This window comes from Leptodactylus fuscus, chromosome 10, assembly GCF_031893055.1.
Source record: "Leptodactylus fuscus isolate aLepFus1 chromosome 10, aLepFus1.hap2, whole genome shotgun sequence".
NCBI classification, from domain to species: Eukaryota; Metazoa; Chordata; class Amphibia; order Anura; family Leptodactylidae; genus Leptodactylus; species Leptodactylus fuscus.
Window position 1 is genome coordinate 65,219,192 of NC_134274.1, and position 61,052 is coordinate 65,280,243.

General features: G+C 43.8%; 1 protein-coding gene across 1 annotated transcript; it reads right to left on the minus strand.

Annotated features, from left to right (window-relative positions):
* Window positions 1-21,560: 21,560 nt before the first annotated feature.
* On the minus strand, window positions 21,561-34,244 carry LOC142182947 (nucleolar RNA helicase 2-B-like). The gene is made up of 17 exons (XM_075257769.1): window positions 34,114-34,244; window positions 30,008-30,139; window positions 29,726-29,923; window positions 29,438-29,584; window positions 28,794-28,869; window positions 26,981-27,159; window positions 26,685-26,802; window positions 26,192-26,377; window positions 25,869-26,014; window positions 24,962-25,114; window positions 24,691-24,852; window positions 24,471-24,590; window positions 23,485-23,558; window positions 23,059-23,218; window positions 22,726-22,860; window positions 22,310-22,354; window positions 21,561-21,949 (listed from the first exon to the last, which is right to left on the minus strand). Exons 1-17 carry the CDS (start codon window positions 34,165-34,167, stop codon window positions 21,728-21,730), a joined length of 2,307 nt encoding a protein of 768 aa, XP_075113870.1. The 5' UTR covers window positions 34,168-34,244; the 3' UTR covers window positions 21,561-21,727.
* Window positions 34,245-61,052: the final 26,808 nt, after the last annotated feature.

The following is a 61,052-nucleotide window of genomic DNA, read 5'->3' on the forward strand; positions in this document are numbered from 1 at the left end:
GTGCCCCTTGGAATGATTGGTATTAGTGGGTTTTTGATGGGAAGGGACTGGTGTGCACATAGTGCAATGGATGTCAGCGAATAATACATCCTCAAATCAGTGTGTCAAAATAAAACACAACCTCACAGTGACTACACACACCTGAATAGTGGTTTAATTACTATTTTTGAATGATATAATTTTTGTTGGTTCATCAATATTTTCGTGAATACTATTAAAAGTTAGATTTCAAGTGTACTCAAAACCCTGGTCTTTTCTATATTCACTATTTGCAATATTGTACACATACCAGTTATTTTGAAGATACTTTACTTTATTGTCACCTTCCCTGGGTCTCAGCTTATTGTATTCTGAGATCTGAATAGCTCAGAGTATAATAGTGGTTTGTGCGTGGCGATTCCCAGAAACTTCAGATTCAACTAAACCTGGAATTTTTGCCAAATTCTTAATGATCAGACCTTGTAACAAACCCGTTTGCTCATCCCTAAAAGTGACCAATGCAAGAATTGTAATTTCATTTCTAGAACAGGTCACAGCGGGGTTATTCTCATCTTAGATATACTGTATATAGTATAATCACAGTATATGCCGTAGATGTCTGATAGAAGCCGGTCCCAACAATTTTCTCTCTGATAGGGTCCTGTAACCACAACCCATCCTGCCTGGTGCTATGACCAATGTAAATGTAGAGGTAGCTGCAAATAAATAAATCTATCCTCATCCTCCAACAGAATAAGAAAGTTAATATGTTCTATGCACATTTTCAGAAAATAGAGAAATTGCTAAATCCCCCGCTATTCACCCCAAAAATAAAAGTTAATTAATGATATACTTTACATCTACCTCTAAATAGTTATATTAAATAATATTACTTGTCTGACCATAACAAGCCTTAATAAAGTTACATCAATGTCAAAGCAAAACCATATGGCTATTAGAATTTATTGAACTTAATAAGTCCATAGACAGCGATGCCTATAGATAATCAGGCCTTAATGCTAAAACAGTATTGGTACTGAAGGGGTTAAATCAGCTGCATATGTCGCCATGGTAACTGCATCCTCTTACAGCCAATAGGATTGCAGGATAGGAATTTGAAAAATCAGTTGGTGCAGTCAGTTAGTGGAGGAGAGATGGCAGACGTCTGTGATCTTCTCTCTGCAGCCGGGATGGACCTTGTGGCCATGTCTTTGGTAAGTGACCGGGATCTAATCCTAATCCTGAGAATCTGAAGACATGACCGATCATTACACAGACTGTATTACAGGTAACAGCTAGGGGGCGACTGTTATTACATGACCAGTATTAGTCTCTGTTCACATGAGCTTCTCTCTATTCTGCCCCATCATTTATAGAACAAATAGGAAACATTTATATTCATGTTTTTAATCATTTATAATCAGATTTCTTCCTGTGTCCAATGGCTTCAGTTGCCATCAGTTATCTCCGCTCAGTCAGGTTTGGGTTGTTATGGGGCAGGAAGAAGAGCGCAGTCAGCTCTGCTATTCCATATACAGTAGTTATAAAACTGAGAACCTGAAATCCTGATTTTATATTTCTACCATTAAAACCCATTGACATCTGTCCTGCCGTCTACTTTCATCTATTTGCCCCATTTAATACATGGAGTAGGAATCGCTCTCAGTACATAAGTAAGATATATCTGCAGGCTGACAGATGCCGAGAACATGGCTGCCGTATACTTGTAGTCAGTTTAAATCAAAAATAAATTGATGGTACCTGTTACCTGATACACCTGACCCTAATATAAATGCTCATTTTATGATACCTTATTATATTACTTTTTATTTCTTCAATATGTGATAAAGTACAGTGATAGGGTGGGGGTCCTGCATCCACCAGAGGAAATTATTGTGAATGTTCAACCGCTGTTGATACATAACATTTGTATGTTACATATTACTTCTACCATAAACTTTGTTTGTAGCCGACATGGTTTTATCCTTATTTCTATGCAGGACAACTAACAACAAATTCATTGGAGGTATTTAAGGTACCATATATGTATTGTCTGTGCGAATGATGTCTGTGATCATAGCAGGTAAGTCTATCTACATTATTAGCAAAGTGTGTACATTATATTGTGCATTAGGGATAATCAAGCCATTTGATATGGCCATTACAGAATTCATTACAGATTTTCCAAAAATTAGAAATGTGGGGAGTTCTCCACCCACATACTATTATTATATTCTGTTATAGATGCAGTTTTTAAAATTCTGTCACGATATTTCACCAGCAACATGCCAGAAGCCTTAGCATGAGCTGCCTAGAAATACAAATGAATTGCCTGGCTCCACCTGCCTCTCTCCTGCACTACAACCCATTTTCTTCTGCCTATAAGCAAAAAGAAAAAAAAAACTTGGGGGCACAATGGAGCAATAATAATATCACTGTATATTTGGCCCTATTCATGGCGTAAATGATCCTGTGATTTTGCCCATTTGATTTTGGCAAAAGAGGGAGCAGCAGTAGGGCAGGAGAGAACAGAGTAGTGAGGTATAGCATTGCAGATGGATTGTGCTAATCCACTTGTGATTGCATACTGTACATTTATACTTATATTGCAGAATTGACAAAGTGCAGACTATGATTCTCTATATAAACAGCAGCAGTGTATGTATGTGTATATAATTTTATTGGAGAGGTATAAATAGAGGGGGTGTATCCGCAGTGCCGCACCTCCTATGAGGCGACCTGAAGCGACCGCTTCAGGCAGCGCTATGCCAGGCCACAGGGAAGGCGGCATTTTTGCTGACCTAAGCCAGTCCGGGACAAGCTGTCCTGGACTGGCTTAGGGTCACCGTCACTGAGCGGTGGATTGGGGAGGCAGCAGGGAGAGGACCTGCTCTCTGCCTGCTAAAGACAAGCTCTGCTCGGCCCCGCCCCCTCCGCACGGCCCCGCCCCCTCCTTGGTGGGGGTGGTTTTCTGATGTCCGCTTCAGGCGGCAGAAAGCCATGGTTCACCCCTGGGTGTATGACGAGAGGAGAGAAGAGAAGAGTACTGTAGAATATCAGACTTAGGAGGTAGCAAACTAATTTAGGTAGCTAGGAGATTTTGCAATACTGTTGTTATATCTCAGAAACTGTTAATTTTATTTGTGTGAATTTAATAAAAGTTATTTTTTAGCAATTTATATTTGTATCTACACAGATTGTATCTATTGGTATAATGTTTGATTAGGTAGATGGTTAGTAATTCTAGAGAAGAGGAGAGGTGCGAGAAGAGGAGGGACAGGAGGAAAAGAGAGTAGAGGAGTAGGAGTAGAGGAGTGATAGGACAAGAGAAGAGTAGAGGTAGGTGTAGAGGAGGGATAGGAGGAGATGATGGGTAGGAGAAGAGGTGCGGTATGAGGAGAGGAAGTGGTAGGAAAAGATGAGTGGAAAGAGGAGAGGAGGGGTAGGAGATGAAGAATGGAAAGATGGGATAAGAAAAGAGGAGAATTGAAGTGAGGTTGGATGAGGATAGAGAAAAGGAGAGGGGAAGAGGGCTTTGAGGAACACAATGGTGAGGAACTATACCAGAGAGAGAAAAAAAACGAAGAGGTAGGAGGCTTGAAGGAGTAGGAGGGAAAAGAGAAGTGTTATGGAGGGGTAAAAGGAGAGGATAGGTAAGATGACAGGAGTGATAGGAGAAGAAAAGAGGTAAGAAAACAGGAGGGCTAGTTGATGAGGTGTGGTATGAGGAGTGGAAGTGGTAGTAAAAGAAGAGTGGAGAAAGGAATGGAGAGGAGAGTGAAAAGAGGAGAGGAGGGGTATGAGGTGATAAATGGAAAGAAAAAGCATGAGAAGAGAGAAAAGGAGAGGGGAATAGGGCTATGAGTAGCAGTGTGATGAGGAGTGGAGATAAGCTATACTAGAAAAGAAAGAAGGTGTTGGAGTAGTGAAGAGGAGAGGTAAGAGGCTTGGAGGAGTAGGAGGAGAAGATGGGTGGGTACAGAGGAGAGGTAAGAGGAGAGGAAGCAAAAGAGAAGTGTCCTGAAGGGGTAAAAGGAGAGGAAGGGAAGCAGGAGAGTAGCTGTAGTAGTTGAGGAGATGAAGAGTTAAAGAAAAGGAGAGGAAAAAAGGGGTAGTAAAAGAAGAGAGTAGTTATAGGAGGTGAGAAGGGTTAGAAGGATAGAAAGGGAAGAGTGGGAGGAAAGTAGAGGTTTTTTTAAAAGAAAGTGTAGAGATGAGAGGAGAAGAGGGGTAGAAGGAGAGACATGGAGCAAGAAAGAAGCAGGAAGTGTGGAGAGGAGAGATAGGAGGAGATGAGGGTAAAAGTAAAGAGACGGAAGAGGACAGGTAAGAGGAGAACAGAGTAGTAGTAAAAGGAAAGGAGATACAAGAGGAGAGATGGGGTAGTAGGAGAGACAAAATGAAAGAATGGAGTGGATAGGTGAAGAGAGGAGTGGAGGGAAAGGATTGGTAGGTAAAGAGACACAGGTTGAATGAAGAAGAGGAGCAAATGAATAGGAGGAAAAGAACTGTAAGAGGAGAGGAGTGGTAGGAGGAGAGGTAAGAGGTAAGAAGTAGAGAAAAATGGTAGGAAAAGATAAGAGAGCATGGATAACAGGAAAGGAAAAGAGAGCATGGGTAAAAGCAGAAGAGAGTAGTTATAGAGAGGAGCAGAGTCATAGAAGGAGTGGAAAGTATGAGTAGGAGGGCAGAAGAGGTAAGAGAAGGGGTATGAGGTGAAGAGTGGAGCAGTAGGAGATGTGAATGGGTAGGAGGGGAGGAAAAGAGTTGCAGAAGGAAAGGAGAAGAAAGAAAGGAGGAAAGGATGAGTGCAATGAGAGGAAACACAGGCGAGAAGGAGAGGAGGGGTAGGAAGACTAGAGAGAAGGGATAGGAGGAAATATGAGAAGGGGTAGTTGGAAGGCAGAGGAGTGTTAGGAGAAGAGGAGAGGATGGTATTTGAAAAGGTGCAGTAGGAAGAGGGGAGATGAGTGATAGGAAGAAAGGATAGGTGTAAGGAAAAGATAGAAAAGAAGAAGAAAGAGGAGAGGAAGAATAGTAGGAAGGGATGGGTAAGATAAGGAGGAAAAGAGGAGTAAGATAAAAGGAGAGGAGAAAGAAGTAGGAAAGTAGAGGGGGAATAAATGAAAAGGAGAGAAGAGTAGGGGTACGAGCAAAGGGGTGTTGTTATAGCAGGAGAGGAGAAGTTGGCTCATAGAAGGGGTAGGAGGAGATGAAATGAGAAAGAGGTGAGATGAGAGAAAAAGTGGAAGGACAGGAGGAGGGGGACAAGGAGAGGAGGCATAGAATAGAAGAGATTTGGGGTATTTTCGAATTTGTATTTGAATTCAGCTTCTGGGACAATTAATATAGTTACACTGTATGGGATTCAGACTTAGGGAGGTAGCAAACCAATTTAGATAGCTATGAGATGTTGCAACACTGTCATTATGTCTCATACGGTGGTAGTTTTAGTTGTGTGGCTCTAATCAAAGTTATGTTTTAGAAATTTCTCTTTGTATCTACAAAGATATTATTTCTAGGTATAATAATTGCTTAGGTAGATGGATAGTAATTGTGGAGGATGAGAGGTGAAAGGATAGGAAGGATAGGGGGAGAGGCTGGGTAGTAGAAGAGGAGAAAAGTAGGAGTAGAATGAGAGGAGGGATAGGAGAAGGGGTATGAGAAGAAGAGTGGAATGGTAGGAGGTGTGAATGGGTATGATGAGAGGCAAGGAGGTATAGAAGGACAGGAGATAAAAGGAAGGTGGGGATGAGGGGTAGGAGGAGTGGAAGGTTAGGAGGATAGGAATGGTGGGAAGAGAGAGGAGGCGTTCAATGAGAGGAAGCACAGGTGAAAAGGAGATGTACAAGGAGAGTAGGGGTAGAAAGAAAGAATAGAAGGGTTTGGAGGAAAGTTGAGGAGAGATAGGAGGAGAGCAGAGGAGTGTTAGGAGAAGAGGAGAGGATGGTGGTTGGGAAAGTGCAGTAGGAGGAGATGATAGAGGTAAGATAGATATAATATAGAATAGATAGAAGATAGGATAGATAGAAGGAAAGGAAATGTAATTGGAGGCGGAGATGAGGGGTAAAACAAAAGGTTAGGTGAAACAAGTAGAAGAGGAAAGGGGGAGACGGTCAAGGCCTCTTCTCGCACTGTAAAACCTGCACTCTACCAATTTTTCTGCAATCTGTAACTGTTTACTGTTATAAATAAAGAATTGAAAAATGAAAAGGAAAGGGGGGATAAGCGAGAAGAGTAGAAGTAGATGCAGAGCAGAGTCATTATAGCAGAGAAGGAAAGGTGGGGTAAGAGAAGAGTTGTGATAGGAGGAGATGAGAGGAGAAGAAGGGTAGAAGGAGAGGAATTATAGAGTAGGAGAGGAAGAAAGGATGGGTAAGAGGACGGGAGTGATAGAAGAGAAGAAAAGAGATAGGTGTAAAGCTGGGGTTGTAGGAGAGGAGGACTGGTTAGATAGGGGTAGGTGGTGGGGAATGGAAAGAAAAAGAGGGATAAGAGAAAAGGAGAAGTGAGATGGGGAAGGATGAGAAGAGAAAAAAGGAGAGAGAGGAAGAGGACTAAAAGAAGCAGAGTGGTGAGGATCACAGGTAATTTATACCAGAAAAGATAGAAAGGTTAGGAGAAGTGAAGAGCAAAGGTGGGAGCCTTGGAGGAGCAGGAGGAGAGGAAGGGTATCCCCCTAATGAAGGAGTGGTGCGTAACGTATGTCAGGGCTCAGAGTGGAGGTCATAGTTGGTGAGCAAACATTTGTGCATAATTTCATGTCTATTTATGGTATATTCAATACTGGTGTTCTTGCATAGTCATCTTGCTAAAATTTTCCTGTATGCCAAGTAACATGTGATGGGAATAATGCTCTATTGCCGTGGTCAATATTGTTATTAGTACATCCGGGGTATGTTTAACCCTTTATATAAAGTGTATATCTACTATGACTTTCCCTAAGATTTAGATAGATAGATAGATAGATAGATAGATAGATAGATAGATAGATAGATAGATAGATAGATAGAATGGCTGCATTTGAGCTTGCATCCCTTATCACAGTTTGTATTTTTCTATTCATGTGATCTATGTCTATGCTATATTGGCTCAACCTTTCCACTGCGACCTCCACTCCTCTGTGATGTATGCGGTTTTTAATGTTTTTAGATGTCTTAACTTCCCTCTTAAATAATCATGTCATTATGTTAATAAATTATATTTGATACATTCTATGTTTTTGTATGATTTATGACTTTAACATTGATACTAGGTTGGAGTATATAAATTGTTTGTTTGGTATCTTTGTTACCAGCATCTAGTATTGGGATTGTTTTGGTTTAATATTGGTGAGGATCATAGGTAAGCTATACCAGAAAAGACAGAAAGGTTAGGAGAAGTGAAGAGCAGAGGTGGGAGGCTTGGAGGAGTAGGAGGAAAGGAAGGGTTGATTTATAGGAGAGGTAAGAGGAGATGAGAGGAAAGAGAAGTGCCATGCAGGGGTAAGATGAGAGGAGGGGTAAAAGGAATGGAGAGGAGACAAAAGGGTAGTAAAAGAGGAGAGTAGTTATAGGAGGAGAGAAGTGTTAGGAGGATAGAAAAAGGAGGAGAGGGTGGAAAGTAGAGGTAGGAGAAGAGGAGGTTAAGAAGTGGAGAAGTAGTAGGAGAAAAGGGGTAGGAGGATAGACAAGGGGGGTAGAAGGAAAAGGGTGGATGGGTAGGATGAAGGAAAGTAGAGGTTTGATTAGAGGAGGCATCGGTGAGGAGGAGAGGTGTGAGGATCGGAGGGGTGAAAAGAGAGAAGGAGTATAAGAAGATGATGGGTAGGAGGAGAGGAGTAGTAAGAGAAGAGGTGGAGAAGGTGTAGAGGAGTCATGGAAAAAGATGAGGGGGAGGTGCGGAGGAGGACTAGCGGAAGAGGTATGGTATGATGAAAGGAAGAAGTAGGAGAAGTAGAGTGGAGAAGGGTGTGTATAGGTAAAAGGAAGGTGGAGAGGAAGCGTAAGGGGAGAGGAGGGTTAAAAAAAGAAGAGAGGTAGGATGAAAAAACAAGAAGGGGTTGGAGGAAAGGAGAGGAGAGGAGGAAATGGTACAAGTAAGCATACGAAAAGAGGAGAGTCTTGGGGGAATGGGGCTTTTTAATTTGTATTTTAGTTCAGTTTCTGGGAGAATTGACATAGTTACCCTGTATGGTACTGTAGACTATCCTCGGGTTCAGACATTTGCATTAGCAGATTTTTCAATACTGTCACTATATGTCAGATGCTGGTAGTTTTAGTTATTTGGACCTAAGAAAAGTTATCTTTGTATCTACACAGATAGTATCTATCTATAATGTTTGCTTATGTAGATGGTTAATAATTCCAGAGAAGAGGAGAGGTGAAAGGGGAGGAGAGAAGGAGTAGGAGGAGAGGATGGGTAGGAGAAAATGATGGGTAGGACAAGAGGAGGGCGAGTTTATGAGGTGTGGTATCAGGAGAGAAAGTGGTAGGACAAGAAGAGTGGAGAAAGGCAGGGGTAGGAGATGAGGAATGGAAAGAAAAGGATGGAAGGGAGTAGAGAAGTGAGAAAAAAGGAGAGGGGAAGAAGCTGTGAGGAGGTAAGGGATGAGATGAGAAGAGCAGTAGGAGGAGAGATAAATAGGAATTGAAAAAAAGAGGGGAAAGAGGAAAACAGAAGTTTAAGGAGTGGAGACATAGGGGGGAAGGAGAGATGTGAGGATATGGGGGGGCGAAAGGAGAGAAAGAGTAGTCGGAGAAGATAGATAGGAGGAGTGGAGAGGAATGGTAGGAAAAGAGGAAGGTGTGGTGTGGAGGAGGGCTAGTTGAAGAGGTGTGCTATGAGGAGAAGAAGCAGTAGGAGAAGTAGAGAAAGGTCTGGAGAGGTAAACGGAAGGAGAAGAGATGAGTAGGACGAGAGGAGCTAAGGAAGGAGAGCAAAGATAGGAAAAGAGGACAGCTATGGATAGAGGAGAGGTACGAGGTGTAGGAGGAGAAGAGATTTTGGAATAGGTGAGAAGTAGGAGGAGTCGAGAGGAGAGATAGTAGGAAATGAGAGTATAAGAAAAGGAGCAGGAGAGGAGGGGTAAGTAGAGAGAAGAGTTGTTGTAAAATGACAGAAAAGGAGGTGTAAAAGGAGAGATGGGGTAATAGGAGAGGAAATAATGTATGTCAAAAGGAGTGGAGGATGGGAGAGGATAATATGGGAGAGGAATTAAGGGAAAAGAATAGTGGGTGGAGAGACCTGAGGTGGTAAGAGGAGAAGAGCAAATTAATAGAAAGAGAAGGGCTGAGACTAGAAGATGAGGAGGAGATGAGTCTAGAGGTAAAGGGATAGGAGAGCAGGTGCAGAAGAAGAGGAGGTAGAAGGAGAGAAGAGATAGAAGGAGAGGATTGGTACTGGTTGAGGAGGGGTAATGTGAGGAAAAGAGGGTTAATAAAAGGAGAAGAGAGAAGGAATAGCAGAGAGGAAAGATGGGAAGAGGAATTGAGAAGAGAGGAGGAATTGGAGGAGAGGAGCGGGTTGTGAGGATTGGGAGGAGAGACAGGAGGAGAGGTCAAGTAAACGGAAAAGAGGATTAAAAGAGAAATGAGGGGAAAAGTTTTTGGAGGGGAAGGAGAAGAGGAGAGATAGGAGGAGGAGACAGAAGAACAGAAGAGGTCGGTAAAGACAAGAGAGATGCAAGAAAATGAATGAGGAGGGTGTAGAGGTAGAAAGTGAGGAGGAGGAAATGGAGAGGAGGGGTTAGAGGAGAGGAGAGGTAGAAAGAGAGGAGATAATATGGGGGTAGAGGAGATTAGGGGAGAGGTAGGAGGAGGAGAGACACAGTGCTAAAGATATAAGAGTAGGAGGATAGGAGTGGTGGAGTAGGAGGAGAGGTGATGTGGGAGGAAAGGACATAAGGAGAGAGAAAAAGAAGAAGAAGGAGAGGGGTAGGAAAAAAGGAGTGAAGACAGTCTGACCCCTGAGACCCCCATCAATCCAAAGTCCTAATGCCTTCATCTTGGCTGTATTCACAGCAGTGTTAAAACTCCCTTTGTTCTCAGGATCAGAGGGAGTCTCAGTAATCAGACGGCCAACAATCAGCAATGTATCCTTGTGGATAAATACTGATCGTAGAATAATGACTTTAATACTATAATACCTATCAATATCTATGTACACAGTATATGTTGGTGTTTGTGTTAAATATATATATATAACATGTCTATATTTAGTTAAACTTCTTTAATTTATCTTAATATAGAATATGTGTCAGGTTTTTGTTGTGTATATATTTATTGTCCACTTATGTAATAGGCACCTATATTTACAGTAAACAAGTATAGAATATATAGACAATAAAATCTTTACAACGATGGATGGATAGATAGATAGATAGATAGATAGATAGATAGATAGATAGATAGATAGATAGATAGATAGAGATATGAATATCTATAGGCGAATTACAAAAGTGGCACTAGATAATGGGAGAATGAACCTACTATAGAGTTATTAACAATACGTTGCAGTGCTGCTTCTCATTCCATATTGTTGTTTGTCCATATTCAGATTCTGTAAGGTGTGTACTGTATGTATATATTTTCTATCATAAAATGCTGTATATTTAGATATTTTGTCTTTAAGGTGTGCTAATTATGTACCAATTGTGCCATATATTTAAACACATTTAATTCAATAGATAAAAATATATATCCGTCATAGTACGTTATGTTATTAGTATATATAATATATTGTTATGTATTAGCCATTGTGATGTAATAGCACATATTTTGTATGACATGCTTCACCCCATCAACCACCTTAGTGGTCTTATTAGGATGGGTCCCTACACTAACACTTTACATATAGGACAAGAGCTAAACTTCTTAATGATTCGCTGTTACAATGCAGTTTTTAAGAATTTGATCTCTGGGGTCTTGACTTTATGTTAGAAGGGGGAAAATAAAGTCTTAGTGTAGGGACCCATCTGAATGAGGTCGCCGTGACGTGGCAGATGGGCTCGCACAATTCACCAAATTGTGCGCTAAGAACCTCACATTTATAACTGTAGTCAGTAATACATGAAAGTGTAGTCCAAGAATTTTATCATTTAAAGCTCCGCACCAGAGTGTCAACTCACTTGTCAAAACTGGGTCTAGGCTTTAGTCTTTGGTTCCTCTATAAACTATTCTGGGTGCATCAGTTCTGGGGGGATATGAAGCTGTGGAAGCAACCTGGGGGAAGGGACATGAAACTGTGGGGGCAATGGGGGTGGGCTATGACACTATGGGGGTAACCTGGAAGGTGGGGGGACATGATTCTGTGGGGGCAACCTGAGAGGCGCATGTCAGTGTGGGGGGACATGATACTGTGGGGATAACCTTGGGTGAGGACATGAGGCTGTGGGGGCAAGCTGAGGGGTTATGTCAGTGTGGGGCGACATGATACTGTGGGGGCAACCTGGGGTGAGGACATGAGGCTGTGGGGGCAACTTGAGGGGGGCATGTCAGTGTGGGGTGACATGATACTGTGGGGACAACCTGGGGTGAGGACATGAGGCTGTGGGGGCAAGCTGAGAGGGACATGTCAGTGTGGGGGGAAATTATACTGTGGGGACAACCTGGGGTGAGGACATGAGGTTGTGGGGGCAACCTGAGAGGGGCATGTCAGTGTGTGGGGAAATTATACTGTGGGGACAACCTGGGGTGAGGACATGATACTGTGGGGGCAAGCTGAGGGGGTCATGTCAGTGTTGGGGGACATGATACTGTGGGGACAACCTGGGGTGAGGACATGAGGCTGTGGGGGCATGCTGAGGGGGGCATGTCAGTGTGGGGGGACATGATACTGTGGGGACAACCTGGGGTGAGGACTTGAGGCTGTGGGGGTAAGCTGAGGGGGGCATGTCAGTGTGGGGGGACATGATACTGTGGGGGGTAACCTGGGGTGAGGACATGACACTCCTGTAAGCACTAAGTGCTCTTCCTATGTTTACAGGATACTGTTGTGAAGAAACTGTCAGTTTCAAAAGAGTAAACTATTGCTAAATATGACTCTATAGGATTAGACGGAAGTGTACAGTGAGTTTTGACCACAGAGGCAGGGCTGCTTTTATGCAAAATGGGGTCATGGGTGAGTTTTCAAGTGGGGCCCTAAATTCTAAGATACTGTAAAAATGTCATAATTCAGTCACCGAATACACATATAATCACATTAAACTATATTTTAATTATATTAAAGAAATTCAATGTAATATAAACCAAACATTATTAATAGAACTTTAAATTCTGCATCCTAATAGCTTGATTCACATAGATGCATAAATAAAACAAAAAACACAGTGTCTACGCCACTTGGGGCCCCAGCCTTAGGCCCAGTTCACATCTGTGTTCAGGTTTCCATTTGCAGAGTCCTCTTGGGCACCCCATGAACAGAAATCTATATGCATTAAAAAGTAGTTACCGAAGGAAACCATATTGAACCCCATGGCTATAATGGGGTCTGTGTGGTTTCTGCACAAATTATATGGAGAGCAAAGTGGAGCTTGCAGGAAACCAAGTGGAAACCACTCGGATCCCATTATAGTCTATGGGGTCCGCGGGTTTCCCTGGTAACTGCTTTTTAATACGGATTAGGTTTCTGTTTCAGGTGTCCCCAAGTGGACTTCCCGATCAGAAATCTGAACGCAGACCTTTTTTGTTTGGCGTGTCGATTTAAGTTAAAAAAAAAATCACAGATGAGGTCCTTGGAGTGCCGCGCAATAATTTTAATATTGGTGACACCTACACTAAAGTCATAGCACAAACTGTAACATAGGGGTGCTGCCATACTGTGCTCCCAACCACACGTTTACCACTATTTGCCTGGATACGCGTGTACTTATCCATTAGAAACCATGTAAGTACACGTGTAACCTACAATTAGAGATGAATGTATGTGACTGGAAGCAGAGTGAGTAGGACGGGGACACACTATGTACCTGGATGCTGCATCCAGTCCCCGGCCACTGGTACTTTCACTTTTCTACAAGTAAACGTACAGATTAATTTCAGCCGCTTTTAATTCCTGACTGTGCGGCAACAGCAAAACCACCACCAGAAATTAATGAGTGTCACACTTACCCCAAAGTGACAGCACTGGTACCTGGGAACTGGATTTGGCTATAGCCGCACTTGGGTACACAGTTACATGGGCAAAATGTCTCTTGACAGTCAAAAGACGCACAAATTTATTTATATCCATGAGTGTGTCAAATAAATTGAAATGATCCACAGGTACAACATTTAAACCACGTGATAATAATTTTAAACTAGACTTAGACAGTTCAAAGGAGGACAAATTCAATACGCTATCAAATAATATTACAGAGTCCGAAACTACCCCCTCTGAAACATTCTTGTTACCCAAACTCTGTACAACTAATTCAATGTCCGAATCCCGATCAGTTGAACTGAATGAAACGCGTCTTTTATCCCGTTGAATCATTTTAGGAGTATGATATTGGATTGGATAAAAGCTGTGGGGCAGTTTTATACCAAGGTGGGTAAAATGTATTGCGGTTCTATTTATCATCTGCAGTGCCTATATTATGGACTAAATACCTATAATTTCTATATTGGATATATGATTGTATATATGTATTTGACAATGTGTTTTTGGAGCATAGGAGTCTTGCGTGTATGTTTTTAATATTTCATGTTTTTATTTTGTTTTTAATATTGTATTGTTTCTTTACTTCTGTTTTTTCCGGTGGAATCACCGAAGGGTTGTATATTAGAGGGCGTAGTTACCATACAGGCTTTCTTACTAATGAGTTCAACCAGTGTTTCTATAAGAGGAGATCAAAGGGAGGTCAAAGTCAGGCTATGACTAAGGTTTTTCAACCGAAACGCGTAAGCCGGACTGAGGCTTGACCTTATGTGTTCGTTTTGTAAGATTTTTACATGGAATGGCGGAATAAAGGTTAAATTTTATCCATATCCATTCGTCTGGATTCTGAACTTTTTTGGATATCCTCCGATTATTATAGGCTGGGGTCTGAGGAAACCCCAGAATATAATAATAGCCCGAGACCGGAGGGGGGCTGTTGGGAGCATATAATACTGTGGGGAGGGGGAAGGGCGAGAGAAACTGCTGGGCATACAGTACTGTGTGGGGGAGACAATGCTGGGCATGTAACACTGTGTGCGGGGGCCACTGCTGGGGGGAGGAGGACAAAAGTTTGCCCGTGAGCGTTTTGTGGTCTTCGCGGCGAAACTTTTTTTTTTTTAGCTGGACACAAAATCCTGCATGTCCGACTAAAAAAAAACGGTTTTGCCGCAGAGACCACAAAACACTCACGGACAGACACTTTGCAAACCCGTTCAAATGAATGAGCTTAAAAAGTGACTGCCGGGTTCCGTTTCCTGTTCATTTTCTCAGGCAGAAGACGGAAACCTGAAAGCGGAGACCGGGCGCAGGTGTGAACCCGCCCTCATGCCACTGGGTCCTTACTTTTATCTTCAGTTGTGAATACAAAGTCTGGTTATGTACATTACAGCTTAGTAACCAGCTCCATGCACCTCATAATAATAGCAGTTAAACCCATCATGTCCCTCACATTAACCCATGTGCTTTACATAAGAGTTATGTGAGACATATGCAGATAATAATTAATTATCTTCATCACTGAGGTCCTTTATTAGTCCCTCCATATGTCTCACATATTAGTAACCCTTATGTGAAGCACACAGGGGTTAATGTGAGGGACATGATGGGGTTAATTGCCGCTGCACAGTGAGTGACCCTGCTCTCAGACAGTGAGAATAGACGGTCCATCGGTTGCATAAAAACGGCAGTTAAATATTAGGCAGCACAGGGGGCTCCTTAAAGGAGCTCTATCAGCAAAATTATGCTGATAGAGCCCCACATATGCGTGAATAGCCTTTAAAAAGTTATATTAAACCACACACACACACACACGTTTTAAAATAAAACTCTAAAAAGGAATATGTTAAACTTATCTATCGTGCACGGTGGGCGGGCATTCAGGGTCCAATGTCATCTTCAGCCACGCCTTCTCTTCCGGCGATGTCTTCGGGTCCCGTCTTCCTCCGGCGCTCGCGAACTGCCATTGATAAAAAAAAATGGCTATGTTAGTACAATCACAAAGAACATACAGTATAGTGTAGAGTGTGTGCAGGTATATGTAGTCACCAGTCACTCCTATAAGAAATCATAGCAAAGGGGAAAAACATTCCCATCTCAAGTTAGTCTTGAGCACTTTATTTAAATAGAATTTCAAAACAACTTCCTTTTTCTCTTAAGGCCCATACACACAGGACAATCCAGACCAAAAAAATCTGGTGTGTACATCAGTAGACTTTCTGGCCGGAACCCAGTTTGAGACCAGGACTCTTTGCATCATAGTGATTTGTAATGTTGGGAGTCCCTTCCTGCCCACGTCTTCACATGACACAGAGAAGCCAGGGGCAAGCAGGGACTCCTAGCATCATATTTCACTATAATACAAGGAGTCCTGGTCTGACTGAGTTTGTGCTGGGACATCTGATCTATGTACAGACCAGATTTTCCAGTCAAGGTTGCTCCTTATGCAAATTTGTGCAAGAAGGGCCCAGACTATCAAAGATGATACTCTCTTCTCCAATAGGACTTTGAGGTCTGGAATAAAATCCCTTGGACAATTCGTAGGGGCTTATACCCATAATTTGGTCACATGTTCACCTTTATAATATCCATATACATAGTCTATATGATCAGAGTTAGTAATATGTTCCATGGCATAGTGACATCGAACATGGAAGCGCAGGGTCGGACTGGCCCACCCTGGTACCGGTGAATCCCCCAGCAGGCCCCGTGCCTTTCAGGAGCCCTACCGGACCCCACTGCTTTTGTTATTAGGCAGTGGAGGTGTAGTAACGGCCCCCGTTCACTTTCCTCTACCCACTGCTGGCCAGCACATTATGTCATTGCGGTGTGATGTTCGGCACACAGAGCCCAGACTGCTATGGGAAGAGGAGAGGTCACGAGCAAGAGTGGGGTGAGGTAAGTGATGCAGCCAGATTTTCCCCAGTTTTGGGGTCCAATTTTAACAACCAGATTGCAAAATCAGGGAGAAGTGGTGACGCCGATCTGGTTCTGCTACTAGTAGAGCCGAAAGCCACAGTGCTTACCTGTATTGATAGGGAAGTAAAATGAATAAAGTACTTAATACAATATGAGAAGTTAGAAATATAAGTTGGAGATGTTAAGATTAGAGATGAGCGAACACCGTTCGATCGAATAGGTATTCGATCGAATATCAGGCCGTTCGAGGTATTTGTTCCCAATCGAATACCACATGGCATACGCAGTAAAAATTCGTATCCCCTCCCACCTTTCCTGGCGCATTTTTTGCACCAATAACTTTGCAGGGGAGGTGGGACAGGAACTACGACAACAGAGGCAGTGAAAAAAATTGAAAAAACCCATTCGCTGCCGAAAACATGTGACATCCCATTTATAAGAACGGCCGCCGGCATATTCGCCATTTTTGCGGTCAGAGATAGGGAGAGAGACATAGCTGTAGAGGGCTAGATAGGGTTTAGCTTCAGTTAGGCAGGGATAAAACTGAAGAAAAACAACAGCTCTTCTCAGAGCTATACACTGCAGGGACAGGAGTCCAGCTTTCCACAGACAGTTGAAAACAGGGATACAGAGCAGTTTTTGCTATATATGTTACAAACAGCTTTTAATAGGGGTGTCCCCCAAAAAAAATAGCAGGAATCCACAGCAGGAAGTTCTTGCTATATACATGAAAAACAGCTTTTCAGACAGAGTGTAACCCCAAAACAGAGATACAAAGCAATTAGGTCCGGCTATGTACGCTCAATCCAGATATCCAGGGTGTGTACCCCCAAAACCTAGGTGAGAGACACCGAAATTCAGTCTGGCTATGTACGCTCAATCCAGATATCCAGGGTGTGTACCCCCAAAACCTAGGTGGGAGATACCGAAATTCAGTCCAGCTATGTACGCTCAATCCAGTTTTTCACGGTGTGTATCCCCAAACCCAGGTGGGGGAGACAGAAATTCAGTCAGGCTATGTACGCTAAATCCAGTTTTTCACGGTGTGTAACCCCAAAACCTAGGTGGGAGACACAGCAATTCCATCAGGCTATATCAGCTCAATCCAATTTTTAAGGGTCTACCCCCCAAAGCTAAGTGGGAGACACAGCAATTCAATCAGACAATATAAGCCCTCCTCCTAATACACAGATATCAGGACACTGACCTCCCCCTCCTCTTAATACACAGATATCAGGACAGTGTCCTCTCCCCTCCTCCACACCACACATACATACATACACACTCACACACACACTCTCCATCCTGCATCTCACATTACCCCTCCCCCTCGTTACCTAGCAGCACGTCTCTCCTTCTCTTCATCTCTTTTAGGACTGCACGGGCTATAAAGACACGCCCACCTAGTCATGTGACGGCTGACGTCACACAAGGTCCTTCATCTACAGGTCCTACAAGCTTTCCCCCGCTCTTATCGCAGTTCCAACAGTTTGTCTGTGATAAGAGCGGGGATAGCAGGGGCAGCTGTCGCCAGGCCCCTAATGTCCCGGGCCCTGTGGCAGCTGCCTCTGCTGCTATGGTGGTAGTTACGCCACTGTATATGAGTCTTTGTATGTGCATTCATCTGTGCGTGTTTATATATGTGTCTGTCTATAGTTTAATACACAATTTCATCTGTTCTGTTTAAATATTCCCCTTTTTCATGTATTTTTGCTACTTGCACAATACTTACTATATACAAGACATATGTAATAAGATAAAGATACACAAGACCGCGTCCAAGTATTATTAAACGGGTTTTCAGGGTTTAAAACACATATTCCCCCTATGCCCAACAGCAGCACAACTGGGGTATTCCTGCCCCTATGAGCTGAAAGGACAGGTGGAATTTTTAATTAACCTAACAGCTTTTGACCCCTATAGGAGGCCGGAAGACCAACTCCCCCTTGTGTTTTTTTCTGTCCTGTGGGACAGGACAGGTAGTAGGGGAGAGGTGCTCCGGCCTCCTATAGGGGCCCCTCTCCCCCCTGAGTACCTTTACCTAGCGTGGCTAGGGCGTGATGGCTCCCCGGACTGGTGCTGCATGTGAATGCTGAAGCTTCAGGATGCTCTGTTGCGGGCTGACGGCTTCCTGGCCGGATTCCGGCGGCGTTGGAGGGGAACTTCTTTCCGCCGGCGAGCCTGGGAACCGGAGTGCGGCTCCCAGGTTCCACCCGAGCCGGGGACCACTTCCGGGTAAGCCACGCATGCGCGCTCCGCCCCCAGGTACAGCCTCCGGTTCCTAAGTGGGACCTGGCTGCGGTTCTGCAGGGGCTTTGCTCTCCCCCTTTTGAACCCTTGTCTGAAATGGATTGGAGATACCTGTCTTATAAGGTTACCTTCCTGTTGGCAATAACCTCCGCCAAGAGGATTGGAGAATTACAGGCCCTGGCGGCCTCCGAACCTTTCATTACCTTCTTCCCTGATAGGGTACAACTTAGGTTCGTCCAGGGATTTTTGCCAAAGGTAACTTTCGTAATATCAACCAGGTAATTTCCCTACCAGCCTTTTTTCCTCTCTACCACGTCTGAGTGGGAGGAAAGGATGCACAAGCTGGACTTGGTCAGAGCATTACGCATTTACCTGGATCGTACAGCTTCTTTCCAAAGGTCGGAGAATCTGCTAATCAATGTCGATGGCCACAACAGAAGCGTCAAAGCATCGAAAGTAACCTTGTCAAGATGGATCAGGGAGGCCATCATCTGCTCCCTTCATGCCCAGGACCTTCCTGTGCCGGAGTTCGTACGTGCCCACACTACCAGAGTGGTGTCAACTTCCTGGGCAGAAAGACGCTCTCTCTCCCTAGAGCAGATGTGTGCCGCTGCCTCCTGGAGTTCGCAGCTGACCTTTATCAGGCACTATAGATTGGACTGGCGCTCCTCGGACTCTGTAGCTTTCGGGCATTCTGTCTTGGCATAGGTTTGCGAAGACCACCCACCCTAGTTGGGGTTATACTTGCTAGATCCCCATCTTGTGCTGCTGTTTGGCATAGGGGGAATGGAAGATTATAAAGATAATCTGTTTTCCCTTAGCTCAAACAGCAGCACAAGGTTCCCTCCCATTTGGTATTGTAATATGTTATTGTATATTGTTATACTTTGGACTAACACGGGAGGGAGGAGGTCTCAGCCTCTTATAGGGGAAAGTTCTGTTAGCTAATTAAAAATTCCACCTGTCCTAACAGCACACGGGCAGGAATACCCCATCTTGTGCTGCTGTTTGGGCTAAGGGAAAACAGATTATCTTTATAATCTTCCATTTATCTCAAGCCCATGCAAACTGAAGATCAAGCACGATGGTTATTTTTTCCAATAGCGTCTCCTTGCCTTTCAATGGAAATTGATTTCAGGTGGCATTTGTAGTCGATTGTGAAGCATGATCTAACCTGTTAAATGTCGAGTTTACATTTGCTATATCTGAATAGGTATGTCTTGATAGACATACAGTACATTGGGAAATCTTTCCATCATATACCTCTGACAAGATGGTAGAATGCAGTGACTGGCATAGATTTCTGGTACATACGACATCCTGTGGTGCACCAAAATTCTTAAGAGTCCAAAACTTCTTAAAGGGGTTGTTAGGATCTGAAGATAATTGACACTGATGACTGATAGGTCATCAGTATCAGGTTTGTCGGGTTCGATGTCAGGTGATGTGGCCTGCTCCTATTCATGTGAATGGGAGCAGGGTTGCAGTCCAGGCACCGCCGCTACACTGTACAGAAGCTGTACACAGTATACAAATCTCCAAATTCTATAGTAGTGGTGCCGGGGATTTGCAAAAAGGCAGTGTTTTCAAAAGCACATGCATTATTAAAAAGAACTGAACAGGTCAACTTTAGGCCCCCTTGAAGATGACCGTGGGTGAGGTCCATGTGCCATCCTTGCTTTTCGTGGATAGCATAAAGACCCATTCATTTCTAGGGGTACATGCAAACAATTTTTATCCCCTTAGCCACTGGAACCCCCAGCAATTACAGGAACAGGGGTCCCAGGATTCTTGTGAATATACAGAATGCCTGTACGACTATCACTATTCACTTATGTTGTTTTGTTTGCTTTTACAGTGCCAACAGATATTGTCATTACTGTCCCAAGTAGTGTCCAATCTAAGTTTCCCTATGGGACTAACAGGAGGCAGCCTAGTACAGCAGTTTGTCAGTCCCATAAAAGCCTACATGTATTTTACTGTGGATTTGTGGTGCAGATTCTGCTCCACATTTCCACCATGTCTGAACATACCCAATACTTAAACAAGCATTGTAGGAAGGGGAACCAAAGTGTTAACACATCATACATTCCCCATACTAGGGGAGAAGGCTGTGAGCACCGAAACACGCGTTGGGGACGTGTGGGCACATTCCTTTAGGGTAACTACATGTTGTGATACTATGGGTAAGCTTGCCTGCTATGACTTCAGCTATCGCACCATGATTATTACTTACATGCCACTTTATAGCTGAGGTTTATACCATTCACTTCCGGTTTCGTGGTTGTTATTTACCACTCTAATTTAGGAGGTACTAGGGACCATTGTGTCCAACTATTTGGGGTGAACTGTTATTATATTTATAATTGAAGTACCTGGTGCTATTGCGTCTATTACCCCAACTAGGGGGAGTCATTGCATTACTTCTGTAATATTTGCAGTCCTATTTAGATTATTGCCATTATTGTCTGTTAGCACGTACATCTTTAGCCATTTGAGCTCCTTCATGTAAACCTACATCGGGTAATTTGGTTATTTACATCAGCATATACCACTATTCATTTATTGGTTCCAACTATTTTGAGAGAACTGGTATTATACCCATCTTTGAGGTGCTCTGTGCCATTGTGCCTATTACCCCACTAGGGGAAGTCATTGTACTACTTCTGTGGTATTTGCAGTTCTGTTTAAATTATTGCCATCATTGTCTGTTAGTACTTACATCTTTAGCTATTTGAGCTCCTCTATGTTAACTTACATCAGGTATTTTGGTTCTTTACATTAGTGTATACCATTACTTTTATTGGGTCACTCTCCTTTAACAACCACGTAATTGTTACATATGTGTATCACACCGTGATGCACATTTTTTTCTGATTTTTTTGTACCTCTACTAAGGTGATCTTGCCCATTAAGTTACCTATGTGCTCACTGTCATCTGATGGTATTTGGTGACTAGTCACCTTTTAACTATTTATTTGTGTAATTGTTGTTCAATAAAATTTTCATTTTTGTATATATCCTGTGGTTCACAGACCCAATATTGTATTATCTTCAGGGTTATTATCTATAAATGTAAACATCCCTGATGGCATTTCTGGCACTGCTGGCTCACCCATACTCTAGGGAAGATCTTCCACAGCGATAACATGTTAGTACTGCTGATTCATAGTAACCAGATGGAGATATAAATATACTGGTATCTGCTAGCAAACCGTGTACACAGTTTACATTCCCGCTAACTATTACAAGATGAAAAAGATCTACTGTTGCACAAACATGAAGTGCAAGAACACAGATTTACTCTTATAAAGAATTTTTAATAACAGCAAGGGGACACAGCTTTACATGGCATAAAATAAAGTGGCAGGTTTATTATTTTAACTCCTGTAAAACTCAGTGAGATATCTGGTCTTTGAAAAAAATGAAAATAAAATAGAAATTTGTAGCAAAGTCCTGTAAAACACTAGCGACTTCTCATGCCTCTGCCTCTGCCTGGTCCTTTGTGGAATGAATTCCTGTTGTTGCCACCGCCACGTCTTCTATCAAAAGATCTTCCTCCTCCTCTTCCTCCTCCTCTTCCTCCAGAACCTCTGCCTCTGCCTTCATTTTCTCTCCTTTGCTCCTGAAGTGGAGGTAATTCTTTTGCTACTGAGAGCTTCCAGCGTCTTGAATCTTTCCAGCTTTCCTAAATAAAACAAATTGTACAAAATTGTACTACTAGATTTACAGAACAATACAGTGCAATATGATATTAATGTAAGTGCTGTATTACATGTATATGCTATAGCACTGATGAACAAAGCCATGTTATTATGTGCTGGATCTTCATCAGTCCGGGAGACTATAACTAGAGCAGCATTGCACAGTCTCCTTACTGGGTCAGGTGTAGTGAGGAAACATGGGGAACCTCTGTTCTCATGACTGGTGTGGTAAGGGGGCTCTCCAACAATTACTACATATCCTACAGGTCACACTTTAGATGTTCCTTCTTTTCCTACTTTGCTTGGTGGAAACATTTAAAACCAGTCAGACAAAAATTACTTACTTGTAAGGTCTTAAGAGTTTCTGCTGTAACATCAAAACACACACCCTGTTGGGAAAAAAAAAAAGACAATAGTTTATTACCAGTTAAGACTTCAAATTAATATGTATTACACATGAAAAGGTTGGACGTCGAGGTTTTTCAAGTATCTGTTCAATGTTTAGGGCATATGGATGAGATCTGGACAGACAGAGGTCTGTGCTCTGTACACCATAATATGAGCAGAAACATGAACTACCAAAAACCTTCCTCATTCTCCTGACTGGCGAGACCCCCACTGATCTGCAAGTTATGTCCTATCCATATCTTAAGATGGGAATATTAATGAAAAATTCCTTATTTTTGCCAATACCGCTGATTTATTCAATGTGAAAAAGTCTAAAACTACTAAACATCGGCTTTGATACCACAGAACGTACCATGAAGTCCTTTCGCAAGCACATTCTGTGTATTTTTGAATCAATCTCTTCTCCCATTTGTTCTTTTATTGCACGCCAGACATAGGAAAGAGTGTGAATGGCCACTGATGTCTCCAATAGAACTGTAATGAAGCCCTGTAGAAAGTAGAAACATGTAGGAGGATTAAAGCACCTTTCAAAGAAATTAAGAAATACTGTTATCGAACACTATGGCTACCAATTCAAAGCAGTTATTGCTTTGTTCCTTACTATACCATTTACCCAACCAGACAAAGTGATTTTATATACTATAGTAAAGTCCACCGGGCTACATATCACATTATAGTTTCTTACCGGCTCCATGTTAAGAAGTGATCGCTGCTTCAGGGATGCAGCCCCAGAAATATGTGCCAATGCTGCTGCCAACGCATCTACAGCTCCCTTTTTCTCAATGAGCTCTTCTGCATGTATTCTAAAATGTTCAAGGACATCTTCTGGAACCAAGTCCAATGACCTGGGAGAAGAGGGAAGGACACAAGTTATCCAATTGTAAAACCCAAGAAATAGACATCTGTCCCCTTGTTAATAAAGCAAACAATATTATTTTGGTTCAAGGTGTATCACTAGAGTGTCACTACTTCTACATCATGAGATTTACTAGCCCATACACCTCAAGCATGCCCCATTTGTACCCAGATAACACCCTAATATCTTGTACAAAATAGTGATTAGTGCCATGACAGCTTCATTCCCCTTAAGAGATACATATAATAATATTACTTGATGGCATCTGCACTAGATGACTTGGCAACACTCAATACGGATGGAATTCCAACTCTCTTGAACTTGATTCCCTACAAGACAAAAAAAAAAAAAAAGTTAGTTACATTGCATAATGAATACAAGGGGGTAGTTATAGGTGGTGCAGTGGCTGCAGTTGTTACAGGGCCCCTCACCCTGAGGGGGCTCCTTAATAGATCAAATATCTCTACGTTAGAAATGGCACAGCGTAATTATTAGATTTTCTGCATGGGGACCAGGAGATTCAAGCCATGTCAGATGAATACATGTAGCGCATTATGATTTCTATGTTAATTTCAAAATTCATTGCAGTTAAAAAGCTGTCAAAGCTAAAAAGCAATGGCCCATTCTTAAAATAGGCCATCGGTTTCACATTAGCAGGGTCCTCCACAAATCAGCATGTAGATCCCGCCATTGTTTCCATTGCAATGCTGTGCTGCTCACTAACTATACTTATAAGAGCGGTTATGGCTACTGCAGCATTGTCCCCCTACAGGGCAGAAAAAAAAGCCACAATCACCTTTCATACTGCTTTTACAAAAGTGACATCATGGTGCAAATGGATAATAATGTACCCCACAGCAGATAAGTTGACTTTAGCGTAAAATGGTGAAAAAGCATTGGTAAATGTGACCTCCCAATGTAGACATAGCCCAACATTAAGTTCACAGCAATTTTTTTTTTTTTTTTTTTTTTACATTTTTTGTTGACTAAAGTGAACTGGATTCACACACATTACATTCACAAGTCAAAGCATATTTGGTTACAGCCTCATACAATTGCCAATGAATGTCTCTGACATGGCTGTGAGCAGTGGTGAAATGCAAGCTGATGCAATTTTCCAAAACTGAGTTACAGCTTGATTATTTTATATAATGTCAATTATAGTCAGGCAATGTCAATGAAGTACCTTCTGTGCATGTTCAATTTGGAAGGATAGCAATTTTCTTTTTAGTTATACGTACCGTACTTCTCTCAACATTGCTCAGGTAGTAAGCGTCTCTACGTTCATAAAGGGAAATGCAGATTCCTGTGCGCCCTGCTCTGCCTGTGCGTCCTGAACGGTGTACGTAAGAATCGGCTTCCTGCATACATAACATATACATTAACAGTGGTACAAGCGTCAATTTTAAAGAGGCCTTCTCAGACTGCCCCCTCATTCAAATAAAATACAAAAGCTTTTACCTTTGGTGCAGAATACAGCACAACAAGATCAACTTCTGGAATGTCAAGACCACGGGCAGCAACATTGGTTGCAATTAAAGTACTAAAAGATCCATTTCTGAAGCCTTTCAAGATGACTTCACGCTCCTTTTGTTGAAGATCTCCATGTAATGCTTTTGCAGCCTAAAAAAAAATAAAAAAAAAAAAAAAAAATTAGCAAATAATAGGGAGCCGTAAGTTTAGTAAGTTGCTATTCTCATCTTACACTCCAGTGTACATAAGGCTTACTAACCTGTTTTAATGAGGGACAATTCGTTGACAACTCATGAGCTTCCAACTTGGAGTCGCAGAAGACAATTGCTTTTCCATAGGTTCCACTATACACCTGAATAACGTCGCCGAGGATGACCGGTTTCTGGTATCTGTTACATTCAATGGCCAAATGCTGCAAATACCACACATATTATTAAAAGTATAAAACACACTACACAGAATAACTACAACACACAATGCCCAGCCCACTGATGGGCAGGGTGCAGAGAAACGTCTGCCTGCCACCACATCCTAAATCCCATGCAGAGGTCTATATTATAGTTTTTAGTGATGAAACTTCAACTTTGAGACGTTTATACTGATGACCCAGGACATGTCATCCAGATCAGATGGCCTAAAATAGTGGTAGGCAACCTTCGGCACTCCAGCTGTTGTAAAACTACAATTCCCCCATCCATACTTGCTCTGCTGTTATTGGAATTCCTATGGAAGTGAGTGAAGCATGTTGGGAGCTGTAGTGCTGAAGGTTGCTGATGCCTGGCCTAAGGAGCTGTGCTAGTTCTGGAGACAGGAGAGCTCCAGGCACAAATGGTTGGGATTTTATTTATGCCATGCAGTAAGTGGTGTAATTGACTAACTTTATTCTGCAGAACAGTATACTTACAAACATAATACACCTATATATACTAAATTTGTGTTTGCGTTTCCATATATTGATAGCCAACAGACCTGCCTCAAGCCAGTGATTGGTCAAATGGGGACTTTCTGTTGTTGGAGACGGGACGTGGAAATGGACACTAATAGGGATCTAGTACGCATTGGAACTCCAGGGACAGTGGATTGGTAGTGTAAATGATGCCTAGGTTTACTTTTTTGTTAATCCATTCTGACCCTTTTCAACAAAGTTTAAAAAATATGAAACTCACCTCAACAGTAATGGCAGCCTTCTGACTACGGTGTCCTACAAGGTCAATTTTTGTATAGTCTTTTCTCATGTACCGCTTAGCAACATTATACATCCAATCAGGACAGGTAGCGGAGAACAGAAGAGTCTGAGGATTCTCATTTTCATCTGCAATATAGAAATATGAAATACATTTTACCTTCCTAATAGAGTCCAAGAAGATACTTCACCTTATTCTGTATCATCTATAGTTCTGTTGTAGTATTCTGCTAAACTCCATTTTATTCACAGGTATGACAGGTGCTAAAACATTCACTAAAACCACATTAATGTCTATTCACGTACCAGAATTATAGCGCACAGATAATATTTCTTCAACTTGTTCCGCAAACCCCATGTCCAACATCATGTCGACTTCATCCAACACCACATGTTTGAGAGTAGTGAGATTCAGTTTATAGTTCTGGATGAGATCTCTTATACGACCAGGGGTCCCAACAAGGATATCAATTCCATTCTTTATGTCAAATACTGAGAAGAAAAGAAACATAATTTAGTGATTTCCACTTCAGTGACCAAAACACAAGCAGAATGTGCTTAGGACATGGCTGAAGAGGTGCCAGTAATGCTTGGGATCGGAAAGAGTATAAAGTAGACAATACACATGGAATAGAAAGTTGGAGTCAAAGTTGTCCAACTCAGTCCTGTAGTAAAAAGGACTGGACTTCATTACACTACAAGTGCACATTTTAGGACAGCTCCTGCATTACCAAGCATTATTCATACAAACAGGAGCCAAGACAGACACCCCAACACTCTTTGAAGAACACAACCTCACCTTGAGCCTGGTAAGAGGATCCTCCATAGAAACAACAAGTCTTCAACTTTTTGGAGATGCTGCGAATTTCATTCATTATCTGAATTGCCAGTTCTCTAGTGGGTGTAAGGACAAGCACCTGAAGAGAAGTAGTAATATTACATTACACCAATCATTTCCTGACCTTACCCTCATACGGTGGATAAGTGTTAGCAGCATTGATGCTAGCTTTTAAAAATCTGTTTTAATGCACAAAGAAGCCAAAATGTATATTGTTCTATTGTCACATTCAGCAAGGAACAGGACTCGACTCTTACCCTTGGGGCTCTTCCATGCATCGCTGGAGCCTCATCTTGGAGGAGTCTCTCAATCACCGGGATGGCAAATGAGAAGGTTTTTCCTGTACCAGTACGAGCCTGGACAACGACATCTTTTCCACTGTAAGCGGTATTGAAGGTTTTGACTTGAATAGGAAACAGGTACATGACTCCTTTAGCTGTAAAATGAGACAAACTGAATGAGATCACTTCAGAAAATTAGGGGTGGAGGAGATTTATACTGTATTATGTATGCCAGTTTTCTCTGGTGTCCAACATCAGTACTATTAGGGTAAGTTCACACAGGGTTTTTTGGATAGGATTTTGAGGCCGTATCCGCCTCAAAATCCTGACCAAAAAGACAGCTCCCATTGAACTCAATGAACTCAATGGGAGCCGGACAGGTCTTATTTCCGGGAGCCGGTTTGTTCCCAGAAAATGAAGAGACATGCTCATTTTTCAGTCCGTTTCGCCTCACGATTCGGCCTGAAGACACTCCCTCCTGCCGACTAGGCTCATTCATTGGGCCTAATCCGGAGCAGAGTGCACCAGCATTCAGTCGCGGCTACCCGTTTTTTGGACCGAAACCTGCGGCGGCCTCCGCCTCAGGTTTCCGGTCCAAAAAAATCCCATGTGAACTTACCCTTACTTACACCAGAAAACTGGCTTAAAGGGGCTCCATCATTGAGAAAAGTCATTTTCAACTAATCACATCCTTGCATATGCTTTAGAAAGGCTATTCCACACCTACCTTTAGTATGTAATTGCCTCAGTGGTTTCCGAATAAGTCCTTTTTTTATTCATATGCTAATGAGCTTCCAACCAGCACAGGAAGTTCCCAGCAGCCTCCTCTCTTCTATTATCTCCTATGTGTGTGTGCAAACAGGAAGCTGAGCCATCAGCAGCAGCAGCCTGTGCTGTATACACACATAGGAAACAAAAGCAAAGAGGGTGCACAATGCATCGTGCACCAGTCTAATTAGCATACGGATAAAAACGGACTTATTCAAGAAACGCTGAGGCAATTTACATACGAAAGGTAGGTGTGGAATAAACTTTCTATAGGCTATGCAAAGATGTGATTAGTTAAAAATGACTTTTCCCAGTGATAGAGCCCCTTTAAAGCAACACTTTGGTGTATTTTTAGCTCTTATTGCTGATGTACTTTTTAGGACCAACACTGCAATTATGAGGTCACTAAAGGTCCTGGAAGCTGCACCAAATGCTACCAAGAACACTAGGAAAGGTAATAGATTCTTTATTGAAGTTTCAACTAGACTGGCATAAATGTGGTGCATCTTAGGAGCATCTAGTTTGAGCTAGTTATTTTTTTTATTACTTGCTAGAAATGTGGGTGTGGTTTCAATTCTGTCTCAAAGCCAATGAAAACATGGCATATAATTAGACATTTTAAAGATGTGAGATTTATTATCCAATATCAGCTACTTTGATAAATCTAACGCATTTTTAGGTCTGAAATTATATAGCAGTACTGAATGGGTGACTTAATCTACCTGCTATATGACAATAACTTCAGATCTATAGCGAAACAGTATATTAAATGCAACACAACCAATCTGTATATCCCACCAGTGTGCATCTCTCCCCTTCTCTGTATACCTAGTGAAAATTAATATAGTTATGTCCGTAAACTTCTAGTAGAGACCAAACAGAACAGAGAAGCCAGAAACCTGCCTTACAGTTAAAAATCTCAGGGAGTGTCACCACTTTCTTCCACTGAAATGCTCATATATAGGAAATATATAGGATATGATTGCAGTCCCTAATAGAAATCTATCCACAAGAGTTTTACCTTTCAGATTTTTGATGGTTTCTTCACAAATAGGAAAGTTAGAGAAGTCACCTTCCATTTTCTCCAAGGCGACCGCCTACAAAATAATTCAAGCAATTATAATACTTACACAGATAACAAACGTCATGATGATCAATCTTAAAGTCAAGGTCTCTTTAGAGGGGATCTCTCGTGTATTTCCTACACTGGATAGACTTTATCATTAACAAATAAGCAGATCCCTCCAAAGTCCTGAAGTTATCCTTTGCAGGGGGCAGAAGAGGAGGTTGGAACTCTTATTCTTCGGCCTCTCCTGCTGATGTTCCAACTCTCTGTTACATGACCAAATAAGCTCTGCTCTATGAACCTGCAGCCGGAATCAGTGACATCAGAGAGTCCCAACGCGGCTGCAGCAGAGGCGTCACATTGCTGGCACCCCGCTGCACTCTGCAAAGGTAAAACTCAGGGCTCTGGGACACACAATTATATATTAGTAATAAATCTTATCTAGTACAAGGAATGAAATGATATACTGTAATATACCGCAGATAACTGCTTTAACTGGGACGTATAATAGAAGTGCGATTATATGATGCAGTGAGTATATGGTAGAAAAATTCCCCAAATATACAAGTGATCCTGCTGAAGTTTCTGGACAGACATACCTCGTCCTCTGATTTGGTTTCCTCCTCTTCTTTTTCTACCTCTGCATCCAGTTTCATTTTCTTTGCTTGTGGGGTATTGCCATTTGCAATTTCCAAGTTTGTATTCTCGATATCAGGAGTTTTCTTTGCTTTGGATTGTTTGCCACTCTGTAAAAACAGAAAAAAAAAATTCTATCAATGACATCTCCTGCATATAATAATAAGTGAATTACATCAGCATGTCATAGATAGCAAACATAAACCTGATCTGACACAACATAAGATTAAGTACATGGGGTCAAAGGTTACCTTTTTGCCATTAATCTGTGGTTCAGCTTCTGCTGTGACTTGCTCTTCTGATTCTTCCTCCATATTTTTTTGTTTTCTCTTTTTTGATTTCTTTACTTTAGGAGCATCGGTGTCTTCTTGCTCATCATCTATCTGCACAGCTGCTTCAGGAGAACCCTCATTTTTGGCAAGCTTCTTCTTTTTCTTCAGTTTCGGTGTCTAGGATAAAGGAAATATCATTAGATTGAGGTTTATAGAAGTGACAGATCAAGCAGATATATATTACCGTCGCATTATCTTTACCTGTTTATTGTTGTCACAATCTTCGGTCACCTCCATGTTGACGTCGGATACTTGCTCAAAATCAGGTTCTTCTGTTTCCCCATTTTGGATTTTTCTTTTCATCTTCTTGGGTGTGGGAGTTTCAGTTATTTTCTAGAAAACAAATACGTACTATCATGTTAGATGGCGTTAGGTGAATTTTACATAGGGCAAATGTAGATTCTGCTATGGAATCACATTTCTGCAATGGAACAGTCTAGCAAGCATTAAAAATCCACAGAATGCTTTTTTCCCAAAAAAACACTCAACATCCCATTCACATATACAGTACCATAATTGGCTGTGTAGAATCCAGACCATGCATCGCACAAGTATGTGATTCATATCCTACTGCCCCTGATGAAGCATGTATATCAGGTCAAAAGTATATGTGTGTGTCTGTATGTATGTATGTGTGTGTGTGTGTGTGACTTTACCCTTTAATATTTTAATTTAGCAATGAGCAAGTTCATGCTGCTTTTTATAGACATCTATGCTACATGAATTACTCCTTGACCACCATGATATACATACAGTACTTATAAGTAGAGATGAGCGAACACTAAAATGTTCGAGGTTCGAAATTCAATTCGAACAGCCGCTCACTGTTCAAGTGTTCGAATGGGTTTCGAACCCCATTATAGTCTATGGGGAACATAAACTCGTTAAGGGGGAAACCCAAATTCGTGTCTGGAGGGTCACCAAGTCCACTATGACACCCCAGGAAATGATACCAACACCCTGGAATGACACTGGGACAGCAGGGGAAGCATGTCTGGGGGCATAAAAGTCACTTTATTTCATGGAAATCCCTGTCAGTTTGCGGTTTTCGCAAGCTAACTTTTCCCCATAGAAATGCATTGGCCAGTGCTGATTGGCCAGAGTACGGAACTCGACCAATCAGCGCTGGCTCTGCTGGAGGAGGCGGAGTCTAAGATCGCTCCACACCAGTCTCCATTCAGGTCCGACCTTAGACTCCGCCTCCTCCAGCAGAGCCAGCGCTGATTGGCCGAATTCCGTACTCTGGCCAATCAGCGCTGGCCAATGCATTCTATTAGCCCGATGAAGTAGAGCTGAATGTGTGTGCTAAGCACACACATTCAGCACTGCTTCATCACGCCAATACAATGCATTAGCCAGTGCTGATTGGCCAGAGTACGGAATTCGGCCAATCAGCGCTGGCTCTGCTGGAGGAGGCGGAGTCTAGGGTCGGACCTGAATGGAGACTGGTGTGGAGCGATCTTAGACTCCACCTCCTCCAGCAGAGCCAGCGCTGATTGGCCGAATTCCGTACTCTGGCCAATCAGCGCTGGCCAATGCATTCTATTAGCCCGATGAAGTAGAGCTGAATGTGTGTGCTAAGCACACACATTCAGCACTGCTTCATCACGCCAATACAATGCATTAGCCAGTGCTGATTGGCCAGAGTACGGAATTCGGCCAATCAGCGCTGGCTCTGCTGGAGGAGGCGGAGTCTAAGGTCGGACCTGAATGGAGACTGGTGTGGAGCGATCTTAGACTCCGCGTCCTCCAGCAGAGCCAGCGCTGATTGGCCAGAGTACGGAATTCGGCCAATCAGCACTGGCTAATGCATTGTATTGGCGTGATGAAGCAGTGCTGAATGTGTGTGCTTAGCACACACATTCAGCTCTACTTCATCGGGCTAATAGAATGCATTGGCCAATCAGCGCTGGCCAATGCATTCTATTAGCGTGAACTGAGTTTGCACAGGGGTTCTAGTGCACCCTCGGCTCTGCTACATCAGATTGCTACATCTGATGTAGCAGTGCCGAGTGTGCATCAGATGTGTAGTTGAGCAAAACTGACTCAGCACTGCTAAGTCTCTGCATTCGCATAGGAATGCATTGGCCAGCCTTCGGCCAATCAGCGCTGGCTCTGCCGGAGGAGGCGGAGTCTAAGGTCGGACCTGAATGGAGACTGGTGTGGAGCGATCTTAGACTCCGCCTCCTCCAGCAGAGCCAGCGCTGATTGGTCGAGTTCCGTACTCTGGCCAATCAGCGCTGGCCAATGCATTCTATTAGCCCGATGAAGTAGAGCTGAATGTGTGTGCTTAGCACACACATTCAGCTCTACTTCATCAGGCTAATAGAATACATTGGCCAATCAGCGCTGGCCAATGCATTCTATTAGCTTGATGAAGCAGAATGTGCACAAGGGTTCAAGCGCACCCTCGGCTCTGATGTAGCAGAGCTGAGGGTGCACAAGGGTTCAAGTGCACCCTCGGCTCTCCTACATCAGAGCCGAGGGTGCGCTTGAACCCTTGTGCAGCCTCGGCTCTGCTACATCAGAGCCGAGGGTGCGCTTGAACCCTTGTGCACACTCTGCTTCATCAAGCTAATAGAATGCATTGGCCAGCACTGATTGGCCAGAGTACGGAATTCGGCCAATCAGCGCTGGCCAATGCATCCCTATGGGAAAAAGTTTATCTCACAAAAATCACAATTACACACCCGATAGAGCCCCAAAAAGTTATTTTTAATAACATTCCCCCCTAAATAAAGGTTATCCCTAGCTATCCCTGCCTGTACAGCTATCCCTGTCTCATAGTCACAAAGTTCACATTCTCATATGACCCGGATTTGAAATCCACTATTCGTCTAAAATGGAGGTCACCTGATTTCGGCAGCCAATGACTTTTTCCAATTTTTTTCAATGCCCCCGGTGTCGTAGTTCCTGTCCCACCTCCCCTGCGCTGTTATTGGTGCAAAAAAGGCGCCAGGGAAGGTGGGAGGGGAATCGAATTTTGGCGCACTTTACCACGCGGTGTTCGATTCGATCATGGCGAACACCCTGATATCCGATCGAACATGTGTTCGATAGAACACTGTTCGCTCATCTCTACTTATAAGCTAACTTGGATTGAATCCATAACATAATGGGCTCCATAAATAGGCTGTGTATTACATCACATCGGCATCCATAATGAGGTGTATCCTTAGAACTCTCTTTCCACTGTGAATACTAGATTAGCTTTTTTTAAGTTTATGGTGTCAGTATAGAATACTGACAGTAGAATTCTGTTCACTTACCTCCATATGGTAGAACTTATAACAAATGTTAAACTAGCTTGTATAAGCACTATGGATCTCGTGATCTTAGAGACAGTGCTAGAAAGTTTATATCTTTTCACATCCCTTGATAATTTGTATTTTATTTACACATAAAAGTGTGAAGCTTTAAATGAATTAGGCATGGATGGAAATTTCTAGGCTTTTTAGATTTGCCAAAAATTTTAAATTTTTGTTAGGTACACCTACCATTCTTTTTTTTTTAAATTTGTGTCCCACATGTCTGCAGTCACCCGAAAAAGACTGTCAATGCATATGGTGAGATCTGCAGCAAAGCAGTCAACGTAACTAGCTTGATATGAATTATTTCTCTAATTCTAGAGCTATTACTTACAAATATATTAGGCATAAGTCCCCCAGCCGTCCCCATGCCATGTCAGGTATGAGGGATCTGGGATTTCTGCTATCCTACCAGCTGTGGCGGTCATCACGTGGTTGGACTAGGTAACAGTGGGTTTGGTAACCTCACTAATAGGTCAACGCTCAGGAAGGATTCTGTTTACTAAAAAGTAAGACAAATATATGGTATACATACCCCCCCCCCCCCAGTACTGCCACAGACCACTATATAGAAACATATAGACTAGTGATATGCATGTTACAATACAACCAGGACTACACAGATTTGATTGATTTCAGTCTTCAACATCCACTCCAAAACGTATCATTAAAGTCAGTGAGAGATTCTATTTCTCATTCACATGATGCAGATTCTTTTCTGAAACACTGAACAATAACGCACACCAGTTGGATTCCACATGTAAATCCAGATAGTGTGAATATACCCCTAACAAATTCGATATATTATAGTCTATCACACAGCTGTGCCCATGAGATCAGTAATGCAGATGATGAGTGACAGCGCAGAACTACCGCATGGTACAGTATGGTGATGCAAGGTGTGGACATGTGTTTTGGCTCACGATCAGCTGATAGGTGCCGACAGATCGTGATAAGCCGCACAGAAGTGCCGCATGCCGGCCGCACCCCCCTCCTCACCTTCTTCTTGCCGACTCCGTTCTCCATATCTCCAATCTGAACGAGTCCAGGCATTTAATACCGTCTCTAAAAGTCCCGCACCCAAGAGAGGGGGAAAGAGCAGCGGCCACGCTACAAGGGGAAGCGTGAAAAGGGAAGAGGAAGTGGCGTCACCGCCAGACACCGCCCAGGCCTGTGACGTGTAATCTCCGCGACGCGGGGAAGCACGTGCTCTGCAGGGCTGGGAGGATTTGTTTCGGAAGTTGTGTCTTTGTTATGTGGGAGGGCTGGAGACATGTGGCTGGTCAAGTAACCGCTCCTCACCGACCCCATAGGCTGAAGCGTGTAAATATGAGGGGAGGAGGGTAATTGGTTATATGAGAGGAGAGGGGAGGGGGGACAGTCAGCGGCTGTAGGAGACGGGGTGGGGGACAGTCGCTTTCACACTCTTCTGTAGACATGATGCACGCAAGCTGCATGGCTGGGCATAATAGTTCAGCTTCGTATTCGCTGCAGTACTCTCAATGAGCAGCAGGTGGCGTGCGTGTACACCGACAGAACAGGAATCTGTGTGGCTGCGTTCACGGGATGGATGAGAGCAGGGCTGAGCTGCCTGTGTTGCAACACGATACAAATGAGCTTTATTAGCAGTACCAAAGAATAAAACATTTGGTGTTGCCAAAGCAAAAAAAGGGTGGTGGGTACGGGGGTCTGTGGGTTGGGGGTTTCAGTGTCCTTAGGGTCTTGTCGTTCTTGTTTGGGGCATGTGGGTATGGGGTAAAAAGGTGATTGGGGAGGGGGGTGATAGTCCATGTGTCTCATCTTCCTCTTGTTTGGTGACAGCTGGACACGTATTGGGCAGCGATCTCCGCAGTGGTATCCTCTTCTCCCAGTAGGATGTAGACACATTGTAAAGTTTCCTCTTTTCGTCTGCAGATGTGAAGTCTGGGATGTGGGCAGAGAGTCTTTGGAAGTAGACAGCCCTCACAGCTGAGTATTTGGTGCAGTGTAGCAGGAAATGGGTCTCGTCTTCTAGGGCCCCCTGGTCGCAGTGCTGGCACAGTCTGTTCTCCTCATTCTATAAACTAATCAAACAATGAATAGGACGTTTTTAAACTACTGGCCTTTTATCATTAATGTGTCCCTTCTAGTGAGTGAAATGTAATCTTGTCCATAAGAGCTTACTAGCAATGTGTCACAGAGTATGTCTGGCCTGTCATGGTGTTCGGCTCCACCTGAGTTAAAGGAATTCTATCATTAAAATGTCATTACGTGTTAGGGGGGGAAAAAATGTCATTTTAATGATAGAATCCCTTTAACTCAGGTAGAGCCGAAAACCATGACAGGCCAGACATACTCTGTGACACATTGCTAGTAAGCGCTTATGGACAAGATTACATTTCACTCACTAGAAGGGACACATTAATGATAAAAGGCCAGTAGTTTAAAAACATCCTATTAATTGTTTGATTAGTTTATAGAATGAGGAGAACAGACTGTGCCAGCACTGCGACCAGGGGGCCCTAGAAGACGAGACCCATTTCCTGCTACACTGCACCAAATACTCAGCTGTGAGGGCCGTCTACTACCAAAGACTCTCTGCCCATAGTTTATAGAATGAGGAGAACAGCCTTAAGAAAAGCTATTCTTCTCTTACCTTTAGATGTCTTCTCCGCCATTTGGTAGAAATCACAGTTTCCTTCTGTATGCAAATGAGTTCTCTCGCAGCACTGGAGGCGGTCCTCAGCACTCAAACAGCACTGGGGGTGTCCCCAATGCTGCGAGAGAACTCTCCTAGCGCCGCCTCTATCTTCGCCTGGAACGGCCTCTCTTACCCCAGCTTACTGTGTAAGCAGCCACAGGAAAATTGCCGTGTGCGTGCAGAGCCGGCTCTACCCAAGGCCCGACGACAGAGTCGACTGTGTATGCCCAGAAGTTTGAAGCCAGCGCCGGAAGAAGGAAGAAAAAAAAATGTCATTTTAATGATTGAATCCCTTTAATATCTGATTTTTGTTGAGTTTTAAAATGTCTGGTTTTCTTGGATACACAAAGGATGGTGCTGGACCAGAAGGATGCAAAAAAGTCAATTCTACATCTTCATTTTCACAATCTTTGGAGAGTACAGTAGCCATCCATCAGCGCCGATCATATTCACAGGTCACATAACCAGTTATGTCATCCATTGCCAATCTTGTGGCGCCTTCTACCACTTCATGGACTTCACTGTCATTGCTGAATGAAAAAATCCTTGTTTTTATTTCTGTTTCACTACATGGAATGAAAGTGTGGTATTGCTACATCCCTTTGATGGGTTCTGCTTCCTGTAACCGGTTTTAACAAACTCTCCTCCTCTTCGTAGTCAGGACATGAAAGTTCTGAAGCTCTGTCTTACTTCCTGACTCTGTGGTGGACAGAGACTTCACATGACGCTGGGTTCACGCCAGCGCCTGATTTGCGTTTTCAGGTTTCCGTCTTCTGCTGACAGACGGTGTCCGGCCGTGAGTGCCTGTGGGCGTTTTGTGCTCTCCGTGGCAAAACCGTTTTTCTTTAACCAGGCACAAAGTCCTGCATATCCGACTTTGTGTCCAGTTAAAAAAAAAAACTTTCGCCGCGGAGAGCACAAAATGCTTACCGCCGCTCACGGCCGGACACTTTCCAAACCCATACATTTGAATGGCTTTGAAAAATGCCTGCAGGTTTCTGTTTCGGGCAGGAAATGGAAACCTGCATAACGGAAACCGGGGTGCAGATGTGAACGAGCCCTTACTGACCGAGTTGCTGGCCTGTCATCTGCTCAGCATTCACTGTCTATCCCTGTTCTTTCTCAGGTTGATCCTCTGTCCTCTCCTGCTTCTAAAGTAGGGTTCACACTACCGTTGGTGTCTGTTAAAAACCTCCCCAAAAAACGGACACCTATCATAACGAACACAAATGAACAGTAACTGATGGCTATCAGTTAGTGTCCATTGCCCATAGACCTCCATAGTTAAAAAAAAAAAAAAAAAAACAACGCTTACTGCCTGTCTTTTCAAACGGACAGAAAAGTCCTGTATGTAGGATTTTTTTTGTCCACTTGAAAAAATGAACATGGTTGTAAACGGACACTAATGGACACAAGATAAAATCCCATTAAAATGAATGGAAGTTGCAAAAGGACCAGCAAGTGTCTGTTGATAAAATCTTGTACGGACAATAACCATGGGCACTGCTGAGCGGACACCAACGGTAGTGTGAATGCCCCCTAAGCTGTAAATAGCTGTAGCTGTAAATAGAGTAATATCTAAAAATCCTGGATTATTTGGTAAATCTAGACCCCACACTTTTAGGCCACAGGCTGAACAGATCTGAAGTCAAAATTTCTGAATCGACACTGTAATAGTTATACTTTAAAATATGATCCCATCGCAATCCCAACTTGAATTTTGGTACAGATGTGGCTCGGAGCATAGCAGGCACATGTGCATTTTTGGAAATTTTTAAATTGAACGTTTTTTCGAAAATGCGTTTTAAAATTTTGCGTTTGCATTCGCATGGATAAAATACTAACAAAGATACTCTTATGACATATCTGGTAAAAACCTGGACAGTTCTGAGTAGAATGGGGTTTATTTTGTTCCTCTATCTTTTTTCTAGCCTGAGTTATGAGGAAAAATGTAAAGGCAGGAAACACAGAAATTCACACTTTTGAAAATTCACATTCTGAACTTTGAAAATCAATTAAAAATCAAAAAAAAATTCTAGAATTTTTTTTTTCTTCATATTTTGCATTCTCTGACACACTACTACCAAATAATTGCTATAGCGCGTTGCGGCCACAAAGGTACGTTTAACCCCTTAAGGACCAGGCCATTTTTTGGTTTCGCATTTTCGTTTTTCCCTCCTCACATTTCAAGAGCCATAACTTTTTCATTTTTCAGTTCACAGAGTCACATGATAGCTTATTGTTTGCGGGACAAATTGTACTTTGTAATGGCACCATTCAATATGCTGTGCAATGTACTGGGAAGCTGGAAAAAAATTCAGAATGAGGCGCAATTGGAGAAAAAATGCATTTGCGCCATTTTCTTATGGGTTTAATTTTTACAGCATTCACTGTTTGGTACAAATGACATGTTACCTGTGTTCTACGTGTTAGTACAAACGCGGTGATACCAAATTTATATAGTATTTGAAATTTTTTGATACTTTTAAAAAAATGATAAACTTTGCAAAAAAAATTTGTGTCATCATGTTCTAACACCTGTAACTTTTTCATATTTCCATGTATGGAGCTGGTTGTGGTGTCTTTTTATGCGGGACAAGATGACGTTTCTATTGATACCATTTGGGGAAAGATCCGATGGTTTGATCACTTTTTATTCAATTTTTTATAGGAGGCAAAGTGTTGAAAAAAACGCTTTTTGGCTGTTTTTATTTTTTTTGCCGCTACGCCGTTCGCAGTACGGGATAAGTGTTTTAATATTCTAATAGTTCAGGCATTTTGGAGCGCAGGGATACCTAATATGTTTATGTTTAATGTTCTTTAATTACTTTTATAGCTGATCTAGGGAAAGGGGGGTGATTTGAACTTTTATATTTTTTTTATTTTTTTAATACTTTTAAAAACTTTTTTTTTTCTTCTGTTACATTTATGATCAGACCCCTTAGGTACCTTGAGTCTGATCGCTCATACTATTCACTGCAATACTACAGTATTGCAGTGAATAGGAAAATCGCAGCACTTCTATTAGACGATGCCTCTGGCATCGTCTAATAGATCTAGTGCAGAGACAAGCCTGGAAGCCTTCAATAGGCTTCCGGCTGTCATAGCAACCGATCACCGCCCTCTTGTGACGTTCAGGAGGGCGGCGATCGGCGAACCATGGCAGCGCCCATGCCGCCGGCGCCGTTTACACACTGCGGTCACGTTTGACCGCAGTGTGTAAAGGGTTAACAGCAGCGATCGGCTCGGGCACCGACCGCTGCTGTTAGTGGCAGGTCCTGGCTGTATTATACAGCCGGCATCTGCCGTGTATGGAGCGAGCTCAGCGTGTGAGCTCGCTCCATACATCCCCATGCGACCCATGACGTACAGTTACGTCAAGGGTCGCTAAGGGGTTAAAGGTGCTGTTTAAAGTCCCTGCGTGTCACGTTTATTGGTTTGGAGGGTATTTTATGCCTGACACACTCCCTTTAACTTTGCTTTCTCTTTTCTCAGTCATGTCAGGCTCAAGAAACGCTGAGTGGAGGACAGGAAGATTTCTATTGCTCCCTGCTATCAGCCATTCCAGGCTGGGGAGAGGATGGCTTATAGGACTCAGTCAATCAATCTGTGCCTCTCTCTCTCTCTGTTCTCAGCCGTTTGCACTGCTGTACTTGACTGCTAAGTCCTATACTTTGCTAGGTTCTGGCTGTGGGCTACGCTTAAGGCAGACCTGGGCAAAGCACAGCCCACGAGCCATATCCGGCCCTCTGACTGATTCAGTTCGGACCGAATAGCTTGACTAGGGAGGCGTGTCTTAGTGCAGGCAGGACAGTGCAAGAAGATGGAGACGTGTGGTGTGTGTCCTACTGAGAGGGGAGGGGAATGTGAGATGCAGGGGTAGGGAACGTACGGCTCTCCAGCTGTTGCAAAACTACAACTCCCAGCATGCATACTTGTTCTGCTGGTCTTGGAACTCCCATGGAAGCGAATGGAGCATGATGGGAGTTGTAGTTTCACAGCAGCTGGAGAGCCGAAGGTTCCCTACCCCTGGTGTAGAATGTGTGTGTGTGTCTATATCTGTCTGTATGTGTGTGTCTGTCTGTGTGTGTCTTAGTAACCTAGGGGCAGAGATGGAAGGGGAATGTTATATTGGTAGAGATGGCAAATGAATGGGGGGACATGAAACTGGTGGCAGATGGAGGGGGGGAGACATGAAATGGGACAGATGAAGGGGGATATGAAACTGAGGGGCAGCACGGTGGCTCAGTGGTTAGCACTGCAGCCTTGCAGCGCTGGAGTCCTAGGTTCAAATCCTGCCAAGGGCAACATCTGCAAGGAGTTTTTTATGTTCTCCCCGTGTTTGCGTGGGTTTCCTCCTGGTACTTCGGTTTCCTCCCACACGCCAAAGACATACTGATAGGGAATGTAGATTGTGAGCCCTATATGGGACAGTGACTGACAATATCTGTAAAGCGCTGTGGAATATGATGGCGCTATATATAAGTAAGCATAATAAAATAACTGAGGGAGAAATGGAGGGGGACATGAAACTGGGGGTAGATGAAGGGGGCACTTAAACTGGGGACAACTGGAGGGGGCATTAAACCGTGGAGGTAGCTGGAGGGGGACCTGTCTGCCTCTAGTTGCCCCCAGTTTAATGTTACCCTCCAGCTACCCCTACGGTTTAATGTCTGCTTCCAGCTGGCCGATTTTAATGTCCCACTCTAGTTGCCCCCAGTTTCATGTCCCGCTCCAGATGTCATTAATTTATTGCCCCCCTCCAATGACCCCAACTGTTTAATGTCCCCCTCCAGATGCTCCAGTTTCATGTCCCCTCTAGTTTTCAACAGTTTAAACTGGGGCACCACGAGAGGGACTTAATACTGTGGGGCAGTTGGAAGGGAACATTATAATGTGGGGACATAAAGTGTACGGGTGACTGTAGGAGGATTATACTTTGTGGGGGCACATGGAAAGATGATTGGGAACGGGCGGAGTCAACGCAGAAGTGGGAGAAGCTAAATTTGCCACGGTGCGGCCCTCTAGCATAGTTTCAATTTCTTATGCGGCCCCATGTGAAAATTAATTGCCCGCCCCTGGCTTAAGGAGATCTGCTGTGCAGTCCCAATGAGAATGGGGGTCTGGCTTGGGGTTCTAGATTTCTTTGCGTTGGAAACCCTTTAAAAAAAATGGTTTGGTACAAAAAGGAACAGTTACACAGCAGATACCCGAATCTGTCATTTTAGACGTGTTAGTCAATGGGTGTTCGTTCAAAAAAACTGACAATTTGTGTCCATATGTGATCCGTTTTTGACCAATCGGACACAAACATTTTACTATCCATTTGTGATCCAGATGTGCTCCAAACACGTGCTGTGCTGATGACTCGTCTCTGCTGTGCATATACACAGAGCAGACAGTGCACACAGACACATCCGGTGCACGGTCAAAGCTCATTAGCATATGAATAAAACCCGACTGAGGGCCCCTTCACATAGCGTATGCCGATATACGCGCACTTCCCATTGAAATCAATGGGCTCTGTTTTGAAGCGTCGTGCTCAGACACGTGTATACGTGTCTAAATGAGCGCCACACTTACGCCGTGTGAAGGGGCCCTTATACCAAATCTGCTGAGGCAATTTACATACTAAAGGTAGGTGTGAAATAGCCTTTCTAAAGACTATGTAAAGATGTGCTTATCTAAAAATGACGTTTCCCAATGATAGAGCCCCTTTAATGTCTGTTGCTCTCATCCTATAATGGAAAGAGCAATAGACATTAAAAAACAGTAATGTGAACTCGCCTTTAAAAGTGGTTGTTCAGACTGACACAGAATGATTTTTCATACTGGAGGGGCCACACGGTGGCTCAGTGGTTAGCACTGCAGCCTTGTAGCGCTGGAGTCCTGGTGTTCAAATCCTGCCAAGGACAAAAAAACATCTGCAAGGAGTTTGTATGTTCTCCCCGTGTTTGCATGGATTTCCATCCCATATTCCAAAAAAGACATACTGATAGGGAAAAATGTACATTGTGAGCTCTATGTGGGGCTCACAATCTACATAAAAAAAAAAAAAAGAATGATTTTTCATACTGACCTATCCACAGCATGGGTCTTCAGTATATAATCTGTGGTGTCTGCCACCCAGGAAGACCACCAGAGCCCTGGAAGCTACAGGAGAGGACGGGGCAGACTGATGTATGCGGGTCCAGGTGTTGGACAGTTCATATACTGATAAACAGGATAGGCCATCAGTATGAAAAATCACTATGGGGCTGGATACAGATAACCCCTCTAAGGCTGGGGTCACAGCTGCGCTTGTACTCTGTTCAGGGATTCCATCCCCAAAACTGTTAAATAAAAATGCAGAGAATAGTGCTGCTAGTGGTGCTTTTCTCTCTGCATTTTTCACCCTCTTCAGGCAAAAACCCATTATAGTATATGGGGTCTGCGGGTCTCCATGGGTAACCGCTTTTTTAAGCGGATTAGCTTTCTGTTTGGGGGGGTCCCCAAGCAGTGTCCCCCGAACAGAAACCTGAATGCAGGTGTAAACCTAGTGTAAGTACCCAGAATAAGACATTGGGGGAGCAGGGAGGGGTAGGGACAGGTGGTTACTACTATCATGGCAGCATAGGTCCCAATATGCACAATTAATAAATAATAATAACTAAAGATAAATATATAATAATAGAAATAAATCCAAGACAACAAAATTCTTTTGTGGATGTTATTTGGCTACAGTGTTTATTAAGGTAACTACATAACAATAAAGAATTCATCAATAAATAAATAATTAAATTAATAAATAACCAATCAATAAATTAAACAACTCAATACAAAGCAAAGTCCAATCGGCATAAGCTGATCGACTAACCCCCTTCAACGAACACCGTGACAATATTAGCAAAAAAATGGCTTTTACTTTGGAAGGGAGGGCGGGTGCTTGATTGAAGATAGTCTATCCGAATGGCCAAATCAGCTGATTCAGCCGGTATTTATTTCAAAAATTCCGGCCATAGAGCTGGCAAAAACCAATCAGCTGATGAGACCGAAACAGCTGATCGCTAAGCCACGCCCTTTTCGAAGTTTCTAGAAGGTCTCGCCAGCTGATTGAAAATAACCTTTGCCTTAGATTCAAGTGCCTGAGGTGATTTCAAAAGGGCGGGAAAGTTAACCCTTTGTGGCCCACACAATAAACTAAAATGCTTTCCTGAGGAGAAAATGTTAAAATTTATTAATGAAATTTAAACTATTATGCTGGAACCATGCTACCATGTGTCCCCTGAGCAATGCTGCTCTAAGGAGCCCCTTCATGAGGTCTCTAAGGTCATGGGGTCACTTACATGGGGAACTGAGAAGGGGCTGGAGGTGCACCATCAGAGGTCTCTGAGGATGATGATGATGGGGGGGGGGGTTCACCACTGGGGGCGCACCTATCTGGGGAGCTGAGAATGACCCTGGGGCTGGGGGCTATACTCACTTATTCAGATCTCAATGCCACCATGTACACTTTTACACCATTTCATAGCCTATCACATGACACAGGCTTCTCCTGATCAGTTTCTTCTTAGGGGGTGGAGCCAGATACCGAGGGAGGAAAGGGGAAGAGCTATGGATGAGCAAGAGCAGCCGCAAACACTGGAGAGGTACAGCTGGGAAGCCTCTGCAGCCCATGCAGACAGATTTAACTGCATAGTGGCATCTTGTAATTAAAACTGTCAGCAGCAGAGTGGGCCCCTTCAAGAACATGGGACCCTGGCACTTGCCCGGGAATGCCGGGTGCTGACAGCGGCCCTGGGTGGGGGCAGTAAGTCGCTTTTACACTCTTCTCGTATATATGTTGTGCGCTACAGGGCAGGGAATAATAGTTCAGATTTGTATTTGCTGCAATACCCTCAATAGCCAGCAGATGGCACGCTTGTACACGGACTACACAGTTTGCAGGACTCGTAGGCCTGGTTCACATCTGCTTTTGGTATTCCGTTTGGGAAGTCCACATGGGGACCCTTGAAGTACTCCATTAGGGGGGTCCCCATGCGGACTCCCTGAACCGAATGCAGATGTGAACCGGGTCTTATCTAATGCGAGCTACATTTTGTCTAGGGCAGGGGTAGGCAACCTTTTTTGTTCAGCGTACTGATTTGAATAAAAAAAAACAAAAATAAAGATGAGATCTTTGGAGTGCTGATAAATAATTGTAAGTCTGATGACCAATAAACTAAAGTCATATACCACAAACCATAACACAGAAGTGCTGCCACCAGATACACTAGGACACATGTGGTTACTGCTATTTCCTGGGACACATCTGTACTTTCTAATTAGAAGAAATGAAAGTACTTGTGCATCCCGCGATTAGTGGTAAATGTATGTGTCCAGGAGCACCGTATGGCAGCATCCTTATGGTGGAAACACACTGTGTATCTGGATGTAGCTGTGTTCTTAGGCCACTGGAACTTTTTCTTTGTTGTGAAGCTGCATTTACATGGTGAATTTTTGCACAAAAAAATGCCTGTGTTTTCAGTGCAAAAACACACCATTATACAGAATAATGTCCTATAACGTATGTCCCACAGCCATAGAGGCCTCTGCACACAGTATTATGTCCCACAGCCATAGTGGTCCCTGCACACGGTATTATGTTTCCTAGTGGTTCCTGCATATGGTATTATGTCTCATAGTGGCTTCTGCACACACTAATATATCCCATAGCGGCCTCTGCACACAGTTTATATCCCTTAGCAGCCCCTGTACATGGTATTATGTCCCATAGTGGCCCCTGCACACAGTATTATGTCCCTTAGTGGCCCTTGTACACAGTATTATGTCCCATAGCGCCCCCTGCACACAGTATTATGTCCCTTAGTGGCCCTTGTACACAGTATTATGTCCCATAGTAGCCCTTCCAAACAGTGTAATATTCCAACTTTTATAATATTCCAATTTTCGCCACTTACTAGCCATTATTATACTCTGTATTATCTTCAGACCACAGAGTATAATAGGCGGAGGGCCAAGAGAGGTGGTCAAGAGAGGTTAAAAGAAAAAAAACAATGTTACTTACCTTCTCTGTGCTCCGTGGTGGCTCTGTCCTCTTCAGCGCTACTCCCTGATGCTGGCAACCGCTTATTGGGTCATAAGGCTCACATTTATAAGGACGCTGGACATGACCCCTGAAGCCCTAACAGCAGTCTCTTACTTCAGGCAGAAGTGCCTGCAGAGCACAGAGCCGCTCTGGAGCTCAGGGAACATTATTTTTTATTTTTCATCATCTCCCCTGGGGCTCCGCTTATTATACTCTGGGGTCTATAGAGACCCCACAGTATAATGATAGCTGTTTCGCTTCGGCCTTGTTTAGTCCGATCAAAACTGCCCAACGAGAACTTGGCCTGCCGTGCCAGGGAAATAAGGCTTGCGTGCCAGGTGTTGCTGACCCCTGGTCTAGGGAAAGGATAGTCACATAAGGGTATAGGCAGGGCCAACTCCAGGTCTTTGTGGGCCTTTAGCTGACAGATCCTCAGTGGGCCCCTTTTGGAGCAATTCATGCACAATGCAGCAAAAAAAACTATCGAAATTGGGTGTTTTTGTTTTGTTGAGGGAGACCTACTGGATTGGAGTGTAATACAGTCCATTCCAAACAAGTAGATAGAACCTGTTCAGACATTGGAAAGTAAAGAGCAATTTGGGGAGAACTTCTGCTGAGTCTCAAGCCGTGGCCTCCGAATCAGCTGCAGAATCTGCGACAAGATCGAGCAGGACACTTTTTTTTTCCAGCTTCCTGCTCCATTTGTTTTCAATAGGAGGCAGAATGAGGGAAGAATCTGCTGCTGACTTAGGGAGGAAATCCGCTGCAAATTCAGCTCCACTGTGTCACCAGGGCCTGATACTGTTAATAGTGCAATGAACACTCATCTGTATTAATGGAAGTGCTCAATGCAGAAACTGAGTATAATGATTAGAAGCCCAGGGAAGGTGATCAAACATAAAAAACAGTGTTACTCACCTCTCCTGGGCTTTGGTAGGACTCCTTACTAAGCCGTCAGCCCTCCTCAATGAGGTCACAGACATGGGTTACGCTTCAGACCCCAGAGTATAATAAGTGGAGGCCCAAGGGAAGTGATTAAAAATAACAAACACTTATACTCACCTTACCTACCTCTCCCGGGCATACTCGCTCCATCCCTTTTTCTTCAGCATCTTCCTTGGCCCTCTTCTGTCTGCTGACTGAGGTCACGTGCCCCAGACGTCACTGCTGAGGCCTGTGATAGAGCTTCCGCGGTCACGTGGGGCACGAAGATGTAATTACGCTGGTACCTCAGCCACAGGCCAGAAGAGCCCCAGAGAGGTTGGATCGTGGTAGCCTTCCCTAAGACCCGATCATTATGCCACTGTAGGCCCTGGCACTTGTCCAGGTAAGTAGGTGAGCTGCCCTATGGTTAAAGGGGCCCTGGTTGTGAGAATCCATAACCTTTAGGTTATGCATTGTCTCCTTGATTAGAGGGTTCCATTTCACTTTTCCACTTGGACTCTATGGTTCACCCAAGTTGGTTACCTTTTTACTATAGAAATGTACATGTCTGGTTGCTATTCAAAGCTTGTGGAGAGGAACAATTAACTTTTTTTGCCTACTCCACTGGGGATGGTGTTTGAAGTGGTCTATTTATGTGCCGAGAATGTTTTAAGAAGAAGAAATGTCTAGCCAGGGCACCTTACCAATAAAGCCCGCTTCAGTCATTTCCAAATCCCTTTATTTTACTCTCTTGGATGATTTTGTGGATTTGGGAATCTGACTCCCAATTTGGTTTTGAAAAATAAAAGACTACAGTAAATTACCTCAAGAAAAGTGAAATGTCCAGACCTTCTACTCTGTAACCAGAAAAGTGGTCACTATAAGCCCCATAATGGTAATCCGTCTTTAACCCCTTCAATTTTCGTCTTTTACCTCCCTCTTCCAAAAGCTATGACGTCTTTATTTTTCTGTTCATACAGCCATATAAGAAGCAATGACAAAAGAAAGGTTTAGAGCTCACCCCAATTTTTCTACTTTGCAGATTCCTTCCTTTTCTTCAGGGTGCACGGCACATTCAGGACAACGAATGGTGTAGACAAACTCAAGAAAAACTGGAAAAACCGGCAACTCTCCAAAGGAAAATTCCATAAAAATTAACTTTTAATGAACAATGAATCATATTACAAAAAGTGAAAAAACAAAAAACCCCTAAAAAAAGGCCAACGCATTTCGGAACATAGTTCCTTTTTCAAGGCATGATGTGAAAAAGGAACTATGTTCCGAAACGCGTTGGAGTTTTTTTAGGTTTTTTTTTGTTTTTTCACTTTTTGTAATATCTTAATATGATTCATTAAAAGTTAATTTTTATGGAATTTTCCTTCAGAGAGTTGCCAGTTTTTCCAGTTTTTCTTGAGTACAGCCATATAAGGGTTTTGTTTTTTGCAGGACAAATTGCAATTCATAATACTTCCATTTATTAATTCGTGGAATGAACTGGGAAGCCAGAAAAAAAATCATAATGGAAAAACTGCGTTTGCGCGACTTTCATTGTTTTGATCGCTTTTCATCCAAATTTTTATGGGCGGTGAAACTGTGAAAAAATAGTGTTTTGGCTCTTTTGATTATTTTTCCCACTATGTCAATCCCTGTATAGGGAAAATATTTTTATAAATTTATAGGCTGGGTGGTCCCTGGGTTGCGGCTATCCACCCCAAATAGCATTAGAGAGGTTAATGCCTGCAATTAGGATGTCGGGAAGGGGTTAAAGGCTGTTTAATCACACTGGGGGTTATTTGTGGCACCTTTTTTTAACCTGAAATAGAAATACTGCAAGAAAAGAAGTTCTTGGAAACAACACTTTGACCAAGTGTCAAGGCAAAAAAAAATCTAGGAAAAAGCCATCAAATGCGTCATAAATAAAGGGAGCAAACAAGCCCCCCAAAAGATGCAATTTACGCCAAATAAAGGCGCGGGTTGCTTAATAAATGTGTCCCACTGCCCAAGGTCTTAAAGTGGGAAAAATTATCCATTTGGTCAAGCATGTCACCAAACTTTCAGTCCACTCTCCTCATAGTGTGAGCGTGAGAGGGATTTCCATACAGCAAGACCTTTCCAGGCACCATGATTCTTTTCCTCAGGAAACAAAGAAATTACTGACGGAAGAATATGAAGATGGTTTATACCTCCTCTTCCTTCCCATAGAAATTACTTTCTGCAGTGGCGGATCCAGGGTTTGCGGGGCCCTGGGCAATTGACTTTGGCGGGGCCCTACTTACTGGGGGGTCTTGCACTTCTAACCTGTACTTCCCAACTGTTGAAGACTAGAAAGAGGGAATAAAACGTGTGGCGAGCGCAGCGCGCCGCAGCAAATTAGGCCCCGCCCACTTTTATGTTGACTCCACCCATTCTCATTCAATTTTCATGTGATTCCACACAGTATAATCCTCCTACAGTCACCCGTAAATTATATGTCCCCCCTCCATCTCTCCCCCATTTTCATATACACCCTTCATCTACCCCTAGTTTCATGTCCCCCCCCTCTATCTCTGTCCCCAGTTTCATGCCATTCTCCCCCTTTATCTGCCCACAGTTTCATTCACCCCCCCGTCTCTGCACCAGTGTCATGCCGTTCTCCCCCCTTCATCTGCCCCAGTGTCATGCCATTCTCCCCCCTTCATCTGCCCCAATGTCATGCCATTCTCCCCCCCTTCATCTGCCCCAGTGTCATGCCATCCCCCCCTTCATCTGATTCAGTGTCATGCCGTTCTCCCCCCCCTTCATTTGCCCCAGTGTCATGCCGTTCTCCCCCCTTCATCTGCCCCAGTGTCATGCCATTCTCCCCCTTCATCTGCCCCAGTGTCATGCTGTTCTCTCCCCCTTCATTTGCCCCAGTGTCATGCCGTTCTCCCCCCTCCATCTGCCCCAGTGTCATGCCATTCTCCCCCCTTCATCTGCCCCAATGTCATGCCATTCTCCCCCCCCTTCATCTGCCCCAGTGTCATGCCATTCTCCCCCTTCATCTGCCCCAGTGTCATGCCATTCTCCCCCCTTCATCTGCCCCAGTGTCATGCTGTTCTCCCCCCCTCCATCTGCCCTAGTGTCATGCCGTTCTCCCCCCCTCCGTCTGCCCCAGTGTCATGCCGTTCTCCCCCCCTCCATCTGCCCCAGTGTCATGCTGTTCTCTCCCCCTTCATTTGCCCCAGTGTCATGCTGTTCTCTCCCCCTCTATCTGTCCCAGTGCCATGCCGTTCTCCCCCCTCCATCTGCCCCAGTGTCATGCCGTTCTCCCCCTCCATCTGCCCCAGTGCCATGCCGTTCTCCCCCCTCCATCTGCCCCAGTGTCATGCCGTTCTCCCCCTCCATCTGCCCCAGTGTCATGCCGTTCTCACGTACGTTCTCTCACACACACACACACACACACACACTCACTCACCATTCCTCGTTCCCCCGCAGCTCACTCCTCTCTCTCCCTCATACACATATTGTAGCCGCGATGTGATGACGTCATCACATCGCGGCTACAAATGCCGGAGGCCGGAGCTTTGCGTTAAAGCAGGAGCTGAGCTGTCACAGCTCAGCTCCTGCTTTAAACGCCTATGTATTCAGCTCATCGGCGCCGATGAGCTGAATACATAGGCGTTTAAAGCAGGAGCTGTCAGCTCCTGCTTTAACGCTAAGCTCAGTTGGAATCGGGACATGCCGACCGGGACCATTTTGTTAGGTCCCGGCCGCGCCGCGGGGCTAAGCGCGGGGCCCCGGGTGGTTGCCCGGCTCGCCCGGCCCTGGATCCGCCCCTGACTTTCTGTCTGCAGAGAAACCTGCACAGTTTCTTCCCTCTGCTCATATGAGCCTGAAAGAGATTCACATATTAATATACGGTGTCAACTCTTTCTTTATCACTAGATGGCGCCACAATACTCCTTGTCATCAGAAGACTCAATTCCTTTTCTGCTAAATAGCTCTGGTTCAAAAAGAAAACTGTCTCACTAGCGCCACCTATCACTGAATCTCCTCAAGGAGAATCACTGCCTTTCAAGGGAAATATATGCAAATCTGTTTTCCAGGATTTCTTTGAAATAGAAATACTAGTTTGGCAATAATCCCTGCATCATGTTATTAGGCTTATTGAAAAAAGTCATGCATGATGTCAAGGGGGCTGTGCTAATAGGCAGTGAACAGAGGTACTGTTTTCCAAATTACATCCTGGAACCAGATTTGCATATATTTCCCATAATCCCCCAGTGGAGTGAAAATGGCTTGTAAGTCTCCATACAACCTGCAAAGGTATTATCCCCTGCCTTTCAAGCTTCTTTTTCAGTCTGGCCATTTCTATTTGAATCTGCTTCAATGTACTAATAGTTTTTATCCTAAGGCTTTGTTTTTACTGGTGTCATCTCTCACTGACTTACAATAGGTTTATCAAATGGCTATTGGTGTGAAAAGATCCAGGGACGTAGCTATAAGGGGTACAGAAGTATCAATTGCAACTGGCTCTGGAGCCTTGGGGCCCAAAGTCCTCTCTACAATATAAGAAGATACCACTATTATAGATAGCACATGGTAATTGGGGTCCTGTAATAGATTTTGTGTTGGGGACCAGGATCTTCAAATTACAACTCGAAGCAGGAAAATACATAGGCCTACAATAACTAATAGCTTGAACTTAGAGAGGCAGTCTTAAAGGGGCTCTATCAGCAAAATGTTGCTGTATGAGCCTCACATATGCGTGAATAGCCTTTAAAAAGGCTATTCAGGCACCGCTAATCTTATTTTAAACCCTCGTCCCGTTTTAAAATAAAACTATAAAAACATATATGTAAATCATACCTGAACGTGCACGACCACCCACCGTGCACGATCTGACGTCATCTTCTGGCACGCCTACCTCTTCTTTCTTCTTGCAGCGACGCCCTCTGGTCCTGGCTCTTCCACGCCTTCAGTGTCCTCTTCTTCCAGTGTGATGGCTTCAAATACTGCACAGTAGTGTGGGATGGGGTTGGGGTGAGGGAGGGGGTGGGAGCAGAAAATGCACCATACTTATCAGTGGCTCATGCTGTTGACATATCAAACACTTTTCCTTTTGCGATTTTTAGAACAGAGCAGAGATCTTGATTGATTCTACTATTGATAGTCACTGCACATTATGATAATGATATAGGGCACTAATCTACTAAACCAACCAACAAAATCCTACCCATTAAGTACCATTCATAAAAAATACCAAAATATATCATTAAACTGATATCATGTAAAAAAAAAATAAATAATGGCACCAAACAACTAAAATCAATTAGGTGACGAATAAGAAGAGTATTGTACTGTATAATACTGTATATAAATTGGATACAGATGGCAGTCATAGGCCTGGTTCACATGTGCGTTTGGTATTCTATTAGGGGAGTCTACTGCAAGCAGCACCTTTCTCTCTGCATGATTCGTGCGGACATCGCGTGGAAAACACACGGACCCCCATTATAGTCTATAGGGTCCGTGTGGTTTCTTAGCTCACTACCTTTTATTGCTTTCGGTGTTCCGTTCGGGGAGTCCCCAAGTGGACAGAATACCGAACGCAGATGTGAATCAGGACATAGGGATTTCCCAGGCCCGGGTGGGTTTTTCTTGCTCGATGTTTGATACATTTAGTGCATCTATAAGTCTAACACTGTCCTAAGATGTTATCTCACTTTCTATGATATCGCTTTAGCGGAGTGAAATTGTGCAAATATTTGCAACTTTTTTTAAAAAAAAAAGTTGCGTTTTATAAATCTAGTGTTCAGATAGACAGGTGAACCATTAATGAGAACTGTAACAAATGCCTACCAGCTACAGTGGACATGTATTTCCCCCAGGGGTATACTATTGTAGTATTGCTGTCATTAGCTAATAAACCAGATCAATCACCTTTTAGGCACAGGCATGAGGTAGCCTGAAGGCACTTTATTTCAAGGGGCTTTCAAGCCCTCGTTAGATGACACCAAGTACTTAGTAAAAGGGAAGGAAGGGATGAATTACATGTGCTTACATGAAACAATAAAGAGAAAAAACAGAAGGTTGTGCAAACAATGGGACCATTCCTCAGGATAGATTTATGATGCTTGTAAATCTATTGAGAACATAACTACTCCTTGTAGAAGAACGCCCATCGGTATTTACTAATTTATTATACCACTTGTACAGCTGAATACCATTTTGTAAAGAACTTTGCAAAAACAAATAAAAAAAAATTATTTGGCGAGAGTCTCCATCCTGCCTTTTAGACCTGGACCATGCCGGATACTCAACTATACACGGAAGAGGTGGTTGTCTTGGTACATAGTTTTCTCTACATGACTTTTTTTTTATTTATGGCCTAGGCCATAGATAGCTGAGTGGTGGGAGGCCAACAGTTACCCCCCACATGGATCAGATGTGTGGAGGAGTAGACAGCTCCATACCATTCAATGTGATGGCACCCAGCCACTATACAGGGCATGGCATTATCTGCTTCAGGCTCTGTGCAATATATAGTACATAGACCAGGCTCACCTCTGAAAAGTTCATCCATGTTGGGGCTGGTTGTTGGGCTCCCAATAATCACATATTTATGACCTATCCTAAACTAAATATAGACTACTAGCCTCTGCCCGCGACTTCATCTGTATGTTGTAGGTGTTGATGATCCATCTTGTGATGTTGTTATAAGTAAGTTCTGTATGTTCTGTTCTGCTTACTTATTCTGCTTTGTCTGCCTAGCAACAGTGAGGTAGTAAGGGAGGAGGAGCTGAGCTTAGGGGGAGGAGTTGTTAGACAGGGAGCCATGATGGAGCATGGAATAAAGTGTTCTGATCTACAAGAGTAACCATCTCATAGTGGACTTATTCCAGGAGACCTGCATCCTCACTACAACACTACAATTGGCGACGAGGATTAAAAATAATCAGCTAAAGGTATTTCACTGCTACAGGAAACTGTTTACAAGACTGCAATCCTAGCACCAGCCATGGCCTGCTTACCCTCCTTTGCTGTATTTGATGTGCACCAGCCCCAAGCAAACTTAGCAGCATGCTGGAATAAATGGCTGAAACGCTTTGAGATATTCCTGCAAGCAATGAACATTACTGACAATGCAAGAAAGAAAGCCATGTTATTGCACTATGCAAGGGAGCAAGTCTATGATATCTTCACAACTCTGCCCAATACAGGGGAGGACAGTGACTATGAGTTATGCAAAGCAGCACTAACTAAGCATTTCTCTCCATACATAAATGCAGCTTTTGAAATTTTCAAGTTTAGACAGTCAGCAACAGAAACCATTGATGAATATCATGTCCGCTTAAGACAACTTGCAGCTTACTGTGAATTTGCAGATATAGACAAGGAAATTCTGATGCAAATCATACAAGGTTGTGTGTCCTCTAAGTTAAGGAGACAAGCACTCAGAGATCCCACCATGACTTTAGCAAAGCTACTGGACGTTGCACGTATTCATGATGCAGCAGAGAATCAAGCTAAACTTATAGAGAACACAGACTGTATACCAGAGCAGCCATCTTCTGTAGCAAAGCTCACTCAGAAGCCACATGTGCCTCACACACAGGCTGCAGCCTGCTACAACTGTGGAGGTCCTTATCCTCATCAGAAACCATGCCCAGCAAAGGGAGGAACTTGTCATAATTGTGGGAAACAAAATCACTTTGCAAAAGTCTGCAGATCACAATCTTCTCTCTCTGCTAAACAAGTGATGCCACAGAAAGTCCAGGCAGTGCAGTCAGTGTCCCCTGCTGATGAGCCCTGCAGCACCTACTTATTCTCAGTGACTGAGGGATCTCACAATGTGCATGCAATGTCTAATCCCAAACAAGTCATCTTAATACATGGCAATCCGGTGGAGACACTGCTAGATACAGGGGCGTCTGTCAATGTTATTAGTCATGCCACTTATAGCCAGCTAAAGAACAAACCTGCTTTGCAATGTACTAACCTGCAGATATATCCTTATGGTTCAGCTACTGCATTACCCCTATGTGGCAAATTTCAGGCATTACTAACGGCTGAAGGGAAATCCATCACGGACACTTTCTATGTAGTGGAGTGTTCTGCAGACACTCTTCTCAGCTGCAATAGTGCGGTATCTCTGGGCCTAGTGAAACTGGCAAACAGCGTAACACACTCTTCTGTCCAAACTATTATGCAAAAATATCCTCAACTCTTTCAAGGCATAGGAAAGCTGAAAGACTTTCAAGTGAAATTACACATTGACCAGTCAGTCCAGCCGTCAGTTCAACCTCACAGGCGCATCCCATTCCATGTCCGCAAGCTAGTGGAGAAAGAGCTACAAGACCTTGAGACAGATGATGTTATTGAACGTGTCGAGGGCCCAACTCCCTGGGTCTCACCAATTGTTGTTGCGCCTAAACCTAAGCAGCCTGGTAAAATCAGGTTATGTGTGGATATGCGACATGCCAATCGAGCCATTCAAAGAGAAAGGCACATTACGCCTACCATTGATGATATTCTCACAGATCTAAATGGTGCAAAAGTATTCTCAAAAATTGATCTAAAATCTGGTTATCATCAGCTTGAGTTGCACCCAGACTCCAGATATATCACAACTTTTAGCACTCATGTCGGTCTAAGGAGGTTCAAGAGGCTGAATTTTGGCATTTCATCGGCTGCAGAAATCTTTCAGAATGTTATCAGGCAGGTTCTTTCAGGAATACCTGGAGTCCTCAATGTTAGTGATGACATCCTTATCTTTGGCACAACCCAAGAGGAACATGACAATCACCTAGAACAAGTTTTTCAGAGACTGCAAACCTGCAATTTAACTGTTAATCCATCAAAATGCGAGTTCAACAAGACGTCATTGAATTTTTTTGGCTACATTTTTTCTGAAAATGGTGTTTCTGCAGACCCTGAGAAAGTAGCTGCCATAACCTCTGCTAGCCAGCCACAAAATGTCTCAGATGTTCGAAGTTTTCTTGGTCTGGTCACATACTGTGGACGATTCATACCTGATCTGGCTACTGTTTCTGAACCCCTACGACAACTCACTAAAAAGGATACTCCTTGGTCATGGACAGTTGAACATCAATCAGCTTTTGATACACTTAAGTCCAGTCTTTCTAGTGACACGGTCATGGCCTATTTTGACCCACTAAAGTCTACTGAGCTCACTGTGGATGCCAGTCCTGTAGGCCTTGGTGCAATTTTAACTCAGGTGTCTAAAACTGGCAGTTTCTCTACAGTCTCCTATGCAAGCAAGGCTTTAACAGAAACGGAACAGCGCTATTCTCAAACTGAGAGGGAAGCTCTCGCAGTTGTATGGGGATGCCTTCATTTTCATCTTTACCTCTTTGGTCGTCCATTCACAGTGGTCAGTGATCATAAACCACTCATTCCAATCTTCAATAAACATTCATCAAAGCCACCCCCACGACTTGAACGCTGGCTACTCCGCCTGCAGAACTATCGCTTTCACTTGAGATATGAGGCAGGAGCTGGGAACCCTGCAGACTATTTCTCAAGACACCCTTCACCACAGTCTACCAAAGATGACTTGCCTGCCACTGTCTTAGCTGAGGAGCATGTAAATTTCATTGTTACACACTCTGTGCCAAGAGCAATGACCCTCGAAGAAATTAAACATGCGGTGGATTCTGATCCCCAACTTCAGTTGGTAATTGACACTGTTCGGTCTAAGAACTGGAACTCTTTTCTAGCTGAGACTCGTCTTCAACCGCAGGGCCAAACAGCATATTTGCAGGCCTTCTTTAATGCAAGACACTCTCTTTCTGTATCTGACTCAAACATACTACTACGTGACAACCGCCTGGTCATTCCTCAGAAACTTCAGAGTAGAGTGATCGATCTGGCCCATGAGGCCCATCAAGGTATAGTTAAAACAAAGCAATTACTTAGGGAGAAAGTATGGTTTCCTGGACTAGATAAACAAGTGGAAGCACTTATTGCCACATGTATACCTTGCCAAGCAACTACGGTGGACCATAGCCGAGCACCAGTACAAATGTCACCTCTGCCAGACAATCCATGGACTGCTGTGAGTGTTGATTTCTGCACTTTGCCAGATCATTCCTATTTACTGGTTGTCATAGATGATTTTTCTAGGTTTCCAGTCATTGAACCCGTTTCCACCACCTCTGCAAGAGCTGTCATACCAAAACTGGACAAAATCTTTTCTGCATATGGCATACCTGAAACAGTGAAGACTGACAATGGGCCACCTTTCAATAGTGCAGATTTTCAGTCTTTTGCAACTTATCTTGGTTTTAACCACAGGAAAATAACTCCTTACTGGCCTCAAGCCAATGGTGAAGTGGAGCGCTTCATGCAATCAATCAACAAAACTCTTCGGATTGCTACCATGGAACACAAGGATTTGCAGCAAGAATTGTACAGGTTCCTTAGACAGTACAGAGCCACCCCACACTCTACTACAGGAACTCCGCCAGCGACTGCACTTTTCGGCAGGCCTTTGCGCATTAAGCTTCCAAACATCCCAGTAGTTCACGTCCAGACTCCATTGGTCCTCAATGATTCCCTTGCCAAAGGCAGGATGAAAAGATATGCAGATAAGAGAAGTTGTCGCTTCAAACAGCTGGATGTGGGAGACTGGGTCCTTGTTAAAAGGCTGAGACCCAGTGACAAGTTATCATCCCCTTATCATCCAGAACCCTTTCAAGTCACACACGTCAAAGGTACCATGGTTACTGCTCAACGCCAGGGTCATCAAGTGACACGAAATATCTCCCATTTTAAAAAGCTTCGTGACTACAATCCAGGAGCAAGTGCAGAGGAGACAGATGATGAGGAAGTTTCACCAGGTACAACTGGTTCAGCAACACCAACAAGAGACACCTCCGAAAATTCACAGACTGTTTCTAATAACGAGATGTCTCAACGCTACCCGACAAGGATAAATCGAAGGCCACCAACGCACCTCAGGGACTATGTTCTGCAGTAAAATTTTCTTTTCAGTTCGGACCTTTTATTTATTGTCCATTCATAATGTTTGCATTTTATTTTATTTTTTTTTATAAGAAGGGGAGAGATGTGATGTTGTTATAAGTATGTTCTGTATGTTCTGTTCTGCTTACTTATTCTGCTTTGTCTGCCTAGCAACAGTGAGGTAGTAAGGGAGGAGGAGCTGAGCTTAGGGGGAGGAGTTGTTAGACAGGGAGCCATGATGGAGCATGGAATAAAGTGTTCTGATCTACAAGAGTAACCATCTCATAGTGGATTTATTCCAGAAGACCTGCATCCTCACTACAACACTACACATCTATATTCAGCAAATTGCTGCCGTCGATGGTTTGCCTGTTTCAGCAGCTCTCAAGCTGTGCTGCTGCTGAACTTGTTCAAGCGGAATGGGGGGATGGAATCCCCGAATGGCAATCGAACGCAGTTGTGAATCCAGCCTGAAAAGGGATATTGGCATTTCTTCTCGTGCCAGGGCTAGCTATCTAGAGCAGAGAGTCAGGCTCCAGTAGGGGAAGACATGTCCCTAAAGCCCTTTTCAGCTAATTTACATAAAAATAAAACATTGATTCTGATGAAAATAGAGCTGCAGTGCAGAATAGGAAAGGCATCTTTGGAAAGTGTAGAAGCCGCCTTACAAGGTACTGTTATTAGTCTTATATTGATTTTCTGGCATATAGTTGGGCATACACTCTCAGTAGCTGTCGGCTCATTCAGTTTATAGTTATACCTCCTTAATCCCCCAAACACATGCTTGCTTAATTTGGCTGAGCATGCAAATATTCTGAGTGTAGAGAGGGGAATAAGCCAATATCTGAACAGAAGGATTGATTAGGCCATCATTAATCTAGAGTGTATGGGCACCTTTAGTCAAAGTATTTTTGGTAGAGAATAGAGATGAGCGAGTAGTATTCGATCGAATACTACTATTCGATCAAATATTCGTATCCGTCGAATACCATGCGGAAAAATTCCATTGAATTCAATGCAAAAACCTCCTCGTGCTCCTCATCCTGCTACTTCTGGAACTTGGAGGATCCAAGGTGTTGAACTTTGGTTTCCATGGAAACCGGAACAACATTCCTGTTTTTTCCCATAGACTATAATAGGATTCGATATTCGAACGAATACTACTTGCTCATCTCTAGTAGAGAACATTATTGCTACCTTCAAAATTTTTACCTAACCCCATGGTCAATGCTGCTGCTGCTTCCGGCGCCCATACTATATACAACACTGGACTGGAAGCAGTCGGCTCCTTGTGTAGTAGCCGGGCGCCGGGACTACAGCTCAGCCCCCACAAATCAAATATTTACAGCCTATCCTAAGGACAATTCCTTTAAGAAGTTCCAACAATTTGGAGGACTGGTAAGTATTCATGAAGAAAAACTGCCATAATATAAAGCCCAATGGTGTGCCACTTGAGTTGTCGCAGTTTTCTGTTCTTATTTCCGAATGTTTAACCTTCACATGTCGATAACTTTATTCCACTGAACTGTCTCAGCAAGCAGTCAAATGTGATTGTATTATTGAACTGACCCCTGTTACAACCACGTACATCTACCACCTACCCTACCCTCTGACCTTATCTCTCTTCACTTACTCTTCTACTTTTCTCCTAATTTGGCATACAGTCATGTAAAAGCTATGTATAGCTCTCAATTTCTGGATTCTGGAAAACACTGTATAAATCTCCATTTTTTGTTGAAACAATAAGAGAGATGTGGAAATAAAAAAAAAAATATTTTTGGTAGTGGGTAGAGGCATACCTCCCAACTTTTGAAGAACCAAAAGAGGGACAAAATGTGTGTCGCGCGTAGCGCGCCGCGGCAAATTTAGCCCCGCCCACTTTTGTGTTGACTCCGCCCACTCGTTAATTTTTCATGTGCCCGCACACAGTATAATCCTCCTACAGTCACCTGTAAATTATATGTCCCCCCTCTATCTCTCCCCCAGTTTCATATACACCCTTCATCTGCCCCCACTTTCATGTCCCCCTTCCATCTCTGCCCCCAGATTCATGTCCCCCCATCTCTGCCCCCAGATTCATGTCCCCCATCTCTGCCCCCAGATTCATGTCCCCCATCTCTGCCCCCAGATTCATGTCCCCTCCATCTTTGCCCCCAGATTCATGTCCCTCCATCTCTGCCCCCGGATTCATGTCCCCCCATCTCTTCCCCCAGATTCATGTCCCCCCATCTCTGCCCCCAGATTCATGTCCCCCATCTTTGCCCCCAGATTCATGTCCCCTATCTTTGCCCCCAGATTCATGTCCCCTCCATCTCTGCCCCCAGATTCATGTCCCCACATCTCTGCCCCCAGATTCATGTCCCCCATCTCTGCCCCCAGATTCATGTCCCCCCATCTCTGCCCCCAGATTCATGTCCCCCCATCTCTGCCCCCAGATTCATGTCCCCCATCTTTGCCCCCAGATTCATGTCCCCTCCATCTTTGCCCCCAGATTCATGTCCCTCCATCTCTGCCCCCAGATTCATGTCCCCCCATCTCTGCCCCCAGATTCATGTCCCCCCATCTCTGCCCCCAGATTCATGTCCCCTCCATCTTTGCCCCCAGATTCATGTCCCTCCATCTCTGCCCCCAGATTCATGTCCCCCCATCTCTGCCCCCAGATTCATGTCCCCCCATCTCTGCCCCCAGATTCATGTCCCCCCCATCTCTGCCCCCAGATTCATGTCCCCTCCATCTCTGCCCCCAGATTCATGTCCCCTATCTTTGCCCCCAGATTCATGTCCCCTCCATCTCTGCCCCCAGATTCACGTCCCCACATCTCTGCCCCCAGATTCATGTCCCCCATCTCTGCCCCCAGATTCATGTCTCCCATCTCTGCCCCAGATTCATGTCCCCCATCTCTGCCCCCAGATTCATGTCCTCTCCATCTCTGCCCCCAGATTCATGTCCCCACATCTCTGCCCCCAGTGTCATGCCGTCCTCTCCATCTCTGCCCCCCGTGTCATGCCGTCCTCTCCATCTCTACCCCCAGTGTCATGCCGTCTCATGCCCCCAGATTCACGTTCCACCTCAACATTAAACTTACCTTCTCCTCCGCTCCCTCGCCGCTCTCTGCGCGCCTCTCTCGCTGACACATGCGGCTGAAGGAAGGAGCTGACACAGGTCAGCTCCTCGCTTCGCCGCTGCGTCTCTCTCGATGACACATATGCGGCTGAAACGAGGAGCTGACCTGTGTCAGCTCCTCGCTTCGCCGCTGCCGCCGGCTCCTGGCTTGTAGACGCGATGTGTCACATCGATGTGTCACATCGTGTCTACAAGCCAGGAGCAGGCGGCAGCGGCGAAGCGAGGAGCTGACACAGGTCAGCTCCTCGCTTCAGCCGCATATGTGTTCAACTCAGATCTGCGTCCTCTGGACGCAGATCTGAGTTGAAATCGGGACATACCTCCCTCCAACCGGGACCGCGGGAATCGGGACGGTTGGGAGGTATGGGTAGAGGGGTTAAATTTTAGTGGGTTAAAGGGGTTAATTTTAGTAAGACCCTCTCCCATCAAGCTGCCTGTTTCTCCTGACTATACCCATAAGCCTTTTTTCCCCCCTTAGGGTAAATTCACACTGAGTTTTTTGGACCAGATTTTGAAGCAGAATCCACCTCAGAATCCGGCTCAAAAAACCACCTCCCATTGACTTCCGCGCCTCCCACTCGTGGAAAAAATAAGTGATCTGCCCTTTCTTGCCGCAGATTCCGCGGCTAAATCAGCCGCTGGCGTTCGTAGCACGACACTCCCTCCCGACTAGCCCCATTCATTTGGGCCTAATCTGGAGCAGAATGCCGCGACTGTCCAAATTCTGCGACAGTCGCAGCTAGCCGTGGGAGGTGGTTTATGGATTGCTGTGTTAAAATTTGTTAAAAAAAAACCCTGTGTGAACTTACCCTCATATTTTTTCCATTTCCTATTGGAGTCTTGTTCCATATCTTCTTGTTCTCGTTGCCTATGTTCACATTAGCGCTAGGTGCCTTTCCAGTGCAGAGGCTAGGCTAAGGCCCCACTGGACGTTCTTCAGCAATAAAGTGCTGCGGGAAACACCACGGAGGCAACGCATGGCAGTTCTCCTTGCAGAGCTTTAGACAGAAAGTTTGCTGAGTTTTCCTCCGCTGAATTTCTGTTACAATTATACCTATGGGGAAATCGCTGCCATTTCCATAGGTATAATTGACATGCTGCGATTTTCAAAACCAGGGCCCCATTTTGCGAAAACAAATGCTGCATTTACATTACCTGCAAAGTGGATGAGATTTCTTTATAATCCAATCCACACAT

What these genes read in the sequence shown, in the direction of transcription:
- LOC142182947 (XM_075257769.1), bottom strand. Translation starts at nt 34,167, where the DNA reads ATGCCTGGACTCGTTCAGATTGGAGATATGGAGAACGGAGTCGGCAAG. An exon ending in CACAGATTAATGGCAAAAAG is followed by an intron (nt 29,585 to 29,725) that starts GTAACCTTTGAC and finishes CTGTTTTTACAG; the next exon opens with AGTGGCAAACAATCCAAAGC. An exon ending in GCTTGCGAAAGGACTTCATG is followed by an intron (nt 22,355 to 22,725) that starts GTACGTTCTGTG and finishes TTTTCCCAACAG; the next exon opens with GGTGTGTGTTTTGATGTTAC.